This window comes from Phaseolus vulgaris, chromosome 2, assembly GCF_000499845.2.
Source record: "Phaseolus vulgaris cultivar G19833 chromosome 2, P. vulgaris v2.0, whole genome shotgun sequence".
NCBI classification, from domain to species: Eukaryota; Viridiplantae; Streptophyta; class Magnoliopsida; order Fabales; family Fabaceae; genus Phaseolus; species Phaseolus vulgaris.
In genome coordinates this window covers 49,199,657-49,270,383 of record NC_023758.2, presented here as the reverse complement: position 1 = coordinate 49,270,383, position 70,727 = coordinate 49,199,657, and the positions used below count along the sequence as shown (strand labels likewise).

The 70,727-nt window shown below is 33.9% G+C and overlaps 9 protein-coding genes and 3 long non-coding RNA genes across 14 annotated transcripts in view; 3 read left to right on the top strand and 9 right to left on the bottom strand.

Moving 5' to 3' along the window:
- The window catches only part of LOC137809560 (uncharacterized), a gene marked incomplete at its 3' end in the record, with an annotated part of 36,653 nt that extends 34,526 nt beyond the window's left edge, over positions 1-2,127 (bottom strand). The window contains 2 exon segments of the mRNA XM_068610664.1: positions 491-534; positions 1,998-2,127.
- Positions 2,128-16,226: 14,099 nt separating this feature from the next.
- Positions 16,227-18,728, top strand: LOC137813026 (uncharacterized). Its single transcript, XR_011081315.1, has 2 exons — positions 16,227-16,871; positions 18,414-18,728. It is a non-coding gene; the product is annotated as an uncharacterized lncRNA (long non-coding RNA).
- A 3,650-nt stretch (positions 18,729-22,378) lies between these two features.
- On the bottom strand, positions 22,379-23,649 carry LOC137809842 (uncharacterized). 2 transcript variants are annotated; one of them, XR_011080821.1, is made up of 3 exons: positions 23,513-23,649; positions 23,287-23,361; positions 22,379-22,508 (listed from the first exon to the last, which is right to left on the bottom strand). It is a non-coding gene; the product is annotated as an uncharacterized lncRNA (long non-coding RNA). The 2 variants fall into 2 exon arrangements; XR_011080822.1 differs by lacking the exon at positions 22,379-22,508 and adding an exon at positions 22,696-22,944.
- Positions 23,650-25,746: 2,097 nt separating this feature from the next.
- LOC137809559 (uncharacterized) lies at positions 25,747-27,015 on the bottom strand. The gene is made up of 2 exons (XM_068610663.1): positions 26,469-27,015; positions 25,747-26,366 (listed from the first exon to the last, which is right to left on the bottom strand). Exons 1-2 carry the CDS (start codon positions 27,013-27,015, stop codon positions 25,747-25,749), a joined length of 1,167 nt encoding a protein of 388 aa, XP_068466764.1.
- Positions 27,016-27,718: 703 nt separating this feature from the next.
- Positions 27,719-28,473, bottom strand: LOC137809841 (uncharacterized). The gene is made up of 2 exons (XR_011080820.1): positions 28,405-28,473; positions 27,719-28,062 (listed from the first exon to the last, which is right to left on the bottom strand). It is a non-coding gene; the product is annotated as an uncharacterized lncRNA (long non-coding RNA).
- Positions 28,474-30,896: 2,423 nt separating this feature from the next.
- On the bottom strand, positions 30,897-34,173 carry LOC137813025 (histone H1.2-like). Its single transcript, XM_068615302.1, has 4 exons — positions 33,806-34,173; positions 32,892-33,713; positions 31,481-31,552; positions 30,897-31,385 (listed from the first exon to the last, which is right to left on the bottom strand). Exons 1-4 carry the CDS (start codon positions 33,926-33,928, stop codon positions 31,125-31,127), a joined length of 1,278 nt encoding a protein of 425 aa, XP_068471403.1. The 5' UTR covers positions 33,929-34,173; the 3' UTR covers positions 30,897-31,124.
- Positions 34,174-40,549: 6,376 nt separating this feature from the next.
- Positions 40,550-45,743, top strand: LOC137813024 (mitogen-activated protein kinase 9-like). The gene is made up of 11 exons (XM_068615301.1): positions 40,550-41,178; positions 41,828-42,236; positions 42,307-42,434; positions 42,579-42,638; positions 42,757-42,906; positions 43,115-43,270; positions 43,356-43,493; positions 43,748-43,821; positions 44,247-44,348; positions 44,608-44,818; positions 45,286-45,743. The coding sequence occupies exons 1-11, from the start codon at positions 40,930-40,932 to the stop codon at positions 45,355-45,357; spliced, it is 1,749 nt and encodes a 582-aa protein (XP_068471402.1). The 5' UTR covers positions 40,550-40,929; the 3' UTR covers positions 45,358-45,743.
- Positions 45,744-46,954: 1,211 nt separating this feature from the next.
- Positions 46,955-51,148, bottom strand: LOC137813023 (uncharacterized). 2 transcript variants are annotated; one of them, XM_068615299.1, is made up of 8 exons: positions 50,988-51,148; positions 49,825-49,905; positions 49,664-49,741; positions 48,990-49,185; positions 47,909-47,981; positions 47,674-47,770; positions 47,436-47,502; positions 46,955-47,224 (listed from the first exon to the last, which is right to left on the bottom strand). In XM_068615299.1, the coding sequence occupies exons 1-8, from the start codon at positions 50,994-50,996 to the stop codon at positions 46,989-46,991; spliced, it is 837 nt and encodes a 278-aa protein (XP_068471400.1). In that variant the 5' UTR covers positions 50,997-51,148; the 3' UTR covers positions 46,955-46,988. The 2 variants fall into 2 exon arrangements, with proteins under 2 accessions (XP_068471400.1, XP_068471401.1); XM_068615300.1 differs by having other exon boundaries at positions 49,830-49,905; positions 50,988-51,067.
- Positions 51,149-51,364: 216 nt separating this feature from the next.
- Positions 51,365-54,408, bottom strand: LOC137813022 (pentatricopeptide repeat-containing protein At4g02750-like). Its single transcript, XM_068615298.1, has 2 exons — positions 52,768-54,408; positions 51,365-52,171 (listed from the first exon to the last, which is right to left on the bottom strand). Exons 1-2 carry the CDS (start codon positions 54,310-54,312, stop codon positions 51,365-51,367), a joined length of 2,352 nt encoding a protein of 783 aa, XP_068471399.1. The 5' UTR covers positions 54,313-54,408.
- Positions 54,409-55,981: 1,573 nt separating this feature from the next.
- On the bottom strand, positions 55,982-58,799 carry LOC137813021 (pentatricopeptide repeat-containing protein At4g02750-like). Its single transcript, XM_068615297.1, has 2 exons — positions 57,363-58,799; positions 55,982-56,831 (listed from the first exon to the last, which is right to left on the bottom strand). The coding sequence occupies exons 1-2, from the start codon at positions 58,629-58,631 to the stop codon at positions 56,025-56,027; spliced, it is 2,076 nt and encodes a 691-aa protein (XP_068471398.1). The 5' UTR covers positions 58,632-58,799; the 3' UTR covers positions 55,982-56,024.
- A 1,261-nt stretch (positions 58,800-60,060) lies between these two features.
- On the top strand, positions 60,061-61,360 carry LOC137813020 (uncharacterized protein At5g39865-like). The gene has a single exon (XM_068615295.1). It carries the CDS (start codon positions 60,291-60,293, stop codon positions 61,149-61,151), a length of 861 nt encoding a protein of 286 aa, XP_068471396.1. The 5' UTR covers positions 60,061-60,290; the 3' UTR covers positions 61,152-61,360.
- A 3,395-nt stretch (positions 61,361-64,755) lies between these two features.
- Positions 64,756-67,226, bottom strand: LOC137813018 (uncharacterized GPI-anchored protein At4g28100-like). Its single transcript, XM_068615293.1, has 2 exons — positions 66,371-67,226; positions 64,756-65,339 (listed from the first exon to the last, which is right to left on the bottom strand). Exons 1-2 carry the CDS (start codon positions 67,061-67,063, stop codon positions 65,019-65,021), a joined length of 1,014 nt encoding a protein of 337 aa, XP_068471394.1. The 5' UTR covers positions 67,064-67,226; the 3' UTR covers positions 64,756-65,018.
- Between the last annotated feature and the right edge of the window lie 3,501 nt (positions 67,227-70,727).

The window sequence follows — 70,727 nt, the reverse complement described above, 5'->3', positions numbered from 1 at the left end:
ATTGTTGGCTACCAACGACCCTAATATAACTGTCGCAGGTCATCATCAACCCCCATATCACCAACACTAACCCTCCCATAATTGTCCGACCCTCCCATCATTATTGTTAAACATCCCATTACCATCCTCATTGTTGAGCTCCCATCACCATCAACATCATTGAAGCTCCCATCAACGTAACCAAAGCTCCAATTGCCACCACCAACACTCCTTCATCGTCACCAATTGTTGAGGGTATAACCAAACTGGTTCCTAGTTTGACTGGTTGAGCTAGCCCAATACGGTTTAAAAAAATGCACTATTAACACTTTTAAGTAGATTGAATGAGGGCACATTACAAATGAAAATCATTCTTGAGCATTTACCAAATAAGACAAGCTTACAGGACCATGGTCCTTGACACCTAGGACAAACTAGACTAGATTGTCAAGAACACACTAGCCTAGGCATAAACAACAATAATACCTAGTGAAAAAATAAATAATCCTACCTTTGTAGTGACATGAGAAATGAACGATTGCCCAGCTTGACTACCTGCAGAAAAAAACCATTAATAAAAACCAAATATACAATTATTTCACCTTGACAATAGGTTGACCAACACATGGATTAGCACAAGAAAACAGGTCAAAAATTGAAATTTAATCTTGTGGAAGATTATTAAATTCTCAAAAGTTTGTTAGAAAGAGGAGAGGAAAGTAAAAAGCCATTGGAGGATAATGTATCCTACTGTTCTCTATAGCAAAGCATGTAACAACATAAAAAACATTTTCTCCCAAATCATTGTTTTATAGGGATTGAAAACCGAACAAACCGACTAGCCAGTAAATAATAAAGATTATTGGTCCCCATCTTGTCTTTGAAAACATATGGATTGATCACTACACATTCCTCCCCCGTTAAGAAGAGAAGGAATTGACTAGGACCTACTAAGTTTAGGGCTAAGCAATTAGAATTGAATTGAATTATTATGAAATTGAATTTTAAAGGTGATTCAACAGAACTGAACTAAATAGTATAATGGTAACAGCATCACGGTTTTAGTGAATTGAATCAAATTAAATTATTCTAAATTTAGAATTGCTTGAACTATATGAATGGATTGAATTACTACCAATGGACATTTCATTTTAGAATATTTTCCAATTTCATAAGTTATAGTCCAGATTAGTTCAAACAGTTTTATATAAGAACAATTCAGTCTTCAAAAATTAAACTAATACAACAATTCAGTTTAATTTTTTTATACAATTCAATTTAGAATCAATTTAGTTCAGTTCAAATATTTTTGAAAGCCCTAGATAAGTTTCGTATAAATGAAGAAATTGAAATTCATACACTGACACGAGAACCTAAGGTTAATAAAAGTCCTTAAAAAAGATTCATTGATAAGATATACTGGAATTGAGAAGAAAACCTACCATGGAAAAATGGAAAAGGATGTCAATGTTAATTGTCATTTAATAAGTAAAGAATAAAAAAGAACCCAGTGTACGAGGCTCCTGATAGTAAGGGTTGAGGATGGTAGATGTAAATAACCTTAGCCCAAAGAGCAGAAAGGCTGTTTACAGGATTTGAACACATGAGTCAGGTCACAAAGCAGTAACTTTATTGTTGCACCAAGGCTCGTCCTAATTTATGTTAAGTAATGAATATAAAATATTTTTTTAAAACAGATAAAAAAACAAGGTTTCAATATGTCAAGGCAGTGTAGCCACAGGGACAGGGCGAAGGTGCTTTATCAAGAAGTTAGACCTCAAGAATTGACATCATACAGAAGAAAATTTTAGTTTTTACTTTTTTGGAATAAGAGGTAAACCCTTCTTCAGGCCTTCCATTGAAGTTATAAATAAATTCCCTATCACTCAAATCAAGGTTCGATACAATCCAAAGCCTTATTTGGAGCTTGACAAGGAAATTTAATTTTTCTTCTTACATATAAAATAAATAAAATATATCTGAACATAAACTCTTCGAATCGAAGTTAAATGGCTTACCACACACCCGTCTGGATAATTTCCCCAACTCTGCTGCTGCTAGCTTGGCCTTTTTTCCAGCAAATTCTCTTTTTTCAACAGCATCAGAACTCCACTATAACAACACGTATAAACTCTACAATAAATATAGTACTTACTACAAATGATACAACTGAGAATCTAAAATTTCTTTACTATTTTTTTCATTAATGGTTACAAGTATTGGTTATAGGTTGCTTTTGAAAGACAAGCTTAGACACAGAATGCTGGAATTAAGAAGTACCTTTGGAGACATAACCGAACGGCCGAGAGGTTTGTAGACTTGGCCGAACGACAGAGATGTCGAGACCTTTGGAGACTTGGCCGAACGACAGAGATGTCGAGACCTTTGTAGACTTGGCCGAACGACAGAGATGTCGAGACGTTTGGAGACTTGGCCGAACGACTGAGATGTCGAGACCACGGGTATTTGGCCGACGGCCGAACCCCATTTCAATTAACGCTCAAACCGAGATCAGTGAAGCTAATCCATCATTAAGAATTAGGTAATGCAACCCTAAGCGGTACCCACCTCGATAAACAGGCCCAACAAGGAAGGCCCACTAGAATACTATAAATAGCGCACATCCCAGGGAGTAAGGTATGTCATTTATCACTCTGAGAGCTGATCACCCGCTTTACTGACTTGAGCGTCGGAGAACCTTCGCAGGTACCCCCACCATCCGGTGTTCAGCCGAGGCCGAGGGCCGAAGGAGAAGCAGGAGGGCGAAGAGAACCCCAGCTCACTACCCAGTCACCTGATCGACCGAAGGAAGGAGAAGAAGACTTCAATAGTTCTCTAGGTCCCATCTCCCTAGCAGGAACAATTACTATTTTAAGTCTTAATAGTGTTGGAAATTTCTTTTTTGTAATTTTTCATTTTTAAAACTTATAAACATAATATTTTGTATGTGTATGTTTCCTTCAATATTTTAATGTATTTTTTAAGTTAATGTTTCTATTCATTATTTTATATTTATAAATCTTCAAAATAGTATATTTTTAATAAATTAAAACAATGACCTTTTTTAAAAGATATTATGAAATTTATCATGGTAAACAGGTATTTCTTTGAAGGTTAAGAACTCAATGGTCATGATTTGCCACTAGGAATTGGCAAGGTATTTCACCTTCATTTGATGAAGCCATGACTATAATAATGGTGTGTACTTGATCTTCTACTATGCATACCACTTGTTGGAGAAAAGAAAAACAAAAAAACAAAGAAGAGAATATAATGTTTCATTTATATAAAAATTGAACATTATTTATAACATACTTTATATTTGTAGAGCATTTTGGTATAGAAACTAACTTACTTTTACTTGAATTAATTGCCTCATGGTAAACAAAAAAAATTGAGAAACAATCTTACACTTATGTTGAAAACTAAATATTATTTACAATGTACTTTATTTATAAAGTGTCTTGTTATACAAACTAATAAATAATTTATACTTGAATTAACTACCATGTGATACCTAATTCGTTTTCTTTCATTTTCTTTTTTGAAAACTTTCTTTAGCATGCATAATTAATTTCTTGATATCCTCTTGAAGAAAGGACAATGTCGCAAAAGTGGTATCAAAACTAAAAGGTAATATGGTTCCAAATTTAATCGCCTACAAGATTAAGTTAAAATTTTAAACGATACAAGTATAAATATATCTATATCGTTCATTTTTTTTATTGAAATACTAATCGGGCATAAATATGAACTTAAATAACGTATTGTTTGAGTATGGAATGTTAATGTTCTAAAGAGGGATAGATGATGTTTCAACACCTTCTTTTTGAGATTTTCACAACAACACAAGGATGAGGACTTGTGAAAGGTATTTAAAAAATGGAAAAAGAAAAGGGAGTTTTTTTAGTCAAGAAGAGGAACAAAAAGGGTTATAAATTCAAATTCTTCCAAATTAAAGGGGTTGATGATGGTGTAAGATTGACAAGACAGTTGGATTAAATTTTCATAATGATCATGAAGGTGCATGTGAACATACTAAAGCGTGAACAACTAGATCAAAGACACACAATAAGAGTTGCGAATGAAAGAAATCAAATACAAGTAAAAAAGGACATCAAGAATGATGTGAGGTATGCACAATTAGATCAAATATCATATGTATTGTACTAGTAGCCTAAAACCGAGAACTACATGCCGAGAACTATACCTAAAACCGAGAACTACATGCCGAGAACTACATGTTCAATGAACAAAGTGTTAAACAAAAACTACATGCCGAGAACTATATGCCGAGAACTACATGTTCAATGAAACTTGCACAAGGGGGTGTAAAAATAATAAAAAGGTGTGGGAAGAAAGTCCAAAAGTACTGTAGAAGGCCCATCAACGAAACCCTATAAATAGGAAGTCAACACAAGAAAAAGGTAAGCTTAGTTTTATCTGAAAAAACCATTACATTGTCTCTGACTTTGGCATCGGAGCAACTTGCAGGTACATCCCCCCACTCGTGAGGAACATCAACCGAAAGGAATAGCCGAAAGAAGCAGCCGAGAGGAACACAAGCAGTCCAGCCCAATAGCAAACCGAAAGGAATAGCCCGAAATCAGAAGATCAAGAAGGAGGCCATCTTATCGTTTTGGTTCGAGTGTTCTTGGTCCCTTTTTTGTAAGAACATTTTGGCGCCCACCGTGGGGCCCGAGAACTAGTCAGAAGGAAAAGTAGAAGGCAAGATGAGCCAAGAGGGGGAACAGAGTGGAGATCGTGAAGATAATGCTAACATACCAATGACAATGTTGGTTCAACTACAAAAAGAATTCGAGGCCCTAAAGAAGAGTAACGAAGAAGAGTTAAGTACCTTGAGAGCCGAAAATGCACGCATGAGGAGAAAAATACATGAAGACACGGTTTTGAATACATCCTCCGGAACCGTTCAACTAGGAACACCAGTGAACGAAAGGCTTTACCGCAACGAAAGTTCCCAAACCAAAAAAAAATGGCTTGAGAACTCTGGGGTCTCGGCAGGAACATCTTCTAGAAAACATCCGTTTTATGATGTTATAGTTGATACCCCGTTGCCCGACAATTGGAAGAATTTGACCATTGACAAATATGATGGGAGCACCGATCCCGATGAGCACATCGCAATATATACCACTCAAATTAGCTTGTACACATGGAATGATGCTATCATGTGCAGAGTGTTTCCTACGACTCTGAAGGGGGCAGTGCTGAGCTGGTTCACACGCCTCCCACCTTTGAGTATAGATTGTTTTGATACGCTGATAGAGAAGTTTGGCGCTCAGTTTGCAACTAGTCGTCCTCACCATTTAACATCAATTGCTTTGGTAAACATAAGACAGGAGAATGGAGAGTCCTTAAGGATGTTCATGGAACGTTTCGGGAGAGTTGCCCTAGGAATCCGAAATCTCAGCCCCGAAGTCACCATGCACCATATGATAACAGCATTAAAACCGGGGCCGTTTGCTGACAGCTTGTGCAAGAAACCTGCAACTAGCTTAGACGAATTGAGACAACGAGCGTCAAAGTTCATGCAAATGGAAGAACTGAGAGAGTTTCGAAATTACGTGAGGATTGATGGAAGTGAAAGAAAACAAACAGAGAAAGAAAGTAGACCTATGGTTAGAAGAGCCAGGGAAGAATTCAGAAGCCGGAGATTCCAGCAATACACACCCTTGAATAGAACAGAGCAAGGGTCTTACAAGAAGCCATGTCCACAGAAATTATACCACCACCTAGGAAAGCACGAACACCGGAAAATGCCGATCGTACCAAACATTGTGAGTATCATAAAAATCATGGCCATCATACAGAGGAATGTATCGGATTAAAAGACAGAATAGAGGAGTTGGTTCAAGCAGGGCAATTAAAACGTTTTGTTCAAGGAGGAAATGTAAGACTGAGGCTGAGCCCGGGAAGAAGGGTGCAAGGGATAGAAGCAGGAGAAAGAAGGGTAGAGAGAGTCGAAAGAGAAAAAAGAATAGATAAAAAAGATGGCAGAAGAGGTGGGAGATCAGAAGAACGAAACAACAGAGTTTACCAAAACACACAACCAATGAGAAGAAGCAGGGAACGAAGTTTGGGAAGACCCGTCAGGGGGTTTATAAATACTATTTCTGGTGGTTTCTCTGGAAAGGAGTCATCATCAGCAAGAAAACAACATTGGAGAAGCATCAGGACCATCAATCACATTTTCAAAAAAAGAACTTTGCCACCAATGCTTTTTACAGACGAGGATTTTCAAGACATTGATCCTGACCATGACGATCCCATGGTAATAACAGTCGAAATAGCCGAATACGCCATCATGAAAACCTTGGTCGATCAAGGGAGCTCGGTGGATATTCTGTTCTGGGATACTTTCAAAAGATTACATCTAAAAGAAGAAGACATTGTACCTTTCCGAGAACAAATCATCGGGTTTTCAGGCGAAAGAGTTAGTACGAAAGGATATATTGACCTGATGACTACCTTTGGAAGAGGAACTAAGACCAAAAAGATCAAGATCAGATATTTGGTGGTAGATGCTTCCACGTCCTGTAATGTGTTGTTAGGACGATCTTCTTTGAATGAGTTGGGAGCAATAGTCTCAACCCCGCATTTAGCAATGAAATTCCCAACCGAAAAGGGGGAGATCGCGACTGTTTATGTTAACCAAAGGGATGCTCGAGAATTTTATGCAATAGGTTTGAAGATGAACCTGAAAGAACACACAGATACCGAAAGAATGGTGGCGATGGCAGATCTAGATCCGAGAATCAATGATGAAAGGCTAGAACCAAAAGAAGAGACTACGGCTGTAATACTCGGACAGGACGAGAAGCAATGCACTTATATAAGTGGCAGCCTACCCGAAGACTTGTTACACAAACTCATCACATTGTTACGTACTAACAAAGACTTATTTGCCTGGACGCCATCTGATATACCTGGAATTGATCCGAGGATAATTTGTCATAAATTGTCGGTATGCCGAGAAGCGAAACCGGTATCTCAGAAACGAAGAAAGTTAGGGGAGGAAAGACGACAAGCAGCAATAGCAGAGACCGAGAAGCTAATGCAGGCTGGTTTCATCCGGGAAGCTCAATACACAACATGGTTGTCCAATGTGGTACTCGTTAAAAAACCGAACGGAAAGTGGAGAATGTGTACAGACTATACGGACCTCAATAAGGCTTGTCCGAAAGATACATATCCATTACCCAACATAGACCGATTGGTGGATGGAGCGTCGGGGCAGGAGATGATGAGTTTTCTCGATGCATACTTAGGGTATAATCAAATACAAATGTATGGCCCAGATGTGTCAAAAACAGCTTTCACCACAGATACAGCGAATTATTGTTACAAAGTCATGCCTTTCTGTTTGAAAAATGCTGGAGCAACGTATCAAAGACTGATGGATAAGGTGTTCACAAATCAAATCGGAAGAATCATTAAAATATATGTGGACGATATGGTTGTAAAATCAAGCGAAGTGGAGAAACATTTAGAAAATCTTAAAGAGGTGTTTTCACGCATAAGAGAGTACAATTTACGCCTCAACCCAGAAAAATGCGTGTTTGGCGTCAAAGGTGGAAAATTTCTGGGTTTTATGCTAACCAACAGAGGAATTGAAGCCAATCCTGACAAATGTGAAGCAATTATGCACATGGGAAAACCAAAAAATTTAAAAGAGGTCCAAAGATTAGTGGGGAAACTAAATTCATTGTCAAGGTTCTTACCAGTTCTGGCCGAAAAAACCAAACCAATAGTAAATTTGTTAAAGAAATCTGAAACCTTCGAGTGGAATGACCACTGCGAGCAAGCCTTCTCTCAAATCAAAAGTATGGTGGCACAACCACCAATCCTGGTCAAGCCTGATTGTACCCAACCCATTATAGTCTACCTCGCAACTTCCAATCAAGCCATAGGAGCGGCGTTAATCCAAGAAACCCCAGATCAAAAACCAATATACTTTGTAAGTAGATCTCTCCAGAGTGCTGAAACCCGATATCCCAAGGTAGAAAAAATTGCCTTGACTCTGGTATACGCCGCACGACGTCTTCGGCCATACTTTCAGAATCATCAGATAATTGTGAGGACGGATTATCCAATATCAAAAATCTTAAGAAAACCGGACCTGGCCGGCAGAATGGTCACATGGTCCATGGAACTTTCAGAATATGGGATTCGGTATGAACCAAGAGGACCAATCAAAGCCCAATCCCTTGCGGATTTCATCATCCATATGCCGACAACAGTGCAGCAGGAGCGATGGATGTTGTATGTAGACGGTGCGTCAAGCAAAAAAGGAAGCGGGGCAGGAATAGTCCTTGAAGGACCAGACAACTTCCAAATTGAGATGGCATTACGGTTCGAGTTCAGGACATCTAACAACCAAGCCGAATATGAAGCTCTTATTGCCGGACTACTATTGGCAAGAGACATGGGAGTTGAAAATATCATTTGCAAAAGTGATTCCCAGCTTTCCGTGGGACAAGTACGAGGAGACTATCAGGTAAAAGACCCCTTATTGATGCAATATTATCATAAGGTATTAAATATCATGCAATGCTTCAGTCAAGCTGAAATAAATTATATTCCGAGAGAGCTAAACATGAAAGCAGACTCCTTATCCAAACTAGCAAGTCAACAGCGGCCACTCCAACACAACTCCGTCATACAACAAACTCTTAGTCACCCATCAGTCGGTGTAGAGAAATGTTCCAATATTACCACAACTAAGGACGAGTGGATAGAGACATACACCGAAGCCATAAAGAATCAAGAACAAGGTATTCAATTAGATACGAAAATGTCCAAGAAATTGGCTAGTTTTGTATTAATTGGAGATCAGCTTTACAAACGTGGCCATTCAACACCTTTGTTAAAATGTCTCTCCAAGGAGCAGGCCCAATATGTGGTAAAAGAGCTTCACGAAGGAGTATGTGGGTTACATTGTGGAGCTCGGACAATGGCAACCAAAGTATGCAGAGCCGGATATTATTGGCCAACACTCCGAGAAGACTGTGAGATTTATGTTAAAACATGCAGGAAATGTCAAGAGTTTGGAAGTTTAAATCATATACCGGCACAGGAGTTACAAGGAATTTTTTCTCCATGGCCGTTTGCAAAATGGGGTATTGATATCCTCGGCCCATTTCCACTTGGCCGCGGACAAACCAAATTCATGATAGTCGCTATAGATTATTTTACCAAGTGGATAGAAGCGGAAGCATTAACTACGATAACAGCTCAACAAGTCCAAACATTCATTTGGAAAAATATAATCTGTCGATTCGGAATCCCACACACCATAATAACCGATAATGGCCGGCAATTCATTGATAAAAAACTTATGGAATTTTATGCAGATTTGGGAATCAAGTCAACCCGCACTTTCGTTGAACACCCACAGACAAATGGACAAGCAGAGGCCGCTAACAAAGTTATCCTAGGACAATTGAAAAAGAGGTTAGGAGACGCCAAGGGTTTGTGGGCAGAAAAATTACCAGAAATATTATGGGCATATCGGTGCACGCCACAAACCTCAACTGGCGAAACACCCTTCAACCTCACCTATGGAACGGATGCAATGCTGCCTATAGAAGTAACCGAGCCAACATTACGAAGCCAAATAGAAGACTGGAACATAAACAATGAATGTTTAAGAACCGACCTAGATCTCATTGAAGAACTTAGAGAGCGGGCGAAAATAAAAGAGGCAGCAGTAAAAAGAAGAGCAACGAAAAGGTTCAATGCGAAAGTCAAATTCAGGAACTTCAAAAAAGGGGATTTGGTGTGGAGAATGCGAACTGATGCACGGAAAGACCCCCGCCATGGCAAATTAGCATCCAATTGGGAAGGCCCATTTAGAATACTCGAGAATCTACAAAATGGCGCATACAGATTGGAAACTTTGGACGAACGAACGGTACCAAGGACATGGAATACAAGTCATTTAAAGTTTTATTTTAGTTAACTGGACTCCCTATGTATATACTTATCAATCAATGAAGCAATATCTTTCAGTAACACCTTTCTCCCTTACATATTTATCAAACAACGTGACACAAAGTTTTCGATCTTAGGATGATTTCACTCCACGTGAAAACCCACCCGAAACATGACTCAAAGTTTTCGGTTTTGGATGATTTCACTCCACGTGAAAACCCACCCGAAACAACATGACTCAAAGTTTTCTGTCTTGGATGATTTCACTCCACGTGAAAACCCACCCGAAAAAACATGGTTTCAACATACGCATTCATACTATTGAGTTATTCTTTAGTTACTCCACACGCATTCATCCAGGTAAAATCCTTCCCGAGAGTGTATGCATTGGCCGAACGACTGCCGCTTGCTTGATTAACTTCGCAGGCATTGGCCGAACGCCCGCTTGCTTGATTAACTTCGCAAGTGTTGGCCGCACGATTGCTTGATTAACTTCGCAGGCATTTGCCGAACGACCGCCCTCTTGCTGGATTAACTTCGCAAGTATTGGCCGCACGATTGCTCGATTAACATCGCAAGCATTGGCCGAACGACTGCCCGCTTGCTTGATTAACTTCGCAAATATTGGCCGAACGATTGCTCGATTAACATCGCAAGCATTGGCCGAACGGCCGCCGACTTGCTGGATTATCTTCGCAAATATTGGCCACCTATCCTTAGTTGTTCGATTAAAGATCACAATTAAATGGCCGAATTTTCGTTATGCATCCACAATTCATGATATTTTACAAAATCGTGACAATTACGTAGCATACGATCAATAATACAAAATCGTGACAATTGATAATCCAACCAACTATATGTATTAAAGTTCTCAAAAAAGACATTACATTTAGCAAAACGAATCTACTTTCGGCGTGGATTACCATATCAAAAAATATCCATGCATGGATTCATAGGTCAAAATAAATCTACTTTCAGCAGATAAACCCACGCCCATCTAGCTCTCAATATTCACATCTTCAGCATCAGTGTCTGGGATTTCGTTAGCCGGCACCAATTCACCCTTGTAAAAATCCTTTTTAACATCAAAGTTGCCTTCGTCAAGTGGGATATTGTAAAAATATTTTGCTTGCTGAAGCGCTTTCTCAAAACCAAGTTGATGTTGTTCAAATGTAGCGCTTTCGGCTTCAAAAACGTTGGTCCTCAGCTGGCTTATCTCTTCATCCATTTCTTTGATGGCTTTCTTGTCGGCTTCGTTTGTAGACGATAACGCTAACACCTTCTCATTCAGCAGTTGATTCTCTTTACGTAGTTGAGCGTTTTCTTCATTAGACTTCAAGTTTTCATTCTTCAAATCAACGTTTTCTTTTTTAAACTCTTCCTTTGCAACTTCTTGTTCACCTTTCTGTTTAGGGATCTCCTCTAGTTGCTCGAACAAAGAGCTTGCTTTTTCCTTATATTCAGCAAGGTCAGTCTTCAACTTTTCAAATTCAGATAAAGCCACACTATTTACATTTTTCTCCTTCAACATTTTTCCAAGCAACAAACTTCTACTTGACAATTCAATAACGGAATCAGCCAATGAGGCAGCATCCATACTTTTCAACATATTATAAGATGATTCGTCAAAAGAAGTTTGGATAAACTTTGCATACTTAGTTGACGCACAAAAAATGGTTTCGGGCAGCGGTTCAGCCGACACATTCTCAACGCGACGATGACGCCGAGAAGAAGAGTGCGATCTCTTGTTGCTTCTATCTCGTTTCTTTGATTTCTTGGAAGGCCCGACAACCTCCACATTGTGTGCAACTTCAACCACTTCAATAGGCGCAATACGCCCCGCTTCTTCCATTTCAACAACAGGGTTTACCACATTTTCACGTCGAGGGGTCACATCACCTACTTTGTTCAGAAGCTTTGAAAAATAAGACCGAGCTTTTGGATTTGTGCTTCCCATCAAAGCTGGAAATCAATAAAAAACTTAGCAAAGTTAAAAAACACATCCTATAAAACAAGAAAATGAAGAACAACCACCTACCAATAAGATCTTCTTGTGGATGGGACGAAGTATACAATTTTAGCAAGGCGCGAGTGGGAATTTGGTGCGAGAGGTGGCTGAAAACTTCAATAACATACCGGTCGGCCGCCCCCATTGAGTGAAAAGATATTGAATTGAACTTAACGGGATCCCTTGTCCAGTAAAGAGGAAATTTTGGAAACTCTCCATTGAAAAAATATTCTTTCCCTATCGGCTCTACCAGAATTTTGAAAAAACCTCCCTTAAATTCCTTATATGATGACGTAAAAGGTTTAAGGAAGCAAACGTTGGATTTGCTAATAAGAGAAAGCCACCCTGATCGTTTACCAGGCCGAGAACAATAATAATACAAGAACGAAGCAGGACTAGGAGAAAGCGACAATAATTTACACAAAATACTAAAAGCTTGCATGGCAGCCCACCCGTTAGGGTGAAGCTGAGTAGGGGCAACATTAAGAAAATTAAGTACGCCTATTTGAAAGTTATTCAAAGGCAATCGAATGTGAAGGTCTCTAAAAAAGCAAGCATAAAAATAGAAAAACTCATAGCTATCATCTTCTCGGCCATGGCAAACGTTATCAGCATCTCCAACACGCCGAAAAGAAATAATATCGTTCTCAATATCAGAATAATATATCTGAGAATGAGAAAGAAAATTCCACAGTTCCATAGCAGAACGATACTTCGAAAAATATTCCCGAACTCTAGGGTTAACCCACTGATAACCTGGACGAAGGTTTTTCCGAGCCGACATCAAATCAGTTTCTTGAGAAACATCAACAGTAGGGGCTGCATTAGAGTCATTCATGCAAGAAGGGGTAGCAGATGAAGACTTTGAGTCTGGATGATCCTCTGCCCGAACCACTCGCCCAGTTGATTCCCCACCCGCGCTCGAACAATCATCACTAGCAGAAAGGCTTGAAAGAGACATTACCTTTGCCAAAATCAACTGATGAAAAATGAGCTTCTGGCTTAAAAAAGCGAAAGGTTTCACAATCATAAAAAGGTTCAAAGGGGAACCTATTTATAACCCACGAGAACCCTAGAATTTGAAACGTTCTGATCAACAAAATTTTTCAAAAAATATTTGATCTAACGGTTCAGATAGGCATCTCGTGTCAAATCACATACTTTCATAAAAGTGCATTACGAAAACCAAGGCATTAAATACCACATCAAATCAAAACTCAACAATTATATTTTATCAAGACAACAAATACTTTCAATATAAATAAATTATTTTTGTCTCGGGGGCCAGTGTACTAGTAGCCTAAAACCGAGAACTACATGCCGAGAACTATACCTAAAACCGAGAACTACATGTCGAGAACTACATGTTCAATGAACAAAGTGTTAAACAAAAACTACATGCCGAGAACTACATGCCGAGAACTATATGCCGAGAACTACATGTTCAATGAAACTTGCACAAGGGGGTGTAAAAATAATAAAAAGGTGTGGGAAGAAAGTCCAAAAGTACTGTAGAAGGTCCATCAACGAAACCCTATAAATAGGAAGTCAACACAAGAAAAAGGTAAGCTTAGTTTTATCTGAAAAAACCATTACATTGTCTCTGACTTTGGCATCGGAGCAACTTGCAGGTACATCCCCCCACTCGTGAGGAACATCAACCGAAAGGAATAGCCGAAAGAAGCAGCCGAGAGGAACACAAGCAGTCCAGCCCAATAGCAAACCGAAAGGAATAGCCCGAAATCAGAAGATCAAGAAGGAGGCCATCTTATCGTTTTGGTTCGAGTGTTCTTGGTCCCTTTTTTGTAAGAACATGTATAAATCATCAGGACATCTATTTGTACACACTTGAGTTTTTGACAAGCTAAGAAAATCATTCCTTACAATTGAGGAATCAGAGGAGTGGAAAAGAATTATTCTTATCAACACAACGCTATGTAAATAATGGGTGGATGAAAGTTAGGTGGGGAGACTTTTATATGTCAAAATGCTTGACAAATCGGATAAGATAGGTGTGAAGGACCCAAAATAAGAAAATGGTAAACGTAGACTAAGGTATATATGAAATTATATGGTACTTATCATATGTAAAAATGAAGAAAAAAAATTATAAGTGTTGTACTTAATGGAGATGAAAAAAAGTATTATGTGAGCATTGAAAAATGGAGGTCGACTATGAAGTCATCCTACAAATTAACTTGTGATTCGTTGGTTTTAATGGATGAGGACACGTTGGATTTTGAAGTCATAGAGCATGTGAATGTGTTCATTATAACTTATTTCCCATAATGAGTGTGTCAAAAACAACTCATCAGTTTTAATGCACTTATTTCATGTGTATGGATTACAAAAGAGGAAGTTTGTGGGTGTTTCAGATGGAGATATGATTCATCAATGGGTTTGTTTATGTTAGACAATGTTAGTAGAGTATACATCTAGTCATTTTGTTTGAATTTGATGAGGATTGGCAAGAGAAAATGGATAAAGGTGTGAAGAAACTACATTAGTGAAGGTCTAATCATGAAGAAATAATTGTACAATGATCAATAGGTAATACCCAAACATCAATACAAACATGTAGGAAAAAATTCGTCAATGCATAACCAGTACAAAAAGTAACGAGTGTTTAAGTTTGTTATAGCTTGGTTTAGTATTGAAACTTTAATTTTCTTTCACTTTTTATGAATCGAGATCAAACAGCATGAATATTAAAGATTCTCGTCACTAAACACAAATTTAATTCATGTGATTAAGTAAATGCAAACGTTTGCATCTAAAATTGAAACAAAAATAAAAACACAACAGTAAGAACACAATAATACAACATAACTAATTAGGACATAAATTCAATATTTTGAACAAGAGCTTACAAATAAGTACACTAATAAATAATAATAATATTTTTTTGGAAGTTAAAGTTACAAATTAAAAAAACAAAAGGAGTATTTGGAAAGATTGAAAGTGGAGGAGAAAGATATAGAATTGAGGAAAAAGGTATAAGGTATACTATGAATGCTCGTGGAAGGTGTAGTACCTTCTATCATTTACATCATTATTAGTAATAAAATGTTATATTTAATTAATAAAGATAAATATAAATAAATTTTTGAAATAAAAATCTAAACAAAAAGAAAAATTGATATCCACATTTTTCTCTTACATCTTAAAATTATTTTTAATAACAAAATGTTATATTTAACTAGGAAAAATAAATATAAATAAAATTTTAACATAAAATAATAATGATTTTAATTATTAAACAATTATACAATAATATTAATGGTGAAAAGAATACAAATATGACATTGACATTTACTCAGTTGTAAGATATCAAATCAAATAGATACATCTCCATTAAATTTAAGATTAATCAACACCAAACTTATGAACTTGTGCAAAGGTTGGGGAATTTTTTTGGTTAGTAGAATATTTGCATTTTTTTTAGGGCGTGTAATTCTTATGATTGTTTATTAAAACCCTTTTTTCATCTATAATTATTTTCTTATTATAGACAAAAAAAGAAGAAGACAGAAACACGTGATGAAATGTCTTCAATTTGCTTTCTTTAACTTAGAGGAAAGAAAAAATCTACACATTCCAAAAATCTCATTATCATTTATCATGAATAATGATGGTATAAAACATTTTACAAATCATAAATATAAGTTACTTTCTAACTAGATACTATACTATCAGATGAAATATTTACAACGGTAGGGTTAACCACAATGAAAATTAAATATATTATGAAGTTGAAAAACAAGACAATTTCATAAGTATGATATTATACATGATTTTCACATTTTATTTTCAAATAAGTTTCAAATGAATGTGAATTCTTCTTAATATAACAGATTAAACAAATGTAAAGCAATTGTACATGAAACTTCTTGATAAAGCTTAAAGGCATATTTAAGATTTATTTATCAAATTTACAATTATTTTATTTAATTAATACTATTTTTCTTATCATAAATCATAAAATTTTCTTAAAAAAGGGAGGGATAATGATGATATAGTGCATCAACGTGATCAAATTTCAATAGCAACAACGATCTGCAACAAATTTTTGTCATTCAATATAAAAAGATAATGTCATTTCGATCATTGTTGTTTGATAAATAAATTTTTATGATTTAATGAAATATCTATTCACCAACAATTTACAATGAAAAGTGATAAGTCTTTTACTATTTGCTTTTTTTAAATAACATGTGCACTATACAAAAACAAATATTTTCCCAGCTTTTAAATTGAAAATTTTAAATAATGGTTTGAATAGTTTTGAAGTTTGGTGAGCGGGAGAATGTTGTGAGTGTTTTGTTTGGGCAGATTCACTAAATCACTTACTTTGAAATGGAAGAAGCTCTGATTCTGCGACTGGAAATTCTGCAAGGCCCTCTCCAAGGCAAAACCCTAGACTTCAAACCCGGATCCGCTGTCCGAATTGGACGGGTGGTGAAGGGCAATACCCTTCCCATCAAGGACCCTGGCATCTCCTCCAAACACCTCTCCATTCGACCTAGACTCCTCAAACGGCACCGTCTTGGACGCCTCCCGGATCCCCCCAAACACCCCCTTCACCCTCCACCATGACTCCACCATCAAAATCGGAAGAAGGGATTGGATAAAGAAGGTGAAGATGGGAATGGTGTGAAAGAGGCTTGTGATGGGAAAGAAAAGGGGAATTCGAATGAAGATGATAGGAGTTGGCCTGATTTGAATAAGATGACACTTGGTGAGTGGTTTGATTTCTTGGAAGTTCACTTGCCCAAACAGATAATTGATGAAACCGAAGATATGATTGATTCAATGACTCAAAAAGCTGAGAGACTCCGCAAGTACATCGCTGAAATGCAACAACAGAATGCCATGGATAAAATGGCACTTGAGAGATAGGCCAAACATTTCATTTGTTGTGTTTGTAAGTATGCTTACATAGGGCATGATCTTCATAAATTTAGTTCCTACTGCACAGGCGGTAGACATATCTATTACGCTGCAAGCTGCTTAATGGAATTTTGTATCTATTCTTAGATATGGTTTGAGGACTGCTATTGCATGATCTGCTCTGGCTGAAGATCTAACTTGTGTACGGTTTTAGTTAGTAAATAGCTTTTCTTGAACCATCTTCTCTAAAAAGGATTAGAAGGTAGAAAGGCTATTTCTTAGCAAGAGTGAGATGAGATCCCTATATTAATTTGTATAAGTAGTTTTCATACTATGCTATTAGAAATATGCAAATTGCATTTATATTTGTGTGGACAATTGAGTGAATTTTGTCCCCTTGTTCTAGTCTTCAGTGTCTTCGCATAAGGGAGATACAAGTTATCCGTTGATTGACACCTTGCAACTTCACACATTGCTTTCCGTACACATTTGATGACTTGGACAATCTTTGCTACTGGGAAATGAATTCTAATATATGCAGCTGACTAAACATGGTGTATGTTTAGTCGTACTTTTTTTTATTCGCAGATATTCCTCTTGATCTTTACAAACTAAAAGCTTTTAAACTGCATATTATGATTTTTTGATGTCCCTGTTCCTTTCCTATCGTATCATAAGCCTTTTTTATGGTGTGTTTGGTTTGTGTTATGTGTACTGTTTTCATTGCTCACATGAGAATTTAATGGAACCTGTTTCCTAAGCCAAAAAATAGCTTAGAGGTTGTAATGTAAGTACGGTAACTGTATGCTAGTGGTGTGTGCGGAAGAGTAGGAAAAAACATTCCACATCTATAGCTGTCATCTATTCTCCCATTTCAACCTGATTGATTGTAAATGTGATTTGCTGAGAGACTCAGAATTTCTGAGTACTAAGTTAGTTTATGATAAATTTTAGTTTCTTATGGTCGAAGGTTACTTTCAAGCACCGCTGGCAGAGTGCTAAGGATAAATATTCCCACTTCTATCTTTCTTTTATTGTTTTACTAAACTAAATTGTTGTTTGATATAGTCAAGGGGTCATATTCCTCACCTGCGTACACGTTGTGACTTTTCTTCTCAGCAAATTTCTTTCCGTTGGCTGGGTCTAAGGGCAAAGGAGAATAGTATGTTGTAGAGTATCTGATTCACTCTGAATAATAGAAAAATGATCATGAAGATAAAAAGGTGCAATAAATTATCAATTTTCTGTTTAAGCTATGTTACGGTATGATTGTTCTAAAAAGCTATGGTAAATGGAAAGTGTGTCTTCTCCAATTATTGAGTCACAATACATGAAGTCTATATATATTGAGTTGACTGAATATGTGTTTTGTGCAAAATTCTACCACCAATTATATGAAAGTCTGGCTACAAGACTTTGTATTCTTTAAAATGCTTCTTTGTTGATTTTGAATCATATTATATACCTTTTTGGAGTGTAATTAGTTAGCGCTCTAATTTCTGTATGTGTATTTTATACTTTGATAAAGTATAATTTTTGGAGTTACACAAAATCCCATTTTTTTCTCATTCTTAAGTTGTCAAAAGATGTGATGGACTGGAAGCATCAGGTAATGCTCGAGTTATGTTGCAGAGGATTTGTTCTGTCATCATACCCACCACCCACCAGGTGGAAGGTTATCACGCCATTGCAGTCTGGTAGCAGCCTCCTGTATAATTCAGATGACCATCTAGTTTGATAGATAATAATACAAGTACTGTTGAGACCTGAGACTCCACCATGAAATTTTAGTGTTAAGTGTTTATGCATCGTGGTTTTAGAGGAGTGTGCAAAACTTCAACGATTATTTTTTTATGGCTTGATAATTCTAATTAATGAAGCACCTTAAATCTTTTAGATGTGCAATTTGATGCTTTACACTTGATTTATGGTTTGTTTAGGATCAGTTTTGAATTTCATGTTTTGATACTCTTCTGTTTTTCTGGTTCATATCTTATTTTAAATTTATTTTGCTTTCTTGAGTGTTAACTTGAGGAATCCTCTGATTTCTGTTATATATTTCCTTTTTAAAATCTGTGATATGAAGCATTCTGAATTATTTTATATCATGAACTATTTTAAAATTTCATGAATTATCCTACATTTTTTGTTGTCATCACTTTCTCGCTCTATCTTTTAGTTTTGTTTTGGTTTTGGTTTTTAAAGTTCCATCGAGTCCCTTAAATATTTATCTGTTTTGGTTCATATTTTAGAAATGACTGAAATCTTTTGGAATTTAGGAAAAAATATTTTTGACACCACAAATAGTAGAAATACGTATTTGATATTACATTATAATAATATTATAATATTTAAAATTAAAAATAAATAAATATAATTAAAATATTATTTTATTGATTTGTAAATTGTATGTTTTCTACTGTTTGTAATGTTAAAGCCGGTGAGAATTTTGTTTACAATAATAGGATGTAGAGAGAAAAATAAAACAAAACTTAATTTTTTATAAGTTAAAATTAATTTATATATTGTACTAATCGGTATTGGATGAGTCAATCACTTGTTCTTGGTAACGGATAGACTCTACCAAAACATATTTAAAACACTTAATAAATGAGGGATAAATGAAGATAACGACAGTTATGAGAGTCCTCTATCAGTCTCATTTATGTTTTAAATTATGTTTATGTGTAAGAACAAAATAAAAACCATTGGATATATACGCAAGGAACAATCTGAAAGATATACTTAAAAATGCAGGTATAATGCAGGTATAATACATGGTAAAACATATAATATCACCTCAGCCTATTTGCTAAGGAAGAAAAAACATTCCCAATTGAATAGTTTTGTTGCATGAAACATTTGGCATTTTGATGGCATTGAATTGGAGATAGGTGAAGAGAGATGAACATTGCATAGGGTTTAGATTTGGAAAGTGCTTAATTAATATTTATCCCTTATTTTTTGTGTGCTTAAGAAATATCTTCGACAAAATAGCTAAATACCGATTAATTGAAATATGATACAAATACTAGTATGTCTCCATGTAAACCAGGAATCATGATACACATAAGTGAATAACACATATTCAACCCATGACCAACACTATAAATAAACTTTTTGCAGAGGTGCAAGATACATTTCAATCATACACTTTCTACACATAGTACTTACTTAATCGTCAAAGTACCTTTTTTAAGTTAACCCCGACCGAGCATCAACATTTGAGGAAGGAGACTCAAGAAAGAGACGAGAAGATCACTTATACATCAACAATTATACATCCAGTTTCAGGTACTATATAGGTCATTTTTGCCTATACAGATACATATATAAATTAAAATGATTTTTATAAATTAATTTTAAGTTAAAAGCAGTTTGTTTTTTCTCAATTACATGGAAAAGTTTTTTTAAACATGCCCTAAGAAAAATAGTGAAAATGATTCTATTAACAAATTTTAATTCGTTGTCAATAATAATTGAATTTTAAATACATTATTCTCTTAAAAATACCTTACAATATTTCGCGCCTTTGGTATATTATGCAAAATTATTTGATTTTAAAATTAGTATAATTGGTATGTAGCATTCTAAAGTACATCATTAACTTTAAAATTGATTTATATGTATCTCTGCTAAATGTTATTTTTATGCATAGGAACCACCCAAGTTTAACTTCGCAAGTTCCTTTAAACAACTATTTACTCTATAAAATAAATTCATTCATCGATATACACATATACATGTGAATGCAACTAGTTTTTAGACCATGCTCTTTTATAGCAAAATATTTGTTAATATTTTTTTATCTCATATAAAAAAAACTAATTTCACCTACCATATTTTGAATTATAAGAATAGTAATAATAATAATATTATTATAAAATAATTAATAAAAATACCATAAAATTGAATATATTTATTTGTTTTATCAATGAAACAAACTTGTATATATCATAATGAGTATAAAGAGAGGAGGTATGGTAGAAACATTAGACGGTACTTTAGGGTTAAACGCTACTTGGATGGTAGACAATATGTGGATATTATACACTGTGAAATTTTAGACGCTATAAGTAGTTTAGACATTATACACCATAAAGTTATAAGAGAGTATAAAAAGAAATGGGACAAAATATTTCCGAAGGTAAATACACAATAAAATTGCAGTAATTGAAATTTATTTATATCTACGCGCATTAAATATAATTGTTTTTTATTTCTTGTATTTAAGTGGAAAAAAAGAGTACTTAATCCAGTTAAGACAGTAATGGATATTAATGTGGTCCATCTTTATTATGAATGAATGACACATTTCTGAATAACTTAACACCGACTCAATGAATGGTACATTTCTCTATAACTAACACTTCTCAATGGATTGTATATTTATTTAATGAAGCCAATTCAATAGTACTGGGAGATTAATGTCACCATCTCAACTTTGCAATATTCTTTCAATTGGTTGTTAATGAACAAAAAAAAGTTTGATTTTGTTTTAGAACTAATATTTTTGTTGTTTTTATTTATTTTTGTTCATGTAGAGTTCATAAATTAAGTATATATTGGTGGTCACTAGCTGTCTATTGGTGACCACAACAACAAAGTATGGTCATGACATGACAGCCTCACCACAACGGTGTTGTAATTAATGGTGGTTTCACGACAATCTTTGGTAATAGAGAACAGGGTAATAAGGTAACAAGGTAGATAAAGGAGTGAGTAGGAAACTTTTGCTACAGTCCAGTAATTTTGTCACTTCCAAAAACATCATTCTGAATTCATGTTTTTTTTATAATTAATTTTGGACTACAGAATCTAATGTATACAAACTTAGATTTTATGCATTTTTATTATATAATTTAGAGCAGAAAATTATATTATGGATTGTATAAATTGAAATAAAATTTATTATTTTATAATTATATAATTTGAAAAGTTTTTTCGGATTTAAGAATACTACATAGTATAATATAAAATACGTTTAAAAAAAAACATACACTTTAGAAACTAATTATGGATTTAAAAAACAATTCATAAGATATTTTTAAATTTGGAATTTGTAGAATCCAAAATATATCATGTTAGACAGTACAATTTGGATGTTGTTTTTAAATTCAAAATAAAATTTTATATTTTGGATTGTATAATAAAAATACAATTTATTTAAGTTTCCCTTTTCTTGATCTGATTTGTTTTATTGCATGAGTCTGGCTACAATACATGCATGAAAAGGGAATGTTATGAAATTATTTATTTCATTAAAGATAAAATGGAAATTTCATCATCCCTATGAAAGTGCTCCCTATGAAAGTGCAGGAAGAAGTTATAGGAGTGCTGGAAAAAATCCCAGAACTGAGAAGAAGGAGAATAACATGAAGAAAAAAAAGTATAGAATGAAGTTTTCATCCTTTTAACCTACATAATTTTTTTATATCAACTTAAATTAAAACTGAAACTTTTATGTTAATTTTAAATTGAGTCAATGTAACACCCCGAAAATACATCTAAATATTTCAATACAAGTTCTACGTATTTCTATACAAACTTGGAGTTTTTCAAAACATTCCTAATACATGATTAGGATTTATAGAAATACAAATATCTACATATTCATAGCTCAAAATAAAACTCTGAAACCTCTAAGGCTTTCCTGCACCTGTATGGTCATCTGCTCGTGTACATAGTACAGTCATCGCAGTTTAAACACAACACAAAAAGCAAGGGTAAGCTAGTGAAAATAGAATTTTATAATATACACAATTAAATCAAAAGAGAAAACCAAATTACATGATCAATTTCTCAAATTATTCAAATTTCTTCAAATCTCAACAATAAACAATCACATAGATCTCACATGGATCTACACATCCAGAATATTCAACAAACAACGTCTTCCCGAAGACCCGTATTAAGTAAGTCCTACCAGAGACTAACACCTGATCCAAAGATTACCAGCGAATCCAACAGAAAGGATCAGGGTAAGTTCAATACAACCCAAGCCGTGCATCTCATATGTCACGGTGTGCATGAACTCCCCCATCAGCTTCTCACCACCTGATATCTTAGTCTATGTGACTTAAATCATCAGTGAAGCTCGGAGATCTCTGTTACCACATAAGCATCAATACTTAATACACAGCAAACATCAGTCCATACATTATCCCAAATGTATGAATTCAATTCCAGATTATTTCATCATACAATATCATTCCAAACAAGATCCACAACATTCAAAAGCGTAATTAACATAAGAAAACAACACCTTAAATATTAAACCATCAAAATCTAATATTTTTACAAATTTAAATAATATATAAACAAACAACCCAATATAAATAAACACACAGCATCCCTGCAAGAGAAATTGAATATTGGGACCACGTCCCTTCCGCATTCAGATCTTCTATCCTAGGGTGCTATTAAAAATTAAATTTAGCTTCCCTTACCTCAATTGCTTGCTTTCCAAGCAACTTTTAGAATTTTATTCCCCACCGTTTGGATAAGCTTCAAGGTTTACGGGCCTAATGCAAATTATCCAAACTGAACAAAATTTCAGTATATAATAGAATAAGTTGAGAGGATTAAACTTCTCAACTGACCCCACAAAGATTGATGACTAAATCCTAAGGAAAAACAGAGAACAAAGGATATTTAGAGTAAAAATGAACTTACTCTGTTTGAAAATCTGATCGGGTAGAAATGTTCCTTAACTCCTCTGCTACAGCGTGGTATGATCAGATTCTAAAATAGATGAGGTATAGAGTGAGAAATTTAGAGAGAAGGTAGAAGGGAGAGATGGAGAGAGAAAGAGAAAGAGGTTTTGTGTGGGGGGGTGTCTCTGTTTCTTCTTTTTTTTTTAAAAAGAAAAGTTGTTGTTACATTATCTCCAACTACAAAAATTTTCGTCCTCGAAAATGAACTCACCAATAAAGAGACTAGGGTATGATGCTCGTATCTCCTCTTCAATATCCCAAGTGGAGTCTCCAGAGATGAGATCCCACAATACTTTCACCATGGGAATACTTCTTCCAAGAAGTTGTTTCACTTGTGAATCTAAAATTTTGATTGGCTTCACTTCAAACGACAAATTTTCTTTGACCTGGATGGAATCAGACTCTAGAATGTGGCTAGGATCAGGTACATACTTTCGTAGCTGGGATACATGGAAAATATTGTGAATGTTAGCTAAAGGAGGAGGCAAAGCAATTTCATAAGCCATAGGGCCTATTCTCCTCAGAATTTGATAAGGTCCTATGAACTTAGGAGTCAATTTCTTGGATTTGAGTGCTCTTCCTACACTAGTGAACGGTGTAACTCTCAAAAAGACATGCTCACCCGCAGAGAATTCTAAAGGTCTTCTTCTTTGATCTGCATAAGATTTTTGTCTGCTGAGAGATGTTTTCAATCTTTGATTTCTGACAAGTCAAGCAAGCAGCTACAAACTTAGCTACATCATTCTCCATGCCATGCCACCAATAAGACTTCTTGAGATCTTGATACATCTTGTTCATTTCTGGATGTAAACTGAGTTTGCTTTTATGACCTTCAGATAACACTGTTTGCTTTAGTTCATTATCCTCTGGTATGCATACTCTTTTTTTGAATCTCAAAATACCATCCACTCCTAAAGAGAAGTCTTTAACTTTGTTAGTATTTAATAAGCCTATGAAATTCTTCAATTTTAAATCTTCCAACTGCTTCTCCTTCACCTTCTCCAAAAATTCATTAGTTATAACAAGGGTATTACAACTAATGCAATTTGAAGACATGGAAATCTCCAAATTCATACTCCTGAAATCTTCAATCAATGTTAGCTCTCTAATCATAAGCAACGACATTTGTATCTTTTTACGACTCAACGCATCTGCAACAACATTTGCCTTCCCAGGATGGTATATTAGCTGGAAATCATAGTCTTTTAAAAATTCAATCAATCTCCTCTGCCTCATATTTAACTCCTTCTGATCAAACAAATACTTCAAGCTTTTATGATCACTGAACACATTAAAACTAACTCTGTAAAGAAAATGTCTCCATATTTTTAAAGCAAAGACAACTGCGGCCAATTCTAGATCATGAGTTGGATAGTTTCTTTCATGCACCTTTAACTGACAAGAAGCGTAGGCAACAACTTTCTTATTCTGCATCAGAACACAACCCAATCCCTGATAGGAAACATCACAGAAAACTTCAAAAGATTGATTGGTATCAGAGATTTTCAATACAGGAGCATTAGTCAACTTTCTTTTCAACTCTTCAAAGCTTCTCTCACATTGTTCAGTCCATGCAAAAGGATGATTCTTTCTAGTCAATTGGGTCAAAGGAGCCACTATTTTAGAAAAGCCTTCTATAAATCTCCTGTAATATCCTGCTAACCCGACAAAACTTCTAATTTCTGTAACAGTTTTAGGACGTTCCCACTGAAGTACAACCTCCACTTTAGAAGGATCTACTGATATTCCCTGTGCAGAGATGACATGTCCTAAAAACTGTATTTCTGACATCCAAAAGTCACATTTTGAAAGTTTAGCATATAACTGTTTTTCTCTCAAAATGTTCAGGACAGTTCTAAGATGTTTTGCATGTTCTTCCCTTGTACGAGAATAGATCAAGATATCATCTATGAACACTACCACAAACTTAACAAGAAAAGGTTTGAATATCCGATTCATATAATCCATGAAGATAGCTGGAGCATTGGTCACACCAAATGGCATGACCAGAAATTCATAGTGACCATACCTTGATCTAAAAGCAGTCTTCTGAACATCTTCCGCTTTCACTGAAATTTGGTGATAACCTGAGTACAAATCTATTTTAGAAAAGAAAACTGCCCCATGCAACTGATCCATCTGATCATCAATTCTAGGAAGAGAATATTTATTCTTTATTGTTAACTTGTTTAATTATCTATAATCTTTGCATAGACGTGACGAACCATCTTTTTTCTTCACTAATTGCACTGGAGCTCCCCATGGAGAAACACTAGGTCGAATGAATTGCTTCTTCAATAAGTCTTCTAGTTGTTTCTTCAATTCCGCTAACTCTGCTGGTGCCATTCGGTATGGGGAAATTGACACAGGGCTTGCTCCAGGAATCAAGTTTATTGCAAATTCTATCTCTCTTTTAGGTGGAAGTCTAGGAATCTCATCAGGAAATACATCCATAAACTCCTGAACTACAAACATATCTTTTTGTACTTTATCTGTAACTATAGAACAAGCCAAAAGCATAAAACATTTTGCACATTCTTGTATCTCTCTTCCAAACTGTTGAGCTGAGATAATTTGCATTCCTTCTAATCCAGGGAAAATTAACTTCTTTCGACTACAATCTATAAGGATGTGATTAGTAGACAACCAATTCATTCCCAATATAACCTCTAAATCTTTTAGAGGTATACAAATCATGTTGATCTTATATCTATGCCCATCTATAATTACTGGACACTCAGCACACATGGAAGAAGTTACTATAATACCTTTTGTTGGTGTAGATACCACCAACTCAAATTCTAATTCTCGGACTGGCAACTTAAGTTTCTTAGCACAATCAAAAGATATAAAAGAATGGGTTGCCCCAGAATCAAACAATACAGATAACTGTGTTCCAAGGATAGAACAAATACCTCTAACAAGGCTATCAGACTGCGAAGGTTTAGCTCCACTAATAGCAAAAACTCTGCCAACAGCTTTGGGTTTTTTTTTTTTTACTATTTTGTTGTACTTACTGCACTCCGTAAGAATTTGGAGCTCCCAAATGGCATCTTCTCCTCTGTCTTCCATCATTTGCTTTATGCCTATCCACCAAAATTCAGCTTCTTCAATAAGCATATAGATGGCATAAGATAACTTTCTCTCTTTAGGGCATTGAGTAGCTTCAAAGATTCTTTTTATGTCTCTCACCCATTGGTCTGCTCCATCTGGATTTACCTTCCCATTAAACTTGGGTGGATTGTGTCTCAGAAAATCCTCCAGACTAAAGGTATGGGGTTGTTGATGAAGCTGAGATGCTTCAGCTGCTAATCTAGTTTTTCCTAATTGATGAAGGGCGGCCTGATGTTGTTGTGCCATAGTAGCACTCTGTTGTTGCAAGGCTGTTGCCATCATCTCTATTGCCCGAGCTAAGTTGGGCATATCTACTGGTGGAGGAGGAGTAGGTGGTCTACGTGCCATCTACTAAGCACGTAAAGAATTGGGTTAGAAATTACTAAAAATTTCCAACTACATCTTTAAGACAAATTAACTTAAAAGAAATCATCACACAAAATAGATACAAAACCAATCAAGACTTATCTCTAAAATGTACTCTAGCTACTTAGAATTAAGATAGAAAATAATCTTGATCTAGTCATGAGTGTGCACCCTCACCACTCTATCAAGATTCTTTTCATTCTTAATACTTTCATCTTTATTCATAACAATTAACTTGACTCGAACACAAACAAGATTTCAAGAAAAACAACTTTGTTAAACATCTTATTAGAAACTTTTAATTAAGTCTTGAGGCTAGATTTAAACAAAAATCTACACGCAGGAGAAACAAAATAAACCCACTACCCTCAGGTTATCCTAAGGATGAACCGCTCTGATACCATTAAATGTAACACCCCGGAAATACATCTAAATATTTCAATACAAGTTCTACGTATTTCTATACAAACTTGGAGTTTTTCAAAACATTCCTAATACATGATTAGGATTTATAGAAATACAAATATCTACATATTCATAGCTCAAAATAAAACTCTGAAACCTCTAAGGCTTTCCTGCACCTGTATGGTCATCTGCTCGTGTACATAGTACAGTCATCGCAGTTTAAACACAACACAAAAAGCAAGGGTAAGCTAGTGAAAATAGAATTTTATAATATACACAATTAAATCAAAAGAGAAAACCAAATTACATGATCAATTTCTCAAATTATTCAAATTTCTTCAAATCTCAACAATAAACAATCACATAGATCTCACATGGATCTACACATCCAGAATATTCAACAAACAACGTCTTCCCGAAGACCCGTATTAAGTAAGTCCTACCAGAGACTAACACCTGATCCAAAGATTACCAGCGAATCCAACAGAAAGGATCAGGGTAAGTTCAATACAACCCAAGCCGTGCATCTCATATGTCACGGTGTGCATGAACTCCCCCATCAGCTTCTCACCACCTGATATCTTAGTCTATGTGACTTAAATCATCAGTGAAGCTCGGAGATCTCTGTTACCACATAAGCATCAATACTTAATACACAGCAAACATCAGTCCATACATTATCCCAAATGTATGAATTCAATTCCAGATTATTTCATCATACAATATCATTCCAAACAAGATCCACAACATTCAAAAGCGTAATTAACATAAGAAAACAACACCTTAAATATTAAACCATCAAAATCTAATATTTTTACAAATTTAAATAATATATAAACAAACAACCCAATATAAATAAACACACAGCATCCCTGCAAGAGAAATTGAATATTGGGACCACGTCCCTTCCGCATTCAGATCTTCTATCCTAGGGTGCTATTAAAAATTAAATTTAGCTTCCCTTACCTCAATTGCTTGCTTTCCAAGCAACTTTTAGAATTTTATTCCCCACCGTTTGGATAAGCTTCAAGGTTTACGGGCCTAATGCAAATTATCCAAACTGAACAAAATTTCAGTATATAATAGAATAAGTTGAGAGGATTAAACTTCTCAACTGACCCCACAAAGATTGATGACTAAATCCTAAGGAAAAACAGAGAACAAAGGATATTTAGAGTAAAAATGAACTTACTCTGTTTGAAAATCTGATCGGGTAGAAATGTTACTTAACTCCTCTGCTACAGCGTGGTATGATCAGATTCTAAAATAGATGAGGTATAGAGTGAGAAATTTAGAGAGAAGGTAGAAGGGAGAGATGGAGAGAGAAAGAGAAAGAGGTTTCGTGTGGGGGGGGGTGTCTCTGTTTCTTCTTTTTTTTTAAAAAAGAAAAGTTGCTGTTACATTATCTCCAACTACAAAAATTTTCGTCCTCGAAAATGAACTCACCAATAAAGAGACTAGGGTATGATGCTCGTATCTCCTCTTCAATATCCCAAGTGGAGTCTCCAGAGATGAGATCCCACAATACTTTCACCATGGGAATACTTCTTCCAAGAAGTTGTTTCACTTGTGAATCTAAAATTTTGATTGGCTTCACTTCAAACGACAAATTTTCTTTGACCTGGATGGAATCAGACTCTAGAATGTGGCTAGGATCAGGTACATACTTTCGTAGCTGGGATACATGGAAAATATTGTGAATGTTAGCTAAAGGAGGAGGCAAAGCAATTTCATAAGCCATAGGGCCTATTCTCCTCAGAATTTGATAAGGTCCTATGAACTTAGGAGTCAATTTCTTGGATTTGAGTGCTCTTCCTACACCAGTGAACGGTGTAACTCTCAAAAAGACATTTTCTTTCTTTGTTTTTGTATCTTCAAGAAATCATGGGTTCAATCAATCTAGTGCTGTCGTCAACCTTGTTGCTCCTTTTGGTCGGTTTTGCAACCTCCGATGTTAACCAAGACAAATCAGAATGTATGGACAAACTCATTGGTCTGGCTGGTTGTCTCACCTACGTCAGTGGCGATGCCGCAGTCCCCACCATGGATTGCTGCTCTGGTCTCAAAGAAGTTATCGACAAAAGCAAGAGGTGCCTCTGCATCCTCATCAAGGATCGTAATGACCCAAGTCTTGGCCTCAAGGTCAACGTCACCCTCGCTCTTAGGTTCGAAGAAATCTCATTCCAACACGTACGAAGGGAAAATAACACTAGGGCGGACGCTCTATCAAGATTGGCTACCTTAAAAAATAAAGGTGTCCACCGGTCGGCCATACATGTGACCCTCTCTAAACCAAGTGTTGGTACCGAAGAATGTATGACGACCGACACTCAACCAAATTGGATGACTCCCATAAAACAATATCTGACCGACGGAGCATGCGATCCACACTTAGAGAGGACAATGAAACTACAAGCCGCCCGATACATACTCGTTGGCCAAGACCTCTACAGGAGAGGGTACTCCCGTCCCCTCCTAAAATGCCTTAGTCCAGAACAGGTCACATATGTAATGACCGAGTTACACGAGGGGATATGCGGAACCCATTCAGGGGCACGAACTATGTCCGCTAAAATTTTAAGAGCCGGATACTACTGGCCGACCGTACAAGGGGACTGCACGAACTATTTTTTCTTTTTAAAATTGTGTTAAAATTATATTAAAAATTTAATAAATACTTTTTTGAATCTGATACTTTGTCAATACGTATTCTATGAATATCTAATATATGTCTCCGACTGAAACAATATTTAAGAAGGGTGTTAGATCCTCATTTCATATGTTTTTACATAAATTCTTTTGCCATTTTGATTGGAATTTCTTTTTGGGTATGTGACAAGTGCGAACTTTCTTTGGAAGTTGGGAAATTATAGAAAGAGAAAAGTTTAAACACTTATGAGACAACCAAAGAATAATGACATGTAATAATAATACAAATTGTTCAGGAAGCTCACTAAAATATGCCTGTACAGAGCATAATTGTGGCCTTTTTTAAGTTTAAAAATGATTTTCAATCAATGAACCTTTTTCTTTAAGCGAAATTAGCTTTTTCAAAGCCAGAGAATCATCACATGAAAATCTTTCGATGCTCACTGACAAATCAGAGTATTACATTCCATTACACTTTAAAACACAGGAAGCATTGTATCCTCAAAAGCAGGTTCACAGTTCTGCTTATAGCTTTAAATGAAAACACTTCAAACTCGTATAGGTTTTATAATAATCCACCCATTTACCCCTAAAACCATATATTTGTTGGAAATACTAACTGAAGAAAGTTATAGGTTGCAGAGGATCATTCAATTTGAATCCTTCACTAGGCCTATCCAATAGTGTCAAACGGCGACAAAACTAAAAAAAGTTCACAAAACACAAGTACTCAAAATGAGAAATAGCAAGCAAGCACTGAAGCAGTAGCCAGCAGAATAAAAAAATGAAAAGGAATCAACAACACACAATGATGTGACTAAATTTAACTGCAAAAGTCGAATAAAGAAGTTTAAATAACAACAGAATCATCAGTACCCGCTGCTAGTTATGATTCAGGGGTCAACAACACACTAAAATGGACAGTCATTCCACTCAGAAAATCAGTTTTTCTGCTACTTCCTACACGCTTTACACGTCTTTTACCTCTTGTGCCTAGTTAAAAACACTTGTACAAGTTGTTCTCCATCAATTCAGGACTAGTTTTGAGCTGATGTATGAGGTTGAAAAAATTGCTGCAGCTGTGGCTGTTGCGGCACCTGGGGGGCATATTGCTGTTCATACACCACCTGTGTCTGCGGCAGTGGCTCTGGCTGTTGATGAGTCTCTTCCCTCAATGCTGCCTTAAGATCCAAAGTTGACAGCACTTCCAGCTCTTGAATTGCTGCAATTGCAGTGACTGGGCTTTCATGGTTAAAGTACGGCTTGAGCATGCCAAGAGACTCCTTCACTTTGGCTTGCTGTTAAATCAAACAAGGGAGGCATGAAATATAAAACCTATAAAAAAAATATGATAAACAATTCAACATTCAAATGGAAGCCAATTTCAACTCACAAAGTGTTCAAGCTTCTTCCTTAGATCTTCATTAGCAACCTTGTGTGCACTGATTGCAGCAGCAGTGGATCCCTGTTTCACGAGTAATAAAGCAACACAATATGCAAGAGAGAGCAATTCTCACTATCAGGTATAGCTGATCTAAGCGACAGAGATATGTACTTTAAATTCATAAACAAAAATATTTTTTCAGAATAAAAGATACTTAAAAATCACAAACATGTGCCTATTTTCTTTGTTACATGACATTCTTTAATCAAACTAAAGAATCCAGATATTTTCAACCTCCAATCCAAAGTCCACCTCCCCCAAACATAACAAACAAATAAGTCAGAAGAGTGATACTGTAATGATATCAATCCAAAAAGGCTTCATTCGACCAGTATATTAGAAAAAGTAGTTTTAGAAGATTTACTGTTAAAAGAACTTATTCATATAATTATATTTCGAAAAAACAATATTTTAAATTATTAATTTTTAAAAATAAAATAAAAAAATACAGTCTCTACACATAACAATAGTGGGTGTCTTTGGTTTAATATGAAAATCAATTTTAACTCACAATAAGTACACGTCTCAATCATGTCCAAAAATTCAAAAATAACATCACCAAAATCTAAAATAAATAGTCAGCAAAAGTAACATGCCACATTCTCATTTACCGCAGAGGGCAATTCTGATGGGATTAAAAAGCTTCAGATAACACTTCAGAAACATATGATTATAGTAAAAGAAAATTCCCCTTCTGCACGGCAATTCTATTTAAAACAAACAACATTGAAACCGTACGGACCACTTACAGGACAAGATTAGAAGAACGCATTACAAGACAAACATGCTCACATCAGATACTCTTAATTTTTTTCGTACAACCACATCCTCAAACAAGACTTCCAAGAGACAACAAAAGTAATCCTATAGGAATTATGACAAAAGAAAACATTTTTGTTATTCAAATGGTCAAAATTCAAAGCAATACAAACAATTTTTTACTCTCTGCTTGCTTAATATAAAAAAAAAAACCAACATATGTACATATATAAAATTCGCCCACAATATTTGTTGCGAAAATCACTCATTAAAACAACATTTTTTTTCTCCACATTTTCATTGAGAAGTAATTGTTTACGAAAATAGTTACTTCAAAAAGTCAGCCATGATAAGGCTTAATTTAGGCATTCAATCTTCAATCTAGTCAGTACTTAAAGTATCAAACACCCCAAAATAATCATAACCATAAATAAGCGTAAATGCATCTATGCTTGTCTTGGAAAAATGAGAAAAACAGAGAGATGACATAAAAAATAGTGGTAATATACTAACACCCTCTACATTAAAAACATAAACTTCACAACCTTCACACTTCAGGTTACTTGAAGACCTGATATTAAGAAACAAAAAATGTTATTACCTTAGGGCGTCCCACAGGCCTTCTTGCAGGATTCTTAGCCCTTCCAACGGCGAGTTTCTGGAGCCGACCCGCCCTAATAATGGGCAAGACCCCACGTGGCCGTCCGCGGCCACGGGCTGCACCACCGTCGGCAGTGGGAGTGATTGGTGGAGCACCACCAGGAGGAACAATCTTTTTGGGGCGTCCTCTGGGCCTGGGAGACCCATTGGGCACAGAAGCGTCTGGAACGATGGGCTGCACCGTGGGCTGGTCAGGAGCAACCGGAACCGCAAAGGGGATTACGGAGAGGTTGGATTTGGCTTTAGGTGGGCGGCCCCGCCGTTTGAGCCCACTGGAGATGCCCGAGACGGATTTGGGCTTGGGCGGACGCCCTAACCTCTTGGACAACTTAGATCTCGAAACGGAGCCCGGTGGGCGGCCCCTCCGGGCCGGCACTGCCGAGCCCGGGCTCACACCGAGGATCTTTCTGGGACGACCCGGGCCTCTCTTTTCGGATTCAGGAGCAGGAGCAGGGTCATCCGACAGGCCGAGTGAAGCCCAGACAGGGTCGACGATGGGCTGGGGCTTTGGTTTGGGAGGCCTGCCACGGGTCTTGTGAACTTGAGAGGGAGGAGATGCTGGAAGATTATCAGATCCAGGGAGCTTGTAGGACTTTCTGACCATGACGAGAAGGTTAACTGATCTCAAACGGTTGAGGTGGTGCGTGAGAAGAGCAGAGTGAGTGGTTGGAAGGTTCTTGTAGACTTGCTCTATGTACTTTCCTATGGCGCGTTTGCTCGACCCATCTTTCTCCTTCAGAGCCCCAATAGCTGTGTATATCATCTGACGCAACACCACACAGTTGTGAATCGCATGTTAGTGTCTGTCAAATTCAGAAAACAGAAAAAGAAATTGAGATTAAGCGGTAAAGGTACCTCGTCGTACGGCGGGTGGTTGGGAGTGGAGATGGGGTCGGGCGGTGGGAGGTGGTTGTTGGGTTGGACGGTGAAGGGGACGGTGGCCGGAGGAGGAGGAGGAGGGTCGGAGGGTGGGTCCATGGAGGGAGAGAGTGAGAGAGAAGATTGGGAAAAAGAGAAAAGAGAGTTGAAAGGGGTTAGGTTAGGTCATCTGAAAGAAGTGTTTGGGAGAAACAGAGTGAGTGATGACTTAAGAGAGAATAGCTTAATCTTGTCTCAATCTTATGTCACCTATCGACCATTCTCCACCCTTGATTCTTTTCTCCATTCATTCACTTTCTTCATACTTCATCAATTCACTTTCTTTTACATATCAAAATTATAAAAAAAAATCTTTCATATTATTCATGTACGGCTACTAAATTTAGGAATCCAGATCGAAAACAATTTAAACAAACATCTTCTAAGAACAAAATCAAAATCATGATGAAGTTTAAAAACTCGAAAGGAGACAATATCTCATATACGGTGATTGATATTAGCGATCTTTGAGGCTTAGACACTCCTCTTAAATGACGACACTCGTAGGACATGTATTAATGAAATGTCAAATTCAAAAAATATTTATTTAATTCTTTACAATTCTAATACGGTTCTAACATAATTTTAAAAAATAAAAAATATATTAATTTTTTTTCAAAATTCAAACTTATTTTATAAATTTTTAGTATGATTATAAAAATAAAGAACAAATCTTTTTGAACTAGCGGGAAAATATCTTTTTACTAAAAGAATTAAACATATTTGTGCATATAAATCTTTATTGTTATTTTTATAATTTTAATTTTAACTTTAATAAAAAAAAATGTGTTATTTAACATCATTTGTGATCTCAAACTCATTTTTTCTCAAAATAATAATTTACATCTTTAACCTTTTCAAACATACTAGTATCACATTTTCTACCAACTATGGTAGAAACGTCTTCTAATGTGTAATTTCAGTATAAAGTATTTTTAGCAAATGGATGAAATGAGACTTTTTATAAACACATATTTAACTAAATTTACAAGATTTTAGGTTATTCAATAACACTTATAAATCTCATAGATTGAATATTTTTTTTAAATAATTATAACATCCAATTGTATATTTAACCACTCAATTATCATAAATTTGTGAATTATACTTTTTCTTTTTGTAAATTTTCCTATCAAAGTCTTTAATTTGGGCATTTTTTTGTCAATTTTACAAAATGTTAATTGCATTTTTTTTAATATTTTTCTGTTAAATGTTTTTCTTTTAGCAAAGGCTTTATTTTACATTGATAACTCTCACTATTAAATTCAATGTGAATATTAAAAGATAACATTTATCTATTTGGCCACTTATAGTAACATCAAAATAAGTACACAAACTCAAGAATTAGGTGTGTGTTAGAGTCATCTTTGGAAAGTGAGACAACTTTTTTTAGAAGATTAGGTGATTTTCATTTTTAAGATTTGTGAAGAGATGTTCACGTGTTTAGCGGTTTCAAATGTGTTTTGACCATTTAGTTTATATTCAATATTTAATTAAACTTGTTTGGTGTTGTGGAACTTGTGTCAATGTTTTTTTCATGACTTCATTTGTTTTCCATATTTTGCGTTTAAAGTTTTAATATAACTTGTGTTTATCTTATTTTCGTATGTTCTTTTCATATAATATTTATGATTTATCATCTCACGCTACTTTGATTTAATATTTAATGTGATAAACTCTTTTTAAAATGTACCTAATAGGTTCATTTAAAATTTATATTTGACCATACAAATTTATGAATTTCAATAAACTTAAAATATTTAATATCATCAAAATCATTAATATTTTAGATATTTAGTCATTATTAAGATGTTCATCCTTAATATAGGATTATATTTAATTAAATAAATATACATATATTACAATTTGATTTTGAATTTGTTTTTAAAATTATTATACTTTAATGTGCCATAAGGATTTAATTTATTTTATTTTTGTATTTTTTACTTAATTAAAGTCTCACCTTTACTAGTGAAGTTATATTAAGTTGCATAGTTTTTTTATGCAATAAATTTTATACACACCTAAAACTTGGGAGAAAAATATAGAAATTACCATATGAACTAAATTTACTTTAAGATTTAATTTTATAGTTTCTTTCAATTATTGTCTTTTCTTTCCAAAAATCATAATCATGAACTTGGGTGCATGAAATCTTATGTTTTCATAATATGGTCTAATTAAAGAATAAAGAACAATTATTTTGATGCATGATCACACATCATTTAGAGTAAAATGTTAGTTTATTTTTCTTTTTGGATGTCTTCTTCTATCATTTTGTTTGCTTGTTTATCTTTCATACAACCAATCAAACATACAATCAAATTTTGAATTTATTCAAATTACCTTAAATCAACTTAGTCACATTAAATTAATTATTGTTTTTTCGTGTAAATAAAAGTCCCACATATACTATTGAAGGGATTATTTGTTTTAACATATAAAAGATATCTGAACCATCAATATTATTAGTGTAAGTTGTGTAGTTTTTCTATAGAATAAATTACACATAAAGACTTACTCATTAAAAAAATATATATGAGGAAAATACAGATATCATGTTTGCACTAAAATTGTATTTTACAAATGTTTTAACTTATTTTTTTTTTAAAATTATAATTTCCATCGTGGTTGCACGTTAAGATCCTAAATTACACGTGTAGACAATTTGTTAACCTAAAAGATTTGTTGAGACACTAGACGATTTGTGACCTACTAAACAATTTGTTGACTAAAAAATCATACATGGAGTTTATATTTTTATGTTTTGATGATAAAAATAACAACTAAGTGGTTTACTTGTATTTTGACTATTCTAACAATGTTTTGTGTAACTACAAATTTTAGTAAATCTTCTAACCGTTTGCAACATGTGCTAATGATAGACGTTATGATAAAATTGGTTAGTTACATAACAAAATGCAGATTGAATATCTTATTCGTAATATGTTTTATTAAGAACGTCACCAATTTTTTATAACACAAAACGAATTGAATAATTATATGAGAAAAACACAAATATTAACTTGAGTGTTAAAATCACTATAATTGAATTTTACAATTTCTTTAAATATTATCTCTTCTTTCCTAAAATCACAACCTTGCTCTTTTAGATTTGTTGTTTTAACTTTAGCTTTTAATTTATTCATATTTAATGTACTATAAGCAAAATTTATTGCATTTTTTAGTTCTTTTTGGGGGCTAAAATTTGGCTTTTACTATGAATTTGAGTCTATTTTTAACGTGAATTGAAGTCTCACATTTACAATTGCCTAGATTCAATATTTTAACATAAATAATGACTCTAACACTTTTAAGCAACTTACCATAATAATCAAATTAAATATCAATAATAAGAGTATATCATATGAAAAAAATTATCATTAACTTTTATAAAATGTGATTTTCCCCGTGATTTTAAAGTAACAATTATTTTTAAATTTTAATTTGGTTGACGTATAACTTTTTTTATTCTTTGGCTTATTAGTTTATTAATTTTGTATATATGGGTCAAGGGATAGAGCATTGATGATTCATTATATTTTATTGGTTTTTGACCACGATGAAGTTATTTTTTTTTGTTTTTAATCAAAATGGGGTCTGTTTAAAAAAAATTATAAATTTAGGCAAGTCGTGCCGAATTGGCACGACTTCTTATGCACAAATCATTCCAATTTGACACGACTTTGTCATGTCATACTGAAGTCGTGCCAACTTGGCACAACTTCTGCCCTGTCATACTGAAGTCGTGTCAACGTGGCACAACTTCTGCCACGTCATATATATATATATATATATATATATATATATATATATATTTTATTTATTTATTTATTTATTTATTTTTTAAATTATTGTTTATATATTGAGTAGTAAGTTATGTAATGTTAAAAAATAATTTGATTACATAAATTTCTAAAAGTGTTAGTTTTAAGGAACAAAAATTTGGATAATCGTATATGGATCATGTCCGATGCCATTAAATATCAAAAAATTTGATATATGAGACATTAAATATAAAAATAGACTTTTTGGCTAGTGGGAAACCATGTCTGGCGACAATGTCCTCAGGAGTTAATGACTTAAAGTTTGAATAAACTGATTATCCAAACATGATCCATACACGATTATTCAATTTTTTCTTCCTTAAAACTAACACTCTTAGAAAATTATGTATCAAAATAATTTTTAACATTACATAACTTACTACCCAATATATAAACAAAAAAATTAAAAAAAAAATATGACGCGGCAGAAGTCGTGTCAAGTTGACACGATTTCAGTATGACATGACAGAGTTGTGTCTAATTGGGACGATTTGTGCATATGAAGTCGTGCCGAATTGACACAACTTGCCTAAATTTGTATTTTTTTTAAAAGAACCCCATTTCGATAAAAAGAGAAAAAAATAACCCCATCATGGTCAAAATCCCATATTTTATTCATTGTTTAGCTTTTTTTTTTACAATTAATAATGCTTAAGATTTTATTATTCTAATTCAGGCTTTAATTATGGTTTGGGCCTTATGATCGAAGTATTTTAAGTTTGTGCAATTTCTTCCTCCACCTCCATAGTTTATTTCTGCATCTCTACCCTTTTAGTGAAAAATCAAATATATCTCTAATAAAAATAAAAATTAAGTTTAAGTATCTATGCATTCATCATCTTCTTCATTTCATAAAAACGATATTTCAAATTCTACAATTTAAAATCATCTTTAAATCTAAAAAATAATTTTCAAATTTTAAAATTAAAAAATTATAATAATGTTTTTCAAATTATACAATTCAAAATTCATTTCTAAACAAAATTAACTTAAAACAATGTATAACACTAGTTTCTCTATTTATTAAAAAAATTCAAAAATTCACACACTTGCATAGGAACATAATAATGCTTATTATATATTATATAGAATGACATAAACGAATCAGATTAAATAAGCAAACGAAGTCGTGTTTAAATAGTAAAAAATAAAATAAAATTATAATTAATTATTTTTCATCTATCTTAATTTATTCTAATTCAAACCACTTTTTTTTGGATTTTTTCCTTTTCCATCTTACCATCCAAACAAATCTTAAAATTTTCAAAATTTATGAGTTAAAAAAAACCACACTAAACGAAACTTAATTATTTTGAACAAAATTTAGGTAACAGAAACATTCATCATCTACATTAAATAAAACAAAAACCCTAATTTATTTAAAATAAAATTTCACTTTTTTGATTTTCACGTGGCTACTGTGCTTTATGAATCTTTATGGCAATTCGTTTCAAAATTGAATTGGGCGTCCTAGAATCGCGTCCAATAAAAGAACTTCATTTAATCATTTTTTATACCAAACACTACCTGTCACTCATGTTATATGGCCACCTAATGCATTTTTTTTATTATTTAAATTTATTCTGTCTTTGACATTTTTTTGCTTTAATAATATATTAGCTGTGATTTAGTATTATATACTTGCACCATGCAATTTATTTTATTTATTATAATTAGTAGTGGTAATAAGATTAATGTTGTTAAACAAAGATTGAAAAACAAAATTAATCAATCGTTTAATGGTAATAAATAAATAAATTTGAGGTTAAGGTATTTAAAAAAGTTTCCTTTAGGGAAAAAAAAATATTTTTTATGGGAAAAAAATTAATAACATATTAAAATGTTATTCGAAACATAACCCATTGCTTCAAACTCAATTATAATTAATGTTGTTGCTTTTTAAAACAATATAACATCATTATTGATATAAAATACAATAAAAAAATAAGTTTTTTGGGTGCATAATATAAATTAAGTTCATGACATGTGAATTTACGTTTAGTTCATATAAGTTTAAATATTACAAAATTAATTTAACCAACGAAATGAATATTTAAGAATAAATTATTTCGTTACCATTCAAGAATAATTTAAAAATTAAATGTATGTTAAGGAGAGATTATTCTTTGTGCATTAGTTTGAATATTTTAAATAATACAAAAGTGAATAAAACCATCATACTATTTCACCTTATGACATAACGGAGCTATGATCTATATCATTATATAAAATAAAAGTTACACATTTTTATAATTATTTTTAATTAGATAATTTTATTTTTTAATATATTAAAATATTTTTTTTATTTGATATATTACGTAACTACATAATATTTTTATTAAAAGAATACTTAATTTCTACAAAATGGGTCAAGTTTTTAGGTTACATTAATAACTCGAATAAGCAACTACCTACTCATGCTTTCCTTGTTTTTTTTAATATTATTACTACCATATAATTAAATTATTTTAATTACATTAAGTAATGTTTTTATTATTGATTAATAAATACGACTGTGTTATATTTTTCAAAGATCAATTAGACACATATGATATATATATATATATAGAAAGAACTTATATTAAAATATAAAATATTTGATATGAGTAGCATATTTTGATTAGAATTGTTAACATTCCGTTAATTTTTGTATTTATTATGTTGTTAATTAGAAGAATGTAAAAGAAGTTTTATGGCAGAAGAATGATTAAGAAAGATGGGCAGACGCAATGATGAATGTGTGTTCCAAATCCAAATTCTGATCCAAATTAAGACCTAATTCACACGTCACCTTAAACATGTTGTAAAAGGCAACCACCTTAAACACCGCATACCAAAACCATGTAAGACCTTGTATTCGTATAGTATGAATGTTCATACGAATGTTTGTAATATATAAGTTACACGTCATCTTCACCAAACCAAAAGCTGCCATCTTTCTCTCTCTGTTATGTGTTATCACTCGCCCAATGATATTGGGTGTGTGAACTGTCATACATGGAAAAAGAAAAAAAAGTGTTTTTTCATAAAAAAAATGGAGGGAGTTGAAGAAATATGATTAAAAACGTAACAGGGATAATAAAAAAATAATAATAAATAAAAGGGGTATTGGTTTGGTTGAAGTGGGAGAGAAGAGAGAAGAGAAGAGAGAAGAGAGAAGAGAGAAGGAGAAACGCAGAGAGTCAAAGGGATCAAAGAAAGAGTGAAGTGGTAATAATCTATGTGTTGATATTCATGGGTGGTGGAGGAACGCTCGTGGAAGGGATTCGACGTTTGTTTCAACGACGCGCTTCCAACTCTGCTGAAACCCACAACAATGCCAACAATAGCCGCGTCTACGTGAGAGATTTGCGCGCGCAGTTGTCTTCCATTCCCAACCACAACCACCTCGTTGACCCTGATTTCGATTTCTCCACCTTGAAGCCCATCAAAGTTCCCGCACAAATCCCCTTCAGACCCTCTTCTATGGATCATCACAAAAAGGTTATCTTTTCATCGCCCCATCTCTTCTTTTTTCTTCCTGCAACCTCTTTTCTCTTCTCTTTTCCTTTTCTGTTTCACTTATTCTATTGGGTACTGCTCAAGTTTCGTTTTTTATTTTTTCCCAATCCACTCTTTTATCGTCTTCTGTGATTGTTCTTTTGTCTTAACCTCTGCTGGATCAATTTGGTTGTACCTTTTTTTTTTGTTTCTCTCTCTCACAAGTAATTACCTGATGCAAAAGTAGTTTAGCGAGTTATTGATTAATTCCTTTCCCAGTCCCTTTTCTTAAAGTACTTACTTGCTAGATGGGGGTGTACCAACCAGAAGGGATTGATTTTTTGGATCAAGATGTGTCGAGAAAGAAATATACACATTTAATATGTGATGTTGTCGGCACAAGATTGCCCTGGATGCAGGAAACACGTGAGAAATGAAGAGAAAAAGTTTTGTGGTGTGTGTTCTGCTTGTGGAGACAAAGTACTGAATTTCATGGCATTGTTAGTTTGTGTGAATGTTGTGTTCTTTATTGATGGATTTTTTTTTGCTGTATTTCACATGTTACTGTAGCACTTGTTGTGGTCAAAAGAAAAGAGCAGATTGAGTTATAGTCTTCAAATTTTGTTTCTTATGGTTTGTGGTTGTCAATCAGGGTGCCCCAGAGTCAGAGTTTTTCACTGAGTATGGAGAGGCAAGTCAATACCAGATCCAAGAGGTTGTTGGAAAAGGAAGTTATGGTGTTGTGGGTTCTGCCGTTGATGCTCACTCAGGTGAAAGGGTTGCAATCAAGAAAATTAATGATGTTTTTGAGCATGTATCCGATGCCACGCGGATCCTTAGAGAAATTAAGCTCTTGCGGTTGCTTAGACATCCTGATATTGTGGAAATTAAGCATATCATGCTTCCTCCTTCACGGAGAGAGTTCAGGGATATCTATGTAGTGTTTGAGTTGATGGAATCTGATCTCCATCAAGTAATCAAGGCCAATGATGATCTTACTCCTGAGCACCACCAATTTTTCTTGTACCAACTTCTTAGGAGCCTGAAATATATTCATTCAGGTACTATATCCTTGTTAGAACTTGGTCCTTTACTTTTTCAGATAATGATTAGTGTAGTGTTTTCTTGCAGCAAACGTGTTTCATCGTGATCTGAAGCCAAAAAATATTCTTGCTAATGCTGACTGCAAACTAAAAATATGCGATTTTGGGCTTGCTCGAGTTTCATTCAATGATGCTCCATCAGCTATATTCTGGACTGTGAGTACACCATTGTGTGACCATGTTGAACTGTTACATTTATCAACTATGTTCTTTCTGATTTCTAAGAGTAGGAAACTGCATATTGTAATCTGGGTTTCTCCCTAACCCTGTGGCTGACTTATTTTATCTACTTTGAATAAGGATTATGTTGCAACTCGGTGGTACCGTGCACCAGAATTATGTGGTTCTTTTTTCTCAAAAGTAAGTTTCTACTCTTCTTTTAGTAACATCTGTTCTTCCTTTGTATATAATATAAGCTATTGAACAGGCTTGGTGTGTTGAAACAAGCGTGCAATTTTGAAATTCTTGTCTTTTGCAGTACACCCCTGCGATTGATATATGGAGCATTGGATGCATATTTGCAGAAATGCTCACTGGGAAGCCATTGTTTCCTGGGAAAAATGTTGTGCACCAATTGGATCTCATGACCGATTTGCTTGGCACTCCTCCTCCCGAGTGCATTGCAAGGGTTAGTACATCAAATCTAATTTGAAGTTTTATGAAATCTATAGGGCAGGTTTATGTTGTGACATGGTGTAATTGGAGTATTTCTATGTTTCCAATGTTCTTTTTCTTTCAGATTTATCCTGTTTTATGTTTTCAAGATGCACCTTATGGCTTTATCCACTCTATACAATATCCTCCAAGTGTATAAACTTTTAATCTTAATTTTGCAGATTCGAAATGAAAAGGCTAAAAGGTATCTCAATAGCATGAGAAAAAAGCAACCAGTTCCATTTTCCCAAAAATTTCCAAATGCAGATCCATTGGCTCTTCGTTTATTGGAGGGCCTACTTGCATTTGATCCTAAAGACCGTCCATCAGCTGAAGAGGTTGGTCTCCTATCCCAATGGGAAAATTTCATTGATAATTACCTATGAGGATTTTTCATTATTTCTCTTATGCTTGTGACACCAGGCATTAGCTGATCCTTACTTCTTTGGTTTGGCAAACATAGACCGTGAACCGTCTACTCAACCCATTTCAAAGCTTGAGTTTGAATTTGAGAGAAGGAAATTGACCAAAGATGATGTTAGGGAGTTGATTTATCGAGAGGTATGATCGTAGTACATTTATGTAACTCCTACTTTAATTAATCACTACAAGAAATATTGATGTTAGCCTCCTCAAAAAACCCACATAAAGACCAAAAGGGACACTAAACTCACTCTAATTATCATTTAGTGTCTCCCTTCTAGTCTTTGTGTGAATTTTTTTGGGGAGACTAACATCAATATTTCTTGTAGTGAATTGTCTTCTACTCTTTTTAGTCCTGTGATAATAATTCTTTAAATATTTTAAGTGAACAGATTTTGGAGTATCATCCCCAAATGCTCCAAGAACATCTTCGTGGTGGAGATCAAACTAGCTTCATGTATCCAAGGTAGATCTGCTACAATTAATATCCAAACCACTGTTTATAGTCGTGTCACAAGGGACAAACACTAGTTCTTCAATACTAAATAAGATACTAAGCCAACTTTTACTGTATAACGTTTACTAACACCTACTTTTATAACTGTTAATTAACAGGAACCCCTGCTTGCATTATTGTTCTTGCTACCATGTTCATTTTTATTTATTTTTTTACTTTTTGGCAAATACTTTGAAAATCTTATTCCCTTTTGTATATAAATTTTAATCCTTAGAGTTAAAGTTTGTACTGAATACAACATTTCTGACGGCTAATTTTCCATTTACGTTCCACACTTCATCTGAGAACTCTAACATGGAATCTGAAGTTTTTGAAATTTAATCTCTCATCGTTTTGGTTATTAGTTGGTAATTCTATGTTGTCTTGTTGCATAGTGGGGTTGATCGGTTCAAGAGACAGTTTGCACATCTTGAGGAGCATTATGGAAAAGGTGAACGAAGCACTCCATTGCAGAGACAGCATGCCTCATTACCTAGGCAAGTCTTTGGTTAAACATTTGGTTCAAACTTGTCCAACATATTCAAATATTTGATTGGCAACTTGCACATTAAACAGCCTTTTTGTCTTGTTCTTTTGGAGATTTCATATTTGTTATTACTCATGGATTTTAATATTAATGTCTGTTAAAAGATGAGTTTGGTAGACAAGCCTATGAACCTTTTTATTTTTATAAAAGTTTTCATGTTAGGCATCACTAGCAACCTTTTCTGTAATACTCAATTTCACTTTATGCAGAGAGAGAGTTTGTGCTCCCAAGGATGAAAGTAAACAACACAACGATTCTGAAAATCCAAGTGGATCAAATCTACAGAGCTCTCCAGAGTCTGATGCCACAGGTTCTCAAAATGGAACTTCCAGACCAAACTGCAGTGCACGTAGCTTGTTAAAGAGTGCGAGTATTAGTGCTTCCAAGTGTGTAGTTGTGAAACAAAATAAAGATCCAGAGGTAGTAGCTAACTATCTTTTCAAGTGCATACATTGCTTTATGAAGAGAGAAATTGTTATATGGTTCAAGAACATGAGGTTCCAACCAATCTTTAGTAACCACACAGATGTAAACACATTCTTCACTTTGTACAAAAGTGTTAATAAGTGTGTCACCTAAAAATAGGTTGGAACCAGATGGTTTTGGATCTCACACTACAAGAAAATCATTAAATAAAAATTATTTTTAGAGACAAAAAAAATTTGTTGTTATATTAACTATTTAGAAACTATTTATCAATAATAGAAATTAATCTAGAAACCAATAACTTTTTAGTCTCTAAGATGATATCTAATTTAGTCAATATAACAACTAATTATTTTTAGTATTTAGAATTGGTTTCTATTTAATGATTTTCTAGTACTGTCATTGCAATTTTTGTTGTGAGTAAAATATATTGATGTAATTGTGTATTTGTTTTGCATCAGCAAGAGGCAATCAGGGAGATAAATGATGAGGTGGTGGATGGAGTGAGAGATGTTGATGCCCTCCATGCTTGATTATGATTTTGGTCTTGCTTCGTTCCTTACTTCCATACTTTGATTCTCTGCACAATGAGAGAGAAGTGTTGATGGTGGTTTGAAGCACTCTTAGTGCTAGAAAAGGTCACTTTAGGACTCAGCTCGTTAGTCATATCATCAAATGCCATTTTGTTTGTATTACTGTTGTAACCATTTGTTTACTGTGTAAGGAAAACAATGTATACTTCCCATTCATATGTTTTATTTTATATTATGAAACAGATCGAAAGAAGAGAATGTTAGCCAAAAAAAAACAAGCCTCATATACATAGGGTACCCTGCAGGGTGAGCAGTTGAAATTTATTAAATTTGTTGTAAGATATTAATTGTTTGCTTAATAATTTAGGCTTATTGCTTGCACTCTATGAGGCTTGGACAGTCTCTTAAATGATGTATCTGTGTTAGACACACATATCAAATATTGACACTCGTATAATACTTGTAGGATATGTATCGGCGAAGTATTTAATTCAAAAAATATATTAGATTTCTGACAATTTTAGTACGGTTCTAACACAATTTTAAAAACGATAAATACATTAATTTTTTAAGAACTCAAATTTATTGTATAAATTTTTATTAGAATTATAAACATAAAAGAACAAATTATTTTGAATCCATATATTTATATTGCATTTTATTGGACCAAATGTGAAGTAGTAAGTAGTGTAGGTCCATTTCCAACCATTGTAATAACTCCTTATCCATCAAGAGTCACATCTCCACTTGCATTCAAAGGGTTATCATCTAACAACGGTCTAAATAGGTATGCAATTTATCATCATTAATTATTCCTGAAATTCTATAATAACTAAATATTAAAATTAGTTATTGACCACACTATAAGATTCCATTCAAAGCATGCAGGATTATAAAAAGCTTTGAAGTAAAAGGATGGTTTGTTTTTAAAAGTTTTTATTTACAATTTGTTGAATCTTATAGTATAAATACTCGTTTAAGAAGTAATATTTGATAACAATTTTTTAAAACAATTTACAACTTATATTAAAAATAATTTTATCTATTATCTTTTCAATTATAGATATAATTTATACATTAATGATTAAATGATAAACTCTTGATTAAACTTTGTCTAAACCAATCATAATTATACTTTAACAAAAAAATTATTTGCTGATAGAAAAAACTAGGAATATTTCAATAATTTATCATCAGATTTTATAATAAGTGCATAAAAAGCAAGTACAAAAAGAGTATAACAAAAATTAATTGTATACTTAAAGTTGTATATTGTATATTATTACTACAAAATAAGAATTGAGTAGTGTTTTGCAGTAGATTGAAAGTCAACTTATTATCACTCTTTCTCCATGTCCCACCTCTGACCTCCTTAGCAGCCATAAGGGAATGTCAATAAGATAAATAAAATACTGTGAACAATAGTAGTAAGTATTATACGATTCACGATACAGTTCTAGTTGTTCGCAAATAAGAATAATCGTTTTTACTCTCGTATCACGAATCGTATAAAGCTCAAAACATTTTGTATAGCAACTTGGGATTTATTTTGGGTTTAGTTGTGAACCAGATAGACAAGCCTATTGTGCAGAGAGGATGCACAAACAACATTAAAATTGATGTGGTATTGCCTATTGTGATAAATATATACCAACAAAAGAATAAGCATATGAAAAAGAATATTTCTTACAATGTATAAATGCTATAAGAATCCAAAGCAGTAAATTAGTGTTAGATGCACAAGGAAAACCAAGAAACCTTGTCCTTGTCAATTGAAGTAAAGAAATGCTTCCACCCACCTCTCCAACATTCACATATTCACTTCTGCCAGTGCAAGTTGCTGCAGAAACATTCACTAACAAAGAACCTACGTTGTTGTAATATGACAATTTGCTATAAGTGGTCCAAAAAATCTAATCAATATAACAATTTTCTTTCTAAATATAGGCTCAAGCTTCAAACTTTTAACTTGTGCTCAATCAAATGCAAAAATTAGTCCATTTATTCATGCTAGATGTCACCATAAAAGAGATGAATATAGGACATAAAGTTTTCAAATTGGTATGGATGTATTATACCTCCTAGAATTGTTACCCCTTGACCTTGGATTTTTTGAAAACCAATACACCACATTGCTGCACCACCCTGTGACATGCATAGGTTCACCATAGCATTTAGTGAGGTCACATATAGTACATAAAAGTTGGACAATACAAAGTAATAAAGTGTTCGTGAATAACAAAATGCTATCAGCAATATCTGTTCTCAAGACGCTCAGAGAATCTAAGAAATAGCAATTGAAGTTTGAATACTTACAATAGAATTTTGTTGTATCAGGTAGTCCCGTGATCTTAAAAGCATAGATGCCCCACCAGCAAAGTTCAGACTTACTTGAGGAAAAACGTTAGTGACACTAAACACAGTACATACAAAAAGGATTTAGAAAAACAGACTATCAAGATGATCCACTTTTTAGAACCCAATTACCAATGGGAAAAATAAAATAAAAAAGAAAGTCCAAAAAAGAGAAGCATAAAATACTCAGTCTAACTTAGTGGTGAATAAGTAACATTGATTTCCCCTGGAAACAACAGTGCGTAAGATTGTAGAATTGTAGTTGTAATCTGCATTAATGAAAATAAGCATTCTTGCCATCAATAATTGATAAACCTCCAACCTAGCAAAAAAACATGCAATGATTAATGATTGCTAATTATTGCATGACGATAAACATTAAAGCAATATATGTTTTAGATAAACTGAATTATTTGAAATTACCTAACTGAAACTCATCGAATTGACTAAAGGATCATAACCCTTTATTAGATTGAGTTTCTCCAAATGATCACTAAGTATGCATGTACTATGCAAAACATCCATAAACTTCTAGGAAGAATGATATGCAGAAATTTATCAAGTAACAACCCTGAAAATACCTTTTTATTTGGTTATCTTATCATGAACTTGGTTTCTTGGTGTCTTGCTCTTAACTTGAGGCTGAGAAACATTAAGCTCCAGTGAGCAGTTGGCATGAAAAACAAAGAATATTATGATTTTTAACATCTAGTAATTTTTCCTTTTGGGTTCCTTCAGCTTCTTTAAGGTTTAACCTTTTTTCAGATAGAAGTGACCAACTAATTACTAAAACAAGTGTTAATCACATTGCTAAGATGTTAATCTTTCTAAAACAAATGTTTATCATCTTCTTCTATCTACTTCAAGTGGAAAAAATTAAAGATAACTCTTTTTTTATTCCTAAAATTGTATATCAAAATGTAAATATGAACTTGTCCTTGTTTATATTAGAGAATCCCAACAAACATTGCATGATTGTTGAAATGTAAATGTCTACAACTTTTAAAATATTGGTATGCATAAATTGAAGCAAAGTGCAACTCTGAAAAGGCTTATGTTAAATACTTTATATTTTTCAATCAATTACTTTAGTCCTTACCACTAGGTGGTACAATTGCAAGATAACATTGTTTTCCTCCAATTCTATAGCTATTAGATTTATTTCATTAAGTCCCTACAAAGGTATACAAGTGTTATTCATTCCATAAAGTGAACATCACAAGCATCTATACAAACAATTATTTTATAACCAACACATACCAACAAATCATTTATACCATCATCACTTGATATGAAAGGAGGAGGCTCAACCGCCACCTCCTCCTCCTCCTCCTCCTCCTTGGAATGTACCTCTTCATCTGCTACCGAATCTTCCTCATTGACTTCCTCATATTGTTCTCCATTTTCATGAGGCTCTCCAGTTTCACTGGATTTTGAATCTTCTTTAGATGATTCATCATTTTCTTGATATTCCTGATGTTGAATGACATTTATTACATTGCAAGTATAAGTACTTTTATAGTGAAAGCATTAGAGCAAGTTTTTTTATGAAAAATGATCACTTTGTAATAATGACATTGATAAATTTTTGTTAACTATAATTCTGAGAAATAAATTGTGAAACAGGTTTTGGAAAAGGGAAAAAAAGATACTTTGGAAGCCAATGCATAGCAAATTAATATCTCTAACTTGTTTAATTAGCAAATAATGTTCAAGAGTTTGCATTTTTACATGTTATAAAACATACTACATACTACATTGAAGGTTTGTTTAGCTCTTGCTCCTTGAGGAAATGGCTTAAGCCTCATTTGCCAAAATGGAATAGACTCACAAGTTTTATTATTATGTTAGAAAGAGATCCTAACAGTTCATTAAAATTCACATACTAACATAAGAATATGTATGACAGACAAGTTTATTCCTAAGGAATTTGTGGATATTTTTTTCTTACCAATCTTTTGTTAACATATCCTGTTTGAGATGCTTCTCTAATGTATTCTTCCATAGTTGCAAGGAAAGAGGGAGGTGACTGTTCATTATATAGTAAAAAAAATTGTTAGATTCTTCTTTTCACAATATCGCACATGGCTTAGTGTAACAAACAAAAGGAACCTGACTCAATGTTGGAAACTGGAAATTCCTAGCAAGTTCCAAGCCCTTGCAATATTCATAGAAGTCAGCAAGATTCTCAGCCTGCATAATGTTCATAAAAAAACATCAACACCTTATAAAGCACAAAACTTGATGCACATTGAACATCAATTAAAATGTGTTTGAAAAAACATTATTGTAAACCTGTTGACCAGCTTTTTTATAAATGTTTAGAGCCTTCACTGTATCATACCTTATCATACCGAAGAACTATAATTTTCACTAGTTAGCACGATTTGAATATCCTATAAAATTATCAAATGGTAAATTAAACTATGATAGGAACTACCATATCCACGAGATTGATGATTCCATCATTGAGTGCACAATACATTTTGAAACTTCCTATCAAACCCTATGACATTGCCCAAAACCAAAAGTAAATGACAAAATGAGACACAAGCAAAAGATGCACAGAAATAATCAATTTTTTCAGGCTCCCATAATGTGTTGAAGATGAATCAGGCTCCCATAATTTTGAATTACAGGAGATGGAATTCTTTAAAAGTAGTAATTTCATTGTGTAATTCACCAAATCAGTGTGATCTTCTTTTATGAGTGGAAGTAATTTGTTCAGTGAATTTGATTCAAGGGTAACATTATCTAATAGCAAGAATCATGCAAATATGAATTTAGACAAAAGTCAGATGCAAATCCCTAAGTTACAGTTTCACTTTGATAATTCCTGTAATAAAGATTGACATTAAAAGATCATTCTAAGTTAATAACATAAAAAACAACTAATTAAAGCAATTGAATTATCCATATAATAGCTCCTTGTTGACAGATAGTAGTTCAACTATGAATACTATGACCACAAGTAAAGGTATTCATCACTATAATCACGTTATTGCAGATGATACTCAAATTGCTATTGTGTTGAGAGTGCAAATATTGAACAATAAAATGCATACCAGGGCCAAAGCATATTGCACTAGATAGTTGCTATAAGAGCATCCTTCAGTTTTATTTATTTTTTCTTTCATTTAACAAAGTGACTATATAACTTAGCCAAATCCAACCATTATAATATTAATCTAATCTAGTTAGTAATGAATCTTACAACTCACGATACGAAACAATTCACAATTCAACTACCATGTTGTGAACTGCATTCAACTTACATCAATCATGTTAGTTGGTAGTTGCTATCATGCTAGTTGGGGGTTTAGATTTATCAGGTACCAATACATCCCCACCCTGCCAAATAACTCTGTGAACTGCATTCAGCTCACTCTTCCATTTATTCTTTGCATGTCATGCAATTTGATTAACTTCTCTGTGATGTAATTCTAAGAAATGCCACATTCCAACTTCAATCAGATGATCATACTTTGTGATTCTGACTAAGGTGGTTGCAATTCAGATTATCTGATCACCCTTGTCAGCTTTATACATTCGCATGGATCAACACAGACATAAATGGGTTTCACATTGCTTTCAGCACTTCTCAAATAGTACAACTATTCTTTTAGTTAATTTCCATCGTATCTGTCTATTCTTACCAATAATCCCCACAGGAACAGATACCGTCATTGAAGTGGTGAAACCGGTTAGAATCCCTTAAGATAATCAATCTTCCAACAATCTTGGATATGTGTCTGATGGCATTATGACAGTCTTGACAAACACGTAAGTTTTTCATGACTCGTATTGGTCTGCCAGCAGGAATAGTCAGAATTCCAAATGCTACAGCCAGTTTCTCACTGTGATACTTGAGCATGTGCTCCTTTTCTTCCTCTTCCACATCATGCAAAACCAATTTTGTTGAAGAAACATACCCGTCACGCCTCATTTTCAAATCTAGCTCTTCTAAGAAGGCATATATTCTATCCTTTTCTGGGTGGAAACAATCCCCAACTGCGAATGTATGAATCTTGTTTTGTACCTCAACCCAACTATATCCAGTTACCTTCTGCACACCAACTTCCTTCATTCTTGATCTCATCTTGCCAACATCAACCCACCTACTAGAAGCCGCATATAGATTTGAAAGAAGGACATACATCCCTGAGTTGTGAGGTTCCATCTTAAAAACCATCTCAGCAGCCTTCTCACCCAGTTCAATGTTACCATGAATCCGGCTTGCACCTAAGAGAGCTCCCCATGATGCGGCACCAGGCTCAAATGGCATTTTTCTCATTAAGTTCTCTGCTTCTTCCAGGCGGCCAGCTCTTCCAAGAAGATCAATCATGCAAGTATAATGTTTTGAACTTGGTGTTACATTGTAATCACTATTCATTGAATAAAAGTATTCAGTTCCCCTGTCTATCAAGCCAGCATGACTACATGCAGATAAAACACCAACCTGAAACATAATTAGAAGAATAAACAGAAAGTTAAAACACAGGAAAGGGTTAACGAAGGCATGCCACTAGTGATTTGTAGAGACAAACAAGATTAACGACTCCTTTGGTTCTTTTTTCGGTAATTAATTATATTTTACAGGGCTAAGAGGAAAGTACTTGAACAACTATTAGTTGAATTGTATTTACAGAAAAAAAAATAAAAATTACTAAAACAAGGAGGTTGTAGTAAAAATGAAGATACCACACAAAGGAGGAAAACTAACAAGTAAAAATGAAGAAACATAATCATCACAATATAAGTAATAGATTAAGAAAATGATAATGTATTACAGTATTATTAACAAGATTAATTTCATATCAAGAGAGATAGCAGGTTCTAGAGTATGAGATACTGAGTACAAAGAAAACATGAGAACGAATGGTCCAAGGGAATTCAAGAGATTTCCACGTCTTCCCAATGCCCAATCTAATTCCAGCCTAAACCTTCCCAAGCTTATACCTCCTAGAAACCAAACTAGATGACATATGAAGTACATGCAAACAATAAGCTCTAAATGAAAAATCTAAATTCTTATGAAATGTAAAGAATGTGTACCATTGTAATCTCATCAGGTTTAACACCTTCTTTCTTCATTGATTCAAATAAAATTAAAGCCTGTCCACCAAATCCATGCCTAGCATAACCAGCTATCATTGTGTTCCAAGAGACGACGTCTTTCTCCTCTATTCCTTCAAACACTTTATTAGCTTCATCTGTGCTGCCACATTTAAAATACATCCCAAGAAGCGCATTTCCCACAAAACAACCAGTCTCAAATCCTGCCTTCACCGCCTGCCCATGAACTTGTCTCCCTAACTCCAAGGCAGCAATATCAGCACATGTGCTCAAAGCACAACTAAAGGTAGACCTATTGGAATTTTCCCCATCTCGTTTCATCTCCACGAACATGTTAAGAGCCTCCTCAAAGTGTTCATTCTGAGTATAGCCAGCAATGATCGCTGCCCAAGATACACAATCGCGCTGAGGCATCACGTCAAACAGTTTTCTAGCTTGAGTTATACCACCATTTTGACAATAGCCAGTAATCATGGTATTCCATGAACTTATATTCCGACAAGGCATTGCCTCAAACAACTCCCTCGCAATGTCCATTTTCTTGTCTTGCACATATCCCGCAAGCATTGCATTGTATGAAATTTCATTTTTTACAGGCATCTCGTCAAAATATTTTCCTGCTTCATCCACCATTCCATTCTGCACATATCCAGAAACCATTGTCGTCCAAGTGAACACGTCCCGAACTGGAGATTCATGGAACAACCTCTTAGCCTGAGACAAATCTCCAACCTGGGCATAACCAGAAATCATAGTGTTCCAGGAGATGGCATCCCTGACAGGCATCTGGTCAAAAATCCGCTTAGCATCACCCAACATGTTTCTCTTCGCATACCCACCCATCAAACAATTCCAAGAAATCAATTCCCAGTCCGATTGGGACTCAAACAGTTGCCGTGCCTCCTCAAGTCTCCCGTTGTGAACATAAGCTGCAAGCAGCCCATTCCAGGAGATGGAATTCCTGTGAGGCATCCTATTAAAAACCTCCCTTGCCTCATCAACAAATCCATTCTGGGCATACCCAGACAACATGGCATTCCAGGATACAACATCCTTTTCAGGCATAAGGTCAAACAACTTGCGGGCTTCCCCGAGCCTGCGGTTCCTGACATACCCAGTGAGCATAACGTTCCAGGAAAACAAGTCCCTCTCAGGCATTTTATCAAACAGGTCCCTTGCGAGGGAGAACCTTGCGTTCCTCAAGTACCCAGATATCATGGCGTTGTAGGAGACAGAGCTGCGGCGAGGCATGGAGTTGAAGACGCGAAGAGCAGAGTCGCAGTAGCCATTGCGCATGTGGGAAGAAATGGCCTTGTTCCATGTCACAATGTCAGGGTCTTTGACTTTGACGGAGTTGGTGGTGGTGGTGGATGAAGATTCGCTGCTTCTGCTTCTGCTTCGTCTTTTACTCCTATAACTATTGGTATGAAGATAACGTGAATTACACATACGCAAGTGCCGCACAACATAGATATGGTTGGTGTGCATTATACTATGCTTCACGCACAGTGTCTTCTTCACCATGCATCGACTTCTTCAACCATCAACAAAACACATGTCACTAATGTTAGCAAAAAGAGGTTTTTTTTCTCTAAACCCTAACGTGCAATTTTTTTTCATATTCCCAAATTGGGCAAATTATTATTTTATTTCTAAAATGGATCAATTGTCCACCACAATGAAAATTTTGATAGAATAAAATCATTAATGATAATTGAAATTTTGAAAAAAATTAAAAATCATGCATAGATTTATGATTTCTAACTAAAATCGTATTCCACATATACAATTTTAATATTAAAATATATTTTAACATATTAAATTTTTTTTAAAAAAAATCGTATATATGAAATAAGATTTCAACCTACGTTTATATATAATAATATATAAAATTAAATAATATTATCTAATCTAGATATATATATATGAAGGATTTTTCACTGTTATAAATTGTTTTCCTATTTTATCATGTTTAATATTTTGTTTTATTAATTTATTTTGGTTATTTGGACATTTTATAATATTAGAAGTTAATAAAACAGTTTTTTAATTTTAAAATTTTATTTTATTTATTCTAACTTAACTGATAAGATAGTGGATTTTTTTTTTCACTAACATAAGAGTGGATAGATTGGTTACTTTTTCTGTTTTAAACTGATATTATTCTTTATTAAATAAGTAATTTTTTAATTTTATTTTTTTTGTTCTCACATAACTAATAGGGAAGTGGAGAGATTGATACCTTAATTTTATTTTATTTGTAGTTAGGGGAGAGATTGATTCTCCAATTTAAAATAGTTACTAGAATCAGTTTTAAATGTAAAACAATTTTTAATTATTTTTCTCTGATTTTATCTCTCTCCTTACTCAAATTTCTTGAAACCAATAGCATAAATTTTATATTTAAATAAATATATACATAATCTATGTCTATATATCTTCTATCTATATATATATATATTCTATATATAAAGGGGATTTCTCAATTTAACTGTTCTCAAATATATTTTTTTCTATTTTATCCTTAAATCAATTTAAAGGGCATTGCGTCATTTCTTATTTTTTTAAAATATTTGAAATAAATGGAGCAACTGCTTTGAATTGAAAAAGGTAATTTATTTTGAGAATTAATTGCATAATGGGAGGAGTGTCTGTTTTATGAGAGAGAAAAAAATTTAAAAAAATATTTGAAATAAATGCAGTAACCGTTTTGAATTGAAAGAGATAATTTATTTTGAGAGAGAAATAAATTTTAAAAATATTTGAAATAAATGGAACAACCGTTTTGAATTGAAAAAGATAATTTATTTTGAAAATAATTGAAAGTGTCTCTTCTAGGACAGAGAAATAAATATTAGGAAACTTGAATAGTAGCCAAATGTGAACAATTTTGAAAAAAATTCATTATTACTGAGCTATTACAAAAGAGTAGTTTCACAGTTACATCCACCACTTCCTGGAGAGTGGTTTTTAACAGTTACATCTACTTCTTTAGGAAAGTATAATTTTCACTTGTTACATCCACTTTCTTTTCTCTTTAATAATTTTTTTTTTCATTTCTCAAGGAAAACTGTACAATTTACTGTAATCAATTGAAATAAAAACTTTATCAATATATATTTTTTGTTATATTAGTTTTAATTTTGTTAATGATAAAATATTTTATATTTATTCAATTCAAGGGAAGGTACAATTTGTACTTATAATTAGTTTAATTTTCGTCATATTTCACACTGTTACCAATAATCCCCACAAGAACAAATACCCTCACTGAAGTGGTGAAATCGATGAGAATCCCTTAAAATTATCAACCTTCCAACAATCTTGGATATGTGTTTGATGGCATTATGACAGTCTTCACACACTCTCAAGTTTTTCATGACACGTATTGGTCTACCAGCAGGTATAGTCAGAATTCCAAATGCTACAGCTATTTTCTCACTGTGATACTTTAGCATATGCTTCTTCTCCTCCTCTTCCACATCATGCAAGACCAATTTAGTTGAAGGAACATACCCTTCTTGTTTCATTTCTAAATCTAACTCTTCTAAGAAAGCATATATTCTACGTTTCTCTGGGTGAAAACAATCCCCAACTGTGAATGTATGAATCTTGTTATGTACCTCAACCCAACTATACCCTGGTGTTTTCTGAACACCAACTTCCCTCATTTTCAATCTAATTTTACTAACATCGACCCATCTTCCTGAAGCTGCATATAAATTTGAAAGAAGAACATACATTCCCGAGTTATGAGGTTCCATCTTGAAAATCATCTCAGCAGCCTTCTCACTTAGTTCCATATTGCCATGAATTCGGCTTGCACCTAATAGAGCTCCCCATGTTGCAACATCTGGCTCAAAAGGCATGTTTCTGATTAAGTTCTGTGCTTCTTCCAGACGACCTGCTCTACCAAGAAGATCCACAGTGCAAGTATAATGATTTGAATTTGGTTTCACACCATAATCCTTATCCATTGAATGAAAATATTCAGTACCCCTGTCTGTCAAGCCATTATGACTGCAAGCCGACAACACACCAACCTGAAATATTATTAGAAGTAGAATGATATTTCTTGTAGAATAGAGTCAAAAGACAAGCTAGTGCATTATAGATAACGCAATAATATTCCTCATTCATAATTGATTTGCCATTTGCTCCTGCGAAAGATAGGGATAACTTTGGAAATGGAAATACCAAATAGAGGAGGGAAACAAATTTGTATTAAAAATGTATCATTCGTATATAGGTTGGATTTATTTCCGTTTAACTTAACACCATATATTATGCCTATGGTATTTTCCTTTTGGACAAATGACAGCAACAAATACACTACTAGGGTGAAAATAGATAGATGATAAGAAAACAACAAGCTTTGTTCCCTTCATGGAAACAGCCTGGATTCAGAGACCCAGGCATTTCCTTAGGAGATGATTAAACTGTGTTAAGTATTAAACTCTGAAACTTTATCAGAAAATTGAGTTATAAATCTGTTTAAGTTAAAAAACAATTAAGTGAAAAGTAAGCAATAATGACAATTATTCACGCATAAGAAGAGCGTAAAATATGTGTACCATGGTAATCTCATCAGGTTTAACCCCGGCTGTGATCATTGATTCAAATACTGTTAAAGCCAGCCTGCCAAATCCATGCCTAGCATAACCAGATAACATTGTGTTCCAAGAGACGATATCTTTACGTTGTATTCCTTGAAACACTTCATAAGCTTCATCTATGCAGCCACATTTACAGTACATTCCAACAAGTGCATTCCCCACTAAACACCCGTTCTCATACCCTGTCTTCACCACCTGTCCATGAACTTGTTTCCCTAACTCCAAAGCAGCTATATGAGCACATGTGCTCAGCGCACAACAAAGGGTGGATCTATTTAAACCTTCTCCATCTCGTTTCATCTCCACAAGCATGTTCATAGCTTCTTCATAGTGACCATTCTGAGCATAACCAGCAATAATAGCTGCCCAAGATACAGAATCACGCTGAGGCATCCTATCAAACAAGTTCCTCGCTTGAGCTACATCACCCTCCTGACAATAACAACTTATCATGATATTCCACGAACCTATATTTGGAAAAGGCATTTCCTCAAACAATTCCCTTGCCATGTCCATTCTCTTGTATTGCACGTAACCAGCAATCATTGCATTGTACGACATCTCTCTTCTCTGTGGCATTTCATTGAAAACTCTCCTCGCTTCATCCAACATTCCATTCTGCACATATGCACACACCATCGCTGTCCACGTGAAAACATCCCTTACTGGAGACTCCTCAAACAATCTCCTAGCCTGTGACAAATCTCCATCCTGAGCATAACCTGAAATCATGGTATTCCAGGAAACTACATCCCTAATAGGCATTTGATCAAAAAGAAGCCTAGCATCACCTAACATGCTTCTCTTCACATACCCACCCATCAAACAATTCCAAGAAATCAATTCCCAGTCTGACTTGGACTCAAACAAGAGACTACCCTCCTCGAGTCTCCCACTCCGAACATATGCTGCAAGCAACCCATTCCAGGAGATGGAATTCTTGTGAGGCATCTTATCAAAAACTTCCCTTGCCTCATCAACGTGCCCACTTCGGACATACCCAGACAGCATGGCATTCCAGGAAACAACATCCTTTTGGGGCATTGAATCAAACAACACGCGGGCATCACGGAGTCTGCGGTTCCTAACATAGCCAGAAAGCATTAGATTCCAGGAAAACAGGTCTTTGGGCATTCTGTCAAACAGGTTCCTTGCAAGGGAGAACTCTGCGTTCCTCAAGTACCCAGATAGCATGGCGTTATAGGAGACATAGTTTCGAAGCGGCATGGTGAAAAAAATTAAGCTTTTTTAATAAAACAATAATATGGCATGCACCAGATAAATCATATCCATACATAATGGTGAAATAAATAAAAAATTATGCAGGAATATCTGTTTAGGTTTAAAGAGGCAATGTAGACAACGTTATAAATAAGTTTGAATACACAATTTCTTAAAACTCATCATTGTGTCTCTCTATAAGTAATGTTGAAGAATTTCTTTTTAATGTAAATGCATAATGACAAATACTAAAAAATAATATATATTTTATTATATCTAAAAGTAAATAATATTTTCTGGTCCAATTCCAACTTCTGCTTCTGATTTTTTAATTTTTTTTTACATCTCATTATTCAAATCATTTTTTACCAGATACAAAACAAAACAATAAATATACCACATAAAACTTAAGTAGTTACATTCTTACTGTGTAGTCAACAAAATTAAAGTGACTAATATTATTTATTATTAACGTATGTAACTTTAAAGATATTTATTTATTTTTCCCATTGGAAAGACTAATATAAATTGAATGTAAAAAATAATGTTAAAAACGTTAAAATATAACTTGTTTTAATTTTTTTTAATACTACTTTGGAGTTATGACATACCCAACTTCTTCTTGATACTAATGTGTAGCACACGTACACTCATAATGGATGAATAAACATTACAATAATAATATAGTATTTTTAAAATAATATTAAAGTATTCAAAATATGGTTTTAGTTTATGTAATTTTATAAATAATAAATGTTTCATACCTCCAATATAATTTTATATCCGTTAAAAATTTAGATCTAAATACATTTTCTTTTAACCAGTCAATACGTGTTCTAAAAACAAAATAAGTTCAAAAACTCCAAACAATATTTCATATGCGAGGATTATTCATAGTCTCAACAACTATATATCATAAACACTAACATGAAAATTGATACAGACACAACAATATGTATAATTTATAAAATGTAAGATACAGGAACACAAATCTATATATTTATAATTATGAATTATATAAAGTGACAATAAAGATTTGTGTGGACATCTTATTCAGTTTTTTTAACAAAAAATTATTTTTCATAGCTGATTCAAAATTATTTGTTTCTAATCTTTATAATCATAATAAAATTTTATACAATAAATTTGAATATCTAAAATTTAATATATTTTTCTTTTTTAAATTTGTATTAGAACCATGCTAAAATTGTCAGAAATTCAATAAATATTTTTTGAATTAAACACTTCACTAATTACGTGTGTTACAAATATTGGACGAGTCGATGTCTAATACATATATTCAATATAAACATACTATTTAAAAGACGTGTAGCAACCTCATAAGTCACACACTTGATGTGGAACAAAAATATGAAATAATTTACATAAATAAAGTTTTAAAATTTGATTATAAAAAGGAGAAGAAGAGGAGGAATGGAGGGAAGGAGCAGTTTAAATATGCAAAGCTCCTTTTCCGATGTCATGAAAATTTTGAGCGGTGGAGTTTGTGGGACCGTCTGCGTTTGAAAATTGAATCCACAAAGTTAGAACTGAAACTCAAGAAAAGCACCAAAATTTAATGCAAACAATAAACAATCACCACTACCCAAATCACTTCTTCTCCTTCAGTTTCACCAAAATTCAAAATTTCACAGAGAAACACCAATGGGGTGCGTTTCTTCCAATCTCCTCAACCAAGACGATGAATTCACCCAACTCGGTTCCTCCGCCTTGGGCCACCACATCGTCTCCCTCACCTCCACCACCTACGGCCTTCTCACCCTCGACCCACCGCACACCACCACCCCCACCACCCCTCCTTCACGTTTCACCCTAGCCTCTCTCTTCCCCTCCGACCCAAACTCCGAACCCAAGTCCCTCTGGTCCGAACCCAGACCCTTCCGATCCGAACCCGAGATCATCAACTCCTGGGAACTCATGTCGGGTCTCGACGCCGAAAGCTTCCGTTTTTCCAAGGAAAACGCCAACCCTAACCTCCTCACCCCGACCAAACCCGGTCCAACGCCACCGAACCGGTTCGACCGGATATGCCCCCCCAGAGGCGAAAACCGCGTGGTGATCTACACGACGACGTTGCGGGGCGTGCGGAAAACGTTCGAGGCGTGCAACGCCGTGCGCGCGGCGTTCGAGGCCCTCGGCGTGGCCGTCTGCGAGCGTGACGTGTCGATGGACAGCGGCTTCCGAGAGGAGCTTCGAGGGCTGCTGAAGGGGAAGCAGAGAGAAGCGGTGGTTCCTCCGAGAGTGTTCGTGAAGGGCCTCTACATCGGCGGCGCCGAGGAGATGCTTAGGGTCGCCGAAGATGGTGTTCTCGGCGAGCTGCTGAAGGGGTTGCCGAAGAAGAAGGTTGGTGCGGTTTGTGAGGGTTGTGGGGACATGAGGTTCTTGCCCTGTTTCAACTGTAATGGGAGTTGCAAGAGTGTTGTTAAGGAGGAGGGAAGGGTTTTTGTTGTTAAGTGTCTTCATTGCAATGAAAATGGCTTGGTCTTGTGCCCTCTTTGTTCTTGATCACTTTCCTCCATAATAACATTACTCACTTCTTCTTTCTCAATTCATCTCCAATGCAATCAAAATGGAATTGCAGAAAAAACAGAGACATGGTCACAATTCTAGCATTCCATGTGTACAAGGAAATTTTCTTTTTAATGTTGTCCCAGTTATAGAACTAACAAGTTATTGAAATGAATAATTCAAAAAATGTTATGTTGTGGGAGAAATCTCTGTATGTACAAAAGTCCTTCTCTGATACTACTATTTATAAAGCAGAGAAAATAAGGTTTTGTTTATGTTGTGTTTTCATTGCTCTGTTTTTCAATTACCTCTTATATAAAACAGAGAAAATAAGATTTCTTTATGTTCTGTTTTCATTGCTCTGTTTATCGTTTACCTCTTATATGTGCGGGTATTTATAATTTCACTTTTTTACATTGGTAAGTGTTTGGTCTTGAATTTCACTTTTTGTACATTTGGTCTTGAATTTCAATAAAAGCGATATCGAAATAAAGAATTAAAAATTCATCTATGTGTCTCCATTTTGTATCTCGCTTTTTCTCTATCATTGGACAATGTAATTCAACTTTTTTTTCTTCCTTTTTTAGGTTTGTAATTTACTTATATTTGATATACGAGAAAAATTTTAATAATAATTTTTTGACGGATGTATTAGGTGTTGAAATTCATGAAAATTGATAAGAACTAAGGAGTCAAATTGAAGTATTATAAAGTTATAAGAGTGATGACTTAGAAAAAAAATACATGATATTAGTTTGATGATCTTATAGCAAAAGTTGGGATGAAATTTTGATAGAGGAAATGTGAGCTATACTTTTCACAACTCTTATTCTTATAGAGTAGGTTTTAATGTAAGACTCCAAGAATAGTTAATAGTGTTTTATTGATCTCTTGAATTAGAAGAGGAGGTAACAATGAAGGAAATTATGTTTATTTGAACTAACACATCAAATTAAATTATATGCATTTGAATTTAATCTAACACATTAAGCAACACATTTACAATGTCATGTTTTTACGAGTGAATAGGAAATATTATTGAGAATATTTATCAATGTACCAAATTTTTAAATAAAGCATGATGGAGTGGTGGATTCACCTATGATAAAGAGAGATTATTTGAAAATTCAGTCAAGATTCTTACGTGAACCAAGCTATGTTGTGAAGGAAAACACATGAAGGAAAAAGTTAAAATAAGTTCAAGTGAAACTCGTATTTCACATTGGCGAGCTCAAGTTGAACTCGTGGTCCCCCCATTGGCTTGTTCTATTTGATGACACAAAGTTGAATTGGATCGTTCAATTTGATGATAGAGCTCACTTGGCTCATTCAATTTGATGACACAACTAATCGAGTGAAAACACACTTCATTGAAAGCATGAATTGAGTGAAAACACACTTCACCAATTACATAAAGAGTACAAATAACTTCAATGAAAATAGATGACTACACTATATAGAGCAAATTGAATGTCCCGAAAAACTTATTAAATTATTTTTAATAATTTAAAAGTCAAAGTAACTATGTTATATATATATATATATAAAACTTAAAACAAATAAAAATAAAATATAAAGATATTATAGATTACATAATTTAATTTTTTTCTTAATCTAACCATAATACAACACAATACAACACTTACACGAGAGTGACAATACCACAAATGACTAAAGTAACAATGAACAAAGACATAATTTAATCTTTTAACCACTCTAAAATAGCTACATAAGAAACTATAGGGTAGATAAAGAATGAGCATTAATTAATAAATTTAACACGAAACTATAGGGGTAGATAAAGAATGAGCATTAATTAATAAGCTTAAAGTGAAAGTTGGTTTTGGTGGACCATAATTTTAATTTTGACATTCCTTCTTATCTTTTACTTTTAATACATATATAAATTTTACGATTCCATTTTTTTTCATAGAATTCCTCATTTAAATTTACTTAACCTAATTGGTCCAAAAATATGACACTTTATTGTTGAATGGTAATTTTCAAAGTATTTACTTTAATTTAATTATAAACCATAATTTTAAGTGAACGACATAAAGCTCATAAACTAAAATGAATTTGGGTATAAATTATTTTCCTTCTTAAAGTGAATCGCAATTTTAATATATATTTTTTTAAATAATGTAATTTAAAACCACTTCCCAACACATACTTAATTATAAAAAAAAGTAATTGTTCGTAAGACATTGCCGACATGACAGTGTCTAAAGACAAAAATACCCTTTTCCTTTATTAAAATACCCCGACATTCCTCAGAAACTGCCCTCACATTAATTATATAAATTATGCATTTTGAAATCATTAATTTTTTTGAAACGTTTCTAGAATATGAATTTGGAATTTTTCAGATAATAATTATATATTGATATTCCAACAAAACTATAAAATAAATTGATATTTATTATTTTTCCTTTTTCTTTATAGTTACAAATATTTTTTTTTCAAGTAATTGTTTCGAAAAGACCATTTTCCTTTCTAAGAGGAGTAAGATTTTGAAATGTGATTTTTTTTCCATTCCATTATAATAAAAAAGTAAGTGTGGGGTACAAAAATCAATTGGCATTTGTTGGATGATATTATTTAGGCCCAAATTGATCCCACATTTGAGTATCTCCTCACAAAATTCAACACATCATCAATGCTTGAATACCCTTTCCAAGGAGGATGGTTAGAAACAGATTCCTATATTTATTTAAATTCACACATTCTAAAGCATGTCTAATTAATATCAATTTTAGGGTTAAATATATTTTTGTTTGTTTTGTCGTTATAATACAAAATTGTGTTTTTTTTAAGTAGTTTAAACTTTAATCTATAGTATGAAAATGATTATAATGATTGTTATTTTTTTTATAAAAACTTTCATATTAAACAACTTGACATCTGAATTAGTCTGACACATCAAGTAATAACAATCATCTGTCATCAAATGAAAAAAAAATATTATTAAAAGAAAAAAAATAATAGAAAAAAAATACACAAGAAAATATGAGGACTATATCAAAATTCATATATTTTGTTAATTTTTTTAAAAGAATTTTATTATTTTGATTTCATAACTATTTTCCATGAATTGATGAAGTGAAATCTCAAATTAAATCAATTACACATAAAAAAAAACTCACTCCAATCATTTTTATAGTACAAACATCTAGATAAAAAAGACTCACTCCAATTATTTTTATACTACAAACATCTAGATGGTGTAAAGTTCGAATCAATAACAAAAAATTAATTTCGTGTTATAGTATGGAACGAAAAAACATATTTAACCATTAATTTTAAATGTGCTAAATAATAATCAAATTATTACCTTGATTATCTTAGTATGTGTTATTTAGGGTATGAGAAAAGTTTTGTTGACACTATAAATAATAAATAACTTACATTTAATATTGCTTTTAATAATATAATAATATTTTGAAATTAAAAAATAAAAAATATTAATTTATTAAAATGTGAAGTGTATGTTTTACTATAGAGAGGGTGTTAATATATCACACCTAGTATTTATTACCCCATGTTGTTAAAGTGGTGATGCATGGTTTGAGACAAGAAAACAGAGAGAATTGACAAGAGATGAAGATGATGGTGGAGACATATATGATAAATCACCCGTGAAACATACAACTGTCCAAAAATAATGCCACCACAACACCCATTTTTGTCCCTCCAAAACCAACCACTGGTAGCTATCAGCACATGCATATGCAGACCCACCAAAATCAAATCATGAATTTTGTACCAAACACATTCACCCAATTCAATTAACACTCCTAAGCACAAAGCACGGATTCAAATTTACAAATTCCATGTCTGGGTGCATTTGAGTTAGGTGGATAATTATAATACACTGAAATAATGCATTCCTAGTAATAACAAAGAGAGAAAAATTGATGCTTGGAGGTAGCTTGAACAAGATTCATCTGACATTTCAGATGAATCAACAGCAAGAGGCATTCCATCACTGTTTAGAGTGCATGATTGTGGGTCAGACCCTTCAGTGCTCAACATCAGAGCTCGAAGAACCCCAGAAACTGTGTGCATGTAAGCTGTTCGATTCTTTGCCATAAGCCATGTTAGACCCATCAGTTCACAGTCTTTGTTGTGGATCTTGCTGGTCCTGTCTTCTGACTTGCTTGAATTTGAAGACTTCTTTCTAAGCTGCAACAACCAAAGCCTTGTTAAGTCACAGTCTTTTATTATATTGCTGTAACACTAAAACAAGGGTCAAGCTGCACATCAATGCTATCTATTACCAACTATTTATTTAGCTTAGAATGGTGTGGTTTCAATACATAGGATTGTGTGAAGATTGTAATGGTGGGACATTATGCTATGATTCACTTGTTTTTTGTGAAGCAACAACCCTGAACAATATTCAGAGCATCTTAAATGAAGTCCAAGTTTTTTATATAATGAATTTAAGATTCTGAAACAATGCATGGGATTTTATACGTGGAAAAATAGGCACAAGCAACATGCTAAATCAAATCAGAAGCAGGCACGATAAATCCAAATATGGCTACAAATATTAAATCAGCTAATGGCAGTATCTATGGATTAAGCAGGAAATGTGTCAGGAAATGTGCAAATGCTTCAGAAGAATGAGCAGGACAATCAGATCTCAGTTTTACTCATCGCAGTCAATTTACTAGATACATGTCTCTACGCTTAAACCATCATTAATGCCCCGTGACAAGAACACTAAATTCACTGCAATGTTTCTTGCATTTAAGAGACGAAACTTTTCTCGTGAACAACAGCTTGTTTTACACGACAGAACTAGTTTTAATGCTAAGTGCTGGTAGCACAAATGTGTAGACATCAAGAATGTCAAAACTTCAATTTATTTTGAAGACAATATAGGGACATCACATGTGCTTAATCTATTATGGGTACACATGATTTGACAACATTCGAATCATTTTCTGTAAACGTTCGTGAGCTACACTAATCCAAAGCCCTGCAAAGCAGAGTGCCAATCAAAACAACACTAACTGCTATCTAAAGTAAAGGGGAAAAAAAAGTTCCCAATCATCAAGCATGAAGATGAAAGATTTAATTGAGATGAAACCTTGATCAGCTTCATCATCATATTTGAAGATATAAGGTCTATCCATCACATCCCACATGAACAATGCTAAAAGAACACTGCCCAAAACAAAATATGAAGGAAGTGGCTGAAAACTTACTGAATAGAGACTGTGCAAGCACTTGGAGCACCCTCCTAGGCCGGGAAACTTATTGACATTGGTGCTGCTACTCAAGCAATCTTTTTCCAATCTTTTAACACTTTCATCCACCACAAGACCCCCACTTGGAGTAACTGAAAAAGACTCGGTGCAGGTCAAAGGGTGCAGCCTAATGCCGCAGTAGCAATACACCACATCACAGGTCTCATTAGGCTGAACAAGGTGGATTCCTCTAACTTTCAAGGCCTTCCCCAAGTCACTCACACATGTTTCTGAATCATCAGGCAACAAGGGCATGTCATAGGATGTGGTATGGCCTTGTGAAGAACGTTCATGTTGCATTCCACCACTAAGGGCAGTGGCTGAGTAAGCAGAATAGAGCCAGGCAGCCAGCACAGGACAGCATCTGCTACGGTGGAGGTCCTTATCTGCAGCATCTTTGCTGGAGCCACATGCGCTCTTTATCCCTTCATAGTGCTCATCCGAGAGGTTGAGAGGGCACCCTTCAACATCAGCTTGTTCCGGGAATGCAGGGATTGTGCCTGTTGAAGAAGGGTGTGGGATGATAGGGTGAAGTGAAGCTGAAGCAGCAGCATCAGGATCAGAGAGAGCAAGGTAGGAGGGGAAGAGAGTGAGGAGGAAGAAAAGGGTGTTGAAGAATGGCGATTTTGGAGGAGGTAGTGTCAGTGTCATAGTGAGTTTAAGAGGGTCTAACACACTGAATTCAGAAGAGAAAGGGAAAAGAAGGGTGTGGAGTGAATGTGGATGTGGTTGGTCTCTTGTTTCTGTTCTCTCACCATAAAGAAGAGAATATTAGGATGTTAAGGACGTGGTAGACTCTGTTGGGTCAGAACTCACAAGCTAGGAAAGGTAAAGGGAAATAAAGAGGGCAAAAAGGATAGTGGGGTAGAGCTAAGTTTGGCTCTATGCTACCCCATTTAGATCTGATACCAACTTATTCTGCTAATTTACCTCATTTACCTCTACAAACTTTCTTATAGGGATTAGCACGTACCTTCATCATGACATCATTCGTGTGGGAAAAATGAGTTTGATTGAGATTAGGTGTAGGTAGTAGGTGTTTCATCGTTTTAGAATTTTCACTCTGCTCATTTTCTATTTTCTTGTCACTTTTTTTAATCTATCTCGTGGTAAGTATTTTCACAGAAACATAAATATGTTATAATAAGATAAAATTATAATTAACAGCAAATAAAACACTCTCTGATTTTAAATCTGTCATGGTGTTTTCAGATATTTTATTATCATTATATAAATATGTTAAGAATGAGTTAATACGTGGAATTGTGTGTAGATGAGAAGGGTTAAAGTAGAGATTTGTTGTGATATTCTGTATTGTACAGCAAAGACCGACGATGAGATCAAAAAGGTACCAAGTGCAAAAGTCTAATTGAGTCTAAAGTTTAATTGAGTATTATAAATAGATGATAAAATTGATTCTGACTTTATCATAGGAGAGTTGATACTGAGATCAGAGGGTGAGAGTTCAAGTTGATCTAGTCCAATAAGTGAAGATCCATAACCTACATCCAAGTCCAAACTTAGACCAGTGAACAACATAGTCGAAAGCCCAAACTCAAATCAGTGAACAGGGTAGCCGAAAGTCCAAACCCAAATTAGAAGACTATGAAGCTGACAAGTCCAGAAGAGAAGAAGTTATCTGTAAACCCAAACCCAAATTAGTGAACAACGTACTCGAAATCTAAACCCGAATTAGAAGACCGTGAAGCCGACAAGTCCAGAAAATCAGAGTTATTTGTTTCTAGATTTTGTAAGAACATATTCTATTTCTTAATATTTTTGTTTAAAGTCCTACACCTAATTATGAAAAACAATTATGTGGTGTCCTGACTAATCATCTATGATTAGCATGTTGAACTTGATAACAGTGTTGTATTCTCCAAGTCTTGACAGCAACTTGTGTTTTCATGTGACAAATTATTGGATGTGCAAAGTTAAACAATATACGGCAAAGTTCAATACTTTTGTTTTTGCTGCTAGGATTAGATGATGATTGATGAACTAATGAAATATTTGTTTGGAAGTATTTCAAAAGTAATAAGAGTCCTGAGGGTAAGTCTTACATTATTCAGAACTAGATTTCTAACATGTTTTTATGCTTTCATTAGATATTAATTCAACAAAACTTAGCCAAACCTTATCCATAAGGCATGAGGACAACGTTGGAGGAGTTTTACACTAAATTAGAATGCTTGCAGGCTCAAATTCAGTAACAGTACATAGAGCACTAGAAGCCACTCAATGTTGAAGAATGGCATAACTTGCAACCCAATTTTAAATTGATGGGGTCAAAATAAAAATTGACTACATCTTGATTGTCCTAAAAGTGATTTCCAAGAGGGGCATCATGTCCTAAAAGTAACAAGCTTTTTCTCTCTTTTCCTCACTGATATGTCTTGGATCAAAACTGTGGCTACTGCAGCATATCACATCACATGGCCTCATCACATTTTATATTGCAAAGTTTCATTTTTAACTCAATTCTGCTCCACTCTTGCCCATAACAAGCAACAAAAACAGAAAAAATTTAAGCGATAAATAACACATTCGTGTGTTTAGAAGAGGAAAGAGTATACGTCTATATTGACATATTGGAACACATAATAACATGGAGTTATAGTAAGTGGTTTAAGCCAAATCATTACATCAGTAATTTTCACAATTTTGCCTTTTTGTTTCTCTTTCATTTCTGAAACATGGTCACAAATGAGATGCAGAATCAGTAGAAAATGGATTAGATAAACTTCAGCATTCATAACATCTTTGTTACACTTTATAGGAGGAATAACAACCAAATATGAGGTGGATTGAAGATTCAATCACCACAAAACAAAATGGGCCATCATCAGAAAGAACTTTCATTTTCAGTAATTGATCATGCATTTAAATTTTGTTATACAACTAATTTCTCATGATGCTGCTTTAGCTCTCTATAACAACTTCAAAAGACCATTACCTCTGCAAAAGAACTTCTTAAGATGCCACACACAACTTTAATTGTTTGTTTGTTTCGACTGAGAAGTGAAAATAAGATAGCAGAAAAGGAAAGAAAAAAATAGAGAGAAAAAGTGAAATATTTGATTGTTTAATTAAAGAAAGAGAGTAAAAAAATGAAGAAAAATGAAACAATAATTTACTTGATTTTATAGATTAAAAAATTCATTGACATATTTAATAAATAAACAAAGTTCAATTGTTTAAACATCAAGAGATCAACCAATGACATTTTTATGTTTCCCCTGGTGATTACCTTATTTCTTAGAAGTTTGTCAAATAAAATAGTGTCTAAAGCTTCAACAAAATCAAAAGTGTGACTTATAATTAGTTACTAGTGAAATGGTACATGTTGATTTAACAAATTCTTTTATTTCTTTCCCTCTTCGTACTTTTGCATTTTATTGCATCGAATTCTGGGTTCTTTTCATATTATTGTGTTCTTAAGAACATATTCCCACCTTGGTCTAAAATGGTTTGTTCTCATGTAAGGATTTTGATTTTGAATTGAAGAAAATAATATTGGTAGAATAAAATTATTGTAAAGAGAAGGAGAATTGGTATTTATAGTGAGAATAATTTATTATGATGACATAGGAGAATTACCATAGATGATTGCTACTTTAGTAAGAATCAAAAGTGGGAGATTAGTCATATAATCATTGTAAATTACTTGGTGGGTCATAGAATAATTAACTTTACCTCAAATCATAAAATTTTGATTGAAAAAAGTATTCACACAGATTAAGGAACCGGTCCAAAACATAGAAGATGTGAGTGTTGTTGGGCTCAAAACGGGACCGTTTCATGTCATTAAATCCATTAGATTCAATTTTATTGAAACCTTTTTCAAGTGGTTGGTGAACACCTTTTCCCCTAAATGCAAATTCTTCCTTCAATTCCATACCTTTTCCCATTAATTTTGAAAAATTAGTTTTAACTTTTTTTAAAAATTTATTTATTTTTAAATAAAATATGATGTTACATTTTTAAATAACTTCAGCTCTATCCGGTAGATCTATACCTCCTTTCCAGTTGCATACATAATTTACAATCGCAATATTTTCATATTTTTCCAATCGCAACTTTTAAGAGAGTAGTTTCATCATTTGAGCATGTGTGAGATGATTGACGAAAAGATTCGTTGTACTTGATGTTCTTTAACTAGAAGATACTTTTTGTTTAGTTTTATTTTTTATTTATTTTTGCACCTTGTTGGTTTTTTTTATTCTAGATTTTGTAGTGTAATTTTCAAAAAAATGAAAAAAAAACTAAGAGATCTAAAACACAATTGCCATTAGTAAAAGCAATGCAAAACTTA

What these genes read in the sequence shown, in the direction of transcription:
- LOC137813021 (XM_068615297.1), bottom strand. Translation starts at nt 58,631, where the DNA reads ATGCCGCTTCGAAACTATGTCTCCTATAACGCCATGCTATCTGGGTAC. An exon ending in AACCTGATGAGATTACCATG is followed by an intron (nt 56,832 to 57,362) that starts GTACACATATTT and finishes ATAATATTTCAG; the next exon opens with GTTGGTGTGTTGTCGGCTTG.
- LOC137813024 (XM_068615301.1), top strand. Translation starts at nt 40,930, where the DNA reads ATGGGTGGTGGAGGAACGCTCGTGGAAGGGATTCGACGTTTGTTTCAA. An exon ending in CCTGAAATATATTCATTCAG is followed by an intron (nt 42,237 to 42,306) that starts GTACTATATCCT and finishes GTTTTCTTGCAG; the next exon opens with CAAACGTGTTTCATCGTGAT. An exon ending in CAGCATGCCTCATTACCTAG is followed by an intron (nt 44,349 to 44,607) that starts GCAAGTCTTTGG and finishes CACTTTATGCAG; the next exon opens with AGAGAGAGTTTGTGCTCCCA.
- LOC137813018 (XM_068615293.1), bottom strand. Translation starts at nt 67,063, where the DNA reads ATGACACTGACACTACCTCCTCCAAAATCGCCATTCTTCAACACCCTT. An exon ending in GCTTGCACAGTCTCTATTCA is followed by an intron (nt 65,340 to 66,370) that starts GTAAGTTTTCAG and finishes TGGTTGTTGCAG; the next exon opens with CTTAGAAAGAAGTCTTCAAA.
- LOC137809559 (XM_068610663.1), bottom strand. Translation starts at nt 27,015, where the DNA reads ATGGCACGTAGACCACCTACTCCTCCTCCACCAGTAGATATGCCCAAC. An exon ending in GTCTGATAGCCTTGTTAGAG is followed by an intron (nt 26,367 to 26,468) that starts GTATTTGTTCTA and finishes TTAAGTTGCCAG; the next exon opens with TCCGAGAATTAGAATTTGAG.
- LOC137813022 (XM_068615298.1), bottom strand. Translation starts at nt 54,312, where the DNA reads ATGGTGAAGAAGACACTGTGCGTGAAGCATAGTATAATGCACACCAAC. An exon ending in AACCTGATGAGATTACAATG is followed by an intron (nt 52,172 to 52,767) that starts GTACACATTCTT and finishes ATTATGTTTCAG; the next exon opens with GTTGGTGTTTTATCTGCATG.
- LOC137813020 (XM_068615295.1), top strand. Translation starts at nt 60,291, where the DNA reads ATGGGGTGCGTTTCTTCCAATCTCCTCAACCAAGACGATGAATTCACC.
- LOC137813023 (XM_068615299.1), bottom strand. An exon ending in TTTCATATCAAGTGATGATG is followed by an intron (nt 47,982 to 48,989) that starts GTATAAATGATT and finishes TCATTAATGCAG; the next exon opens with ATTACAACTACAATTCTACA. An exon ending in TGTTACTTATTCACCACTAA is followed by an intron (nt 47,771 to 47,908) that starts GTTAGACTGAGT and finishes TACTGTGTTTAG; the next exon opens with TGTCACTAACGTTTTTCCTC.
- LOC137813025 (XM_068615302.1), bottom strand. Translation starts at nt 33,928, where the DNA reads ATGGACCCACCCTCCGACCCTCCTCCTCCTCCTCCGGCCACCGTCCCC. An exon ending in ACCACCCGCCGTACGACGAG is followed by an intron (nt 33,714 to 33,805) that starts GTACCTTTACCG and finishes GTGTTGCGTCAG; the next exon opens with ATGATATACACAGCTATTGG. An exon ending in GGCCTGTGGGACGCCCTAAG is followed by an intron (nt 31,553 to 32,891) that starts GTAATAACATTT and finishes CTCGTGAAACAG; the next exon opens with GGATCCACTGCTGCTGCAAT.